At 44.7% G+C, this 72,089-nt stretch overlaps 1 protein-coding gene across 2 annotated transcripts; it reads right to left on the bottom strand.

Annotated features, from left to right (window-relative positions):
• Positions 1 to 11,675: 11,675 nt before the first annotated feature.
• LOC146679608 (protein NLRC3-like) lies at positions 11,676 to 69,605 on the bottom strand. Of its 2 annotated transcripts, XM_085450220.1 has the most exons (6): positions 69,448 to 69,605; positions 67,518 to 69,327; positions 62,365 to 62,538; positions 44,453 to 44,626; positions 12,366 to 12,412; positions 11,676 to 12,217 (listed from the first exon to the last, which is right to left on the bottom strand). In XM_085450220.1, exons 1-6 carry the CDS (start codon positions 69,509 to 69,511, stop codon positions 11,676 to 11,678), a joined length of 2,811 nt encoding a protein of 936 aa, XP_085306346.1. In that variant the 5' UTR covers positions 69,512 to 69,605. The 2 variants fall into 2 exon arrangements, with proteins under 2 accessions (XP_085306346.1, XP_085306347.1); XM_085450221.1 differs by lacking the exon at positions 44,453 to 44,626.
• Positions 69,606 to 72,089: the final 2,484 nt, after the last annotated feature.

The following is a 72,089-nucleotide window of genomic DNA, read 5'->3' as shown; positions in this document are numbered from 1 at the left end:
GAGCCCTCCATGTGTTAATCAAGAGACGGCTGCTGTGCTACATCCATAAATAATGAATAAATTAGGAGCTAAAGCTGAAAGGACAGTTTATTTGTAACATCTTCACGTGAACACATTCAAGAACATCACAGATGAAGAAAGATTAAAAACTTCCACACTACATAAAGCAAGAAAAATAGTTTTTCTTTCAGGTGGTTTCAGAAAAACAGAAACATCAAACATCTCCAAGACTCTCTTTGAAAGAACTAAAAACCTTTGTTCTCATGGTCCAATCATGAGTGAACTCCCCGATGAAGCCTTGTGTGCTAAAACATGTCAGAGTTTTAAAGGTTAAACATGAGTTTCCAAAAGTTTTGCTGGAGAACAATGAACTATTTGACTGAGTTTCAATCATTTACAGACGAGCAAAACCAGGACAGAGAAAAAAGGACAAAACTGACTCAGTAAAACACAGAAAAGAAGATCCCATGTAGATCTGTATTATGTAGAAGTTCAGCCCAGCAACCAGTTCAGTTCAACACAAGTTTAAATGATTCTATCTGAACTCTGTGGAGCCTGATCTCAAGCTTATTGAGTCTGACACAGAAACCAGAGGATCTTTCTGTGTCTTCAGATTCACTGTGATCCAGTCATGGTGATTTCAGCCCTGAGTGATCGCGCTGATGTTTGCACAGAGCAGACAATGAGGTGAATGTTTGGGCACATTGGTAACAGTGAAACAGTTTATTAGTAACGTGGGATCGTTTGTGTTTGGAGTATGAACTGAGATTCCTGAAGCTCTTGTCACACTGGTCACAGATGTAGTTTCCTTCCATGTGTGTACGTTCATGAATGTTACGACTATGTGAATGTGAGAAGCTTCTCTCACAGTGTCTGCACTTGTGTGGTTTCTCTCCTGTGTGGACTCGTTTGTGTGATTTAAGCTCACCTTCAGTGGTGAAGGATGACCCACACTGATCACAGAGGTGCCTTTTAATCCCACTGTGAATCAGTTCATGTTGTTTTAAGTGATATGATGTGGTGAAGCTTCTCCCACATTCTTTGCAGTATTTCAGTTTGTCTCCAGTGTGTCTACGTTGATGTACTTTTAGGGTCTTTTGCCGACTGAAAGTTTTTCCACAGAGGTCACAATGAAAGTCTTTCCCACCACCACAGTGATGACAGGGTTGAGAACTGGATCCATCTGTGTCGCTCTGCTTCTAAACAAAGACACAAAGACAGTGTAAGTCAGTCCTTCAACATTTGTATCCTTAACGTCGCCTGAAATAAAGAGCATCTCTGCAGACGTCCAACTACATTTGACTGTTTCAGTTAACACACTCAGTTTACTGGGCTGCAATAACTACAATACTACCACCATAATACTACAGTAATACTAAAATCATAACTGAAAGGAAAATCTGAATAATCACTCAGAGCTGCTTTTCCATGCAGTAGAATTGCTAACATGCTAACACAGTTTAATGAGCAGAGTTGTTCCAAACAGTCAGGCTAAAATGACAAGATAACAATATAAATACATACCTCACAGTAGCTGCACTTGTAGAGTCTCTTTCTGGTGTGGATCTGTTGGTGTCGTCTCAGGTCATGTGGAGCTTTAAAAGTCTTCTCACACAGGTCACATCGATAAGGTCTCTCCTCAGTGTGGGTAAACGTGTTGCTGTAAGTGTGCGTCTGTTATAAACTGTTTGACACACTGTTCACAGCAGTACACATCATGTCTGGTGTGAATGCGTAGGTGTGTATTTCGGTACCCTCTCTGGCTGAAAGTTTTTCCACAGATGTCACAGCTGTATGCCTTAATTCCAGAGTGGGTAACTAGATGCCTCTGTAAGTGGCTACTGTGAGTAAAAGCTCTCCCACACTGATCACAGCTGTACGCTTTAACTCCACTGTGGATGAGTTGGTGTTTTTTTAGGGAACGCTTCAAGGAAAAAGACTTTCCACACAAGTCACAGCTGAACGGTCTCTCTCCAGTGTGGATGACCTGATGCTGTTTTAGTTTAGCCCTCACAGTAAAACCCTTCCCACACTCGTCACAGGTGTGTTTTTTCTCTCCCTTTCTTCTGTGAGGTTTGTCGGCCTCCTGAGAGCGCTGACTTCTGGCTCCATGTTGGTCCTGCAGTGACAGAGATACAAACAGAGGCAGTGAGTGAAATGCAGTCGTGGAACAAACTCAACCTTCAAACTCCATTAACACTAGTTTTAAACCTGAAGGTGGAGCGTGGCACCAAACACCTTAAAGGTCTCTTATCCCCACCTGCTGGTAGTTCTAACACATTACACCCAACCTGGTGTTAAAGATAATTCATGACTGTTCAAACACTAAAATCATGCCCATCCCTCCTGATTGTACACACACACACACACACACACACACACACACACACACACACACACACACACTATTTTATAATTTAGATTATTTTGTTGGTTCCTATTACATATTTCTATAATTTGTATAGATTTATACAGAATTATTCAGTGATAATAAATCCTATGTTTGTTTATTCTAAAGGAACCCCGTTAGCTTCCACAACAGATGTTGCTCGTCTTCCGTCAAATACTCACATAAAATATTACACAATAAAGTGGATTCAAGATATCCACATAATTTCACTCTTACATCCACAGTGAGGTTTCACAGTTGTTCAAATATAAGCAATCAATAATAATAATAATAATAATATCAATAACATTGAGGCACATTACACAAATTTCAAAAACAAATCATGTCTTACAATATTTACAACAACTAAAAGCTCTGTAAATCGGCTTTTAAGTGTTCATTGAAGTTTTGAATAATTCTCTAATTTTTTAAGGCAACTTATTCCACTTAAAAGTTGCTCTAAATGTAACAGTTTTACAAAACGTTACTTTTAACTCGAGCATTTACTAAATTGCAGCTTGTTGAAAACTGTGTAATATGATGATGTATTTCATCTGGATACTGCAGCTGAGCAGAATAAATGTGGTGTGTTTAACAGAATTGCTTTCTTTAGAACTACAAGTAAGCCATAGAATATTTTAGCCTGTACAGGAAGCCAAGAAAGGTTATTATGCATTTTATCAATATTAGTATAGTATGAACATCTTCACACTAATCTGGACGCCTTATTCTGGACTAACTGAAGTCTGTTAAGATCTGTCTTATTAGCTGCTGACCAAATGATTGAACAATACTCCAGATGAGACATTACTAGTGCATTAATGACATCTTTCATAACGAAGAAGTGATACACAAAGAGCATTTCATAGCCATAGCTATGCCTTGTCGGCAGAGTTATGTGACATTAGTGATGTTTGTACTTTCAGCGTTAACTTGGTTTTAAAGCCTTTAAAATATACGCCGTTCAATAGTCGACCTTAATCTGACAGAGAATGTGATGATTTTGTGGATAATTAAAGTCAGTCATATATCCACAAACACAACGAGCTGACGGTTCACTCGTTAAGCTGAAAGAAAGATGCTTTAATCACAGCAGTCACACATGTGTCCACTGCACCATCTGGAACTCTTCTTGTTTACACTCGTAATAACACAAACACTAAATCCTCCTTCTCTGGTGCTGTTGTGTAGCAGTGTGTACACCTGAGACTGTCACCTGTCTGTCTGTCCTGCACTCTCTCTCTGTTTCTTTCTCTCTGATTGTGGAATAAAAGTATGAACATGTGTTTATAAGTTACACTTGTGTTTGAATCCTGCAGCTTATCACACATTTGATTTCCATGTGTGACGACTGCAAGTGTCCAGAGTGAGGACAGACTGAGGGACCCACTGCTGCACATCATCTGTGAGGCTTTGCAGCCCTGATGATCCACCAGGACAAACTCAGCAGTGTGTGAGGAAGAGGAGGAGGAAGAGCCAGCAGCAGCTGACAGATGGAGAGAATAGACAGACTGTTCCCTGTTTGTGAAGGACTGCTAGGAAAGTTTAACATAACTGTCTGTCCTGAATCAGTCTTATTAGGTAATGTTCAAATAATGTGATCATCCCAGTGTTTCCAGTGTGGGAGAAAGTACTCAGGGCCTTCAAGTTACACACTATGAAAGGCAGCAACAAGTTTAATGTTCAGAAACCTAAAGTCTGTATCAGCAGCAGAATGGAGCTAAAAATAAATGTTGGTTTCAGTTCTATGAAGCTTTGAGTAATTTGGATCAGTAGCTGCTGTGTTTGTTGCATCATATTGCTGTAATTGTTTATATGCTTTATGTATATTTCAGTAAAATCATAATTCACGTCGGCAGTAATGACACCCGGTTACGCCAATCGGAGGTCACTAAAATCAATATTGAATTGGTGTGCAACTTTGCCAAAACAATGTTGGACTCTGTAGTTTTCTCTGGTCCCCTCCACAATCAGACCAGGAGTGACATGTTTAGCCGCATGTTCTCCTTAAATTGCTGGCTGTCTGAGTGGTGTCCCAGAAACGATGTGGGCTTCATAGATAATTGGCAAACCTTCTGGAGGAAACCTGGTCTTGTTAGGAGAGACGGCATCCATCCCACTTTGGATGGAGCAGCTCTCATTTCTAGAAATATGGACAAATTTATCAAACCCCCCAAAATATGACTATCCAGAGTTGGGACCAGGAAGCAGAGTTTCAGTCTTACACACCTCTCTGCAGCTTCTCTCCTCCTGCTACCCCCCCAAAAACCCATCTCCATAGAGACTGTGTCAGCTTCCAAACAGACAAAAAACAAACTAAAAACCAGCAACAAACAACTTAAACATAAACAATCACAAAGAAAGAACAATACAGTATCCACATCTGAACCAAAGAGTAAAACAGTGAAATGTGGATTATTAAATATTAGGTCTCTCTTCTCCAAGTCTCTGTTAGTACATGACTTAATAATTGATCAACAAATTGATTTAACATCCATGTAGATGCTAAAAATGACAGCCTCAACATGGCATTTAATCTGTTATTAGACTCAATTGGTTTCTCTCAAAATGTAAAAGAACCCACCCACCACTTTAATCACACTCTAGATCTTATTTTAACATATGGCATAGAAACTGAACATTTAACAGTGTTTCCTGAAAACCCTCTCCTGTCTGATCATTTCCTGATAACATTTACATTTACAATAATTGATTACACAGCGGTGGAGAGTAGACTTTATCAAAGTAGATGTCTTTCTGAAAGTGCTGTAACTAAGTTTAAGAATATAATCCACCCACTGTTATCATCTCCAATGCCCTGTACCAACACAGAGCAGAGCAGCTACCCTCATCCCCTCATCCCTGAACGATTACCGGCCAGTTGCACTGACCTCGGTAGTAATGAAGGTGTTTGAGAGGCTGCTGAAGAACATCATCTCCTCCTCCATCCCAGACACCACAGATCCGCTGCAGTTCGCCTACAGATCCAACAGATCCACAGAGGATGCCATCGCCCACGTCCTACACACCACTCTCAGCCACGTGGACAAGAAACAGGGTAACTATGTGCGAATGCTGTTTGTTGATTACAGTTCAGCGTTTAACACAATAGTGCCCTGCAGACTGTTCACAAAGCTCAGGGATCTGGGACTTAACAGCCGTCTGTGTGCATGGGTGTTGGACTTCCTCACTGGCAGAACTCAGGTGGTGAGGGTGGGCAGGTGCTTCTCCAACAGCATCACCATCAACACAGGAGCACCTCAGGGATGTGTCCTCTCGCCACTGCTCTACTCCCTCTACACTTCAGACTGTGTGGCCACCCATGGCTCCAACACCATTGTGAAGTTTGCTGACGACACAGTGGTGTTGGGTGCCATCTCCAACAACGATGAGGCGGCCTACATGGATGAAGTGAAGAATCTGGCATCGTGGTGCCAGGACAACCACCTCCAGCTGAACGTCTGCAAGACCAAGGAGCTGGTGGTGGACTTCAGAAGGGGTCAGCACAGAGACTACAAGCCCATTATCATCAATGGAGCTCCAGTGGAGAGGGTGCAGTCCTTCAAGTATCTTGGTGTCCACATCTCCTCAGACCTGACATGGGCTGCCCACATTCAGGTCCAGACCAAAAAGGCTAGGCAGCGCCTGTATCACCTACGACAACTGAGGAAGTTCAGGGTCTCTCCAAAGATCCTCAGGATTTTCTATACAGGCGCTGTGGAGAGCATCCTCACACAGAACATGACATCGTGGTTCGGGAACAGCTGTGTGAAGGACCAAAAAGCTCTCCAGAGAGTGATCCGTACAGCAGAACGCTGCTGCAGAATTGCTCTCCCCCCACTTCAGGACACCTACACCAGGAGATGCCGGACTAGAGCAGCGCAGATACTGAAGGACCCGTCCCATCCTGGCAACAAACTGTTCCAACTTCTGCAATCTGGTAGAAGGTTCCGCATCTTCCGGGCAAGGACAGAGAGACTCAAGAGGAGCTTCTATCCCCAAGCCATCCGTGCCCTAAACACACACACCCGCCCTCTCACATCATCTATAACGGACTGAGACAGGACTCTCTTCCAGACACTCTAAACCAAGGCACAATGTACATTTCAATTCCTTTAATTTTAAATATGTTTATATTGTCTATCCTGTAAAATAGTCAGATGTCTATTCATATTAATGTACAGAATTCACCTGCTTGCTGCTACTACTGCACATTCACCCAGTGTATATACTATATAAGATAAGATAAGATAAGATAACCTTTATTAGTCCCACACGTGGGAAATTTGTTTTGTCACAGCAGGAAGTGGACAGTGCAAAAGTTATGAGGCAAAAATTAGAATACAATAAGAATACATACAGTACACAACTGTACAGAATAGAATAGAATAAAATACTATATACAGTAGAATAAAATAAAATAAATATACAATAAGATAAAAATAGAATACAAATACAAATACTATATACAACTGAGTAAAATACAACAATGACAGAAAGGATTATTGCACTTAGTATATAATATATATATATATAATGTTCTTCCTCTACACCCCCCCCCCCCCCCCCCCAATTTTTGCACATGTCGAGGAGCTTGTCAGGCTACATTTCACTGTGTGTTATACTTACTTGTATAACTGTGCATGTGACAAATAAGAAAGAACCTTGAACCTTGAACTTTGAACGCTACCCCAGCAGAGGTCGATTTTCTTGTTAATAATTTCACCTCCTCACTACGTACGACTCTGGATACTGTAGCTCCAGTGAAAACTAAGGTCACTAATCAGAAGTATTTGACTCCGTGGTATAATTCTCAAACACGTACCCTAAAGCAGATGACTCGTAATCTGGAGAGGAAATGCCGTGTCACAAATCTAGAGGATCATCATTTAGCCTGGAGAAATAGTTTGCTGCTTTATAAGAAAGCCCTCCGCAAAGCCAGAACATCTTACTATTCATCACTGATTGAAGAAAATAAGAACAACCCCAGGTTTCTCTTCAGCTCTGTAGCCAGGCTGACAAAAAGTCAGAGCTCTTTTGAGCCAACCATCCCTTTAACGTTAACTAGTAATGACTTCATGAACTTCTTCACAAATAAAATTTTTATCATTAGAGAAAAAATTACCAATAATCATCCCACAGATGTAATATTATCTACAGCTACTCTTAGTACCATTGATGTTAAGTTAGACTCTTTTTCTCCAATTGATCTTTCTGAGTTAACTTCAATAATTACTTCCTCCAAACCATCAACGTGTCTTTTAGACCCCATTCCTACAAAACTGCTCAAAGAAGTCCTGCCATTAATTAATGCTTCGATCTTAAATATGATCAACCTATCTCTAATAATCGGCTATGTACCACAGGCCTTCAAGCTGGCTGTAGTTAAACCTTTACTCAAAAAGCATCTCTAGACCCAGCAGTCTTAGCTAATTATAGGCCAATCTCCAACCTTCCTTTATATCAAAAATCCTTGAAAGAGTAGTTGTCAAACAGCTAACAGATCATCTGCAGAGGAATGGTTTATTTGAAGAGTTTCAGTCAGGTTTCAGAGCTCATCACAGCACAGAAACAGCTTTAGTGAAGGTTACAAATGATCTTCTTATGGCCTCTGACAGTGGACTCATCTCTGTGCTTGTCCTGCTAGACCTCAGTGCAGCGTTCGATACTGTTGACCATAATATCCTATTAGAGCGATTAGAACATGCTGTAGGTATTACAGGTACTGCACTGCAGTGGTTTGTATCATATCTATCTAATAGACTCCAGTTTGTGCATGTAAATGGAGAGTCCTCTTCACACACTGAGGTTAATTATGGAGTTCCACAGGGTTCAGTGCTAGGACCAATTCTGTTTACATTATACACGCTTCCCTTAGGCTGTATCATTAGAAGACATAGCATACATTTTCACTGCTAACCCTGCTATGCAGATGACACCCAGCTCTATCTGTCCATGAAGCCAGATAACACACCAATGAGTTAAACTGCAGGAATGTCTTAAAGACATAAAGACCTGGATGGCCGCTAACTTTCTGCTTCTTCATTCAGATAAAACTGAGGTTATTGTACTCGACCCTGAAAAGCTTAGAAATATGGTATCTAACCAGATTCTTACTCTGGATGGCATTACCTTGGCCTCCAGTAACGCTGTGAGGAACCTTGGAGTCATTTTTGACCAGGACATGTCCTTCAACGCACATATTAAACAAATATGTAAGACTGCTTTCTTCCATTTGCGCAACGTCTCTAAAATTAGAAATATCCTGTCTCAGAGTGATGCTGAAAAACTAGTTCATGCATTTATTACTTCCAGGCTGGACTACTGTAATTCATTATTATCAGGATGTCCAAAAAACTCGCTGAAAAGCCTTCAACTAATCCAAAATGCTGCAGCAAGAGTCCTGACAGGGACTAGAAAGAGAGAGCAGATTTCTCCTGTTTTGGCTTCCCTTCATTGGCTTCCTGTTAAATCCAGAATTGAATTCAAAATCCTGCTCCTCACATACAAGGTCTTAAATAATTAGGCCCCATCTTATCTTAATGACCTTGTAGTACCATATCACCCTATTAGAGCGCTTCGCTCTCGCTCTGCAGGCCTACTTGTTGTTCCTAGAGTATTTCAAAGTAGAATGGGACGGAGAGCCTTCAGTTTTCAGGCCCCTCTTCTGTGGAACCAGCTTCCAGTTTGGATTCAGGAGACAGACACTATCTCTACTTTCAAGATTAGGCTTCAAACTTTCCTTTTTGCTAAAGCATATAGTTAGGGCTGGACCAGGTGACCCTGAATCCTCCCTTAGTTATGCTGCAATAGATGTAGGCTGCCGGGGGATTCCCATGATGCATTGAGTTTTTCCTTTCCAGTCACCTTTCTCACTCACTATGTATTAATAGACCTCTCTGCATTGAATCATATCTGTTATTAACCTGTGTCTCTCTTCCACAGCATGTCTTTATCCTGTCTCCCTTCTCTCACCCCAACCGGTCGCAGCAGATGGCCCCGCCCCTCCCTTAGCCTGGTTCTGCTGGAGGTTTCTTCCTGTTAAAAGGGAGTTTTTCCTTCCCACTGTCGCCAAAGTGCTTGCTCATAGGGGGTCATATGATTGTTGGGTTTTTCTCTGTATCTATGAAGCGCCTTGAGGCGACTTTTGTTGTGATTTGGCGCTATATAAATAAAATTGAATTGAATTGAATTGAATTGAGACACTCTTTACACTCCACTCAGCACAGGGACACTGAGGCACCAGTAGAGTTTTTATATGTATATGTCTCACCATGTTTCTCATAGCTCATTCCTAACATAAACCCAGGATAACGAGTTTGAGTGAATGTGGTGTTGAAGGTGTGGAGGTGGATCAGAGTGTCAGAGGAGACTCTGTAGAAGGACAGAGTGCCAGCAGGACAGTCCACATACACTGCTGCTCTGTTAGAGACAGAGGAGGAGGAGGAGGAGGAGGAGGAGATGGATGTTAGTCTGTTATTGTGCCTGACAGAATCAGGACCATCATCAGAGCAGATCAGACTCCAGGACTGACCATTGTTTCCAAACACACAGTCATCACTGCCTCCTTTCCTTCTGATGCTTCTGTAACTCACTGATATATAAACGCTTCCTCTCCACTCGACCTCCCAGTAACAGCGACCAGTCAGACCATTTCTACACAGCAGGTGAGGATAAAAACCATCAACCATACATCAGCACCTGATATATATGATACTAATATAATACATATACATATATAATCCATACTAATGATGAAGGAACTGAGCTCACAGTCCATTGTTCATTCAGTGAACTACTCAGTTTATTTTGGGCCTCAGAAACGCTCACCCTGTTTGTACATCACTTATTGTCAGCAATAAGCTCATTCTGCTGTGTGGACAGGAACACATGTTACATCACTTCCTGTTTGTGATGCAGCGTTTTATCAAATTAGAGCTGCATGAAAAACAATGAAACAGCTTCTAAAAGTTTGACATCAAAGAAAATCTAAAGTCTGTCACCAAATTCCAGCAGATTCTTCACCAGGACCCTTTGTGATAGTTTTCATGTTTCATACAAACAAAAGTGATACACACCATATGCAGTGCTATACACACATATTTACATGTTTCTAAGAGTTTGATATCCAAGCTGTTACCAACATCCTGCACCATGTTCTTGTTCAAAAAAAACAACAAAGACTAGTATCAAATGAGGATTGAAGCCTTTGCTGTTTATTAAATCATCCACATGCATTATGATCCCTCAATACAATCAGATTCTTCTTCTTCTTAGAACTGCATTCAAAACTATTGAGCCAATATTTTTAGCTTATATGGCTGAAACATTTTCAAATGATGAGCTTCCAACAATGAGTGAAACAGTAAGAGCATGTGGAGAGTTTGGAAACATCCCATTAAGAGAAACCAAACATTTGGATTCATTTTAATGAGCTCAGACTTGTTGAAAATGCAGAGGAGCTGGTTGTGAATTGAGCTTCAGAGAAACACAACACACTAGTGGTGCAACGGATCAAAAGTTCTGATCTGATCACGTTTTTTTCGTCACGGATCGGATCAATTTTTGGATCAGCAGAAAAAAAAAAGAAGACATAAATTTATCTCGCCATTTTCTTATTTAAGTACTTTTTGCCTATTAAAAACATTCAACTCAAGACTCATTCCACGCAATTATATAAAAACAAATTAAGATGCAATATAGGGCAGTACAGGACTTTCTCTCTACCACTCCGCTGTGATATAGTGAGCAGTCATGGTCATGTAGCTTTCCGTTGAACTGGAGTAGATGCCCCAATAGCTTTTGAAATAGCTTTAGCCTGGTTGGATTGGGCAGCAAACGCCTCAAACTCCTCTGCTCCTCCACTTGGACCGCTAGCGCTGATCGCTTGACAGACTGACCACGCGCACCATACACCTACTTTTTTCTTCTTTTTCGAATCTTCCGATCATGTGCATGCCGAACCGTGGAGTGTGATCGGTTAGGATTACGGATCAACTGTGATCCGCTGCACCACTACAACATACTGATATTCACTGTGAAGCTTTGAGTGGAAGAAGACAGTAAAACAAAATGTTGTTCCTGGAATAATGGGAGCTTCCATCTTTAAAAGACTGAAAAGCAAGAAGTTTACAAGGAATCATTTAAAACAGTTTCAAACATCAACTGATTGAATTCATAAATCTGAAAACGTGTTTGTGAGTGAAAGAGACAGACATGTACAGACTGAACTATCTGTTCAACAGTCAGAGTGTTTCTGTAACAGGAGACACTCTTTACACTCCACTCAGCACAGGGACACTGAGGCACCAGGATTAACATAAAACCCAGGATAAAGAGTTTGAGTGAATGTGGTGTTGAAGGTGTGGAGGTGGATCAGAGTGTCAGAGGAGACTCTGTAGAAGGACAGAGTGCCAGCAGGACAGTCCACATACACTGCTGCTCTGTTAGAGACAGAGGAGGAGGAGGAGGAGGAGGAGGAGGAGAAGAGTGTTTCTATGTAATTGTGCCTGACAAAATCAGGACCATCATCAGCACAGATCAGATTCCAAGAATGATCATTCCGTCCAAACACACACTCATATCTGCCTCCTTTCCTTCTGATGCTTCTGTAACTCACTGATATATCAACCTTTCCTCTCCACTCGACCTCCCAGTAACAGCGACCAGTCAGACCATTTCTACACAGCAGCTGAGGCTTAACATCAAATCTGTCTGGATGATCAGGATATGACTGAACCTCCTCCACATGTGTCACCTTCCTGTTGTTGTCAGACAGTTGGAGCTTTGTGTTCACTGTGTTTGTGTCGATTGTGAGTTGACAGGAATCTGATGGAGAGAACAAACATAATCCAGCTGCAGTTATTGATCCATCATCTGTTCATTGATTGACACTTTGATGATGACTCCTGACATGATGAAGATGGTTGAATGTGTGCTGCTTTGTTTTCATGAATCCCATTAAAAACACACTTACACTTCCTCAGACCTGGTCTCAACCATCGGACTCCAGCAGGCTCCACCCTGAAAGGAGGAGGGGGGTCAGAGCAGCACAGTCAGCATGCACACATGGACATTACATGGCTCTCACACACACACTGTTACACACTGAGCTCAAAGCTCGGCTCCACTGTTTTATTCAAAGAAATCTACATTTATTTATCAGCACATTTAAAAACAGCTTGAGCCAAAGTGCTGCACAGAGTAGAGAGAAAATAGGAAACATACACAGTAATGACTATAAAGACTGGTCAGGATTGAAAGCTACAGAGTACAAATGTGTTTCCAACCGGCTTTTAAAAATGTCGAGTGTTGGTGACGACCTGATGTGAAGGGCGACTGTTCCAGAGTTTGGCTGCAGCCATCGATAAAGCTCACCTCTGTTTTTACGTCTAGTTCTGGTCAGAAGCTGCTTATCTGCAGACCTGAGGGCTCCACTTGGATTATTTTGTTAAAGAGAGATAAGATGGAGCCAATCCATTCACAGATTTAAAGACAACCAGATCTGGAAGTGGATTCTACCACGTACTGGTAACCAGTGGAAAAAGCTGGAAAAAGCTGGTGATGGGTCGTCTAGCACAGACCCACCGCTGGAACCAGACAATTGATGAGGGAGAGAACTGTGACAGCGCCGTTCCTTCACTTGACCTCAGTCGCTCTGGTCTGCTCCCTCGTAACACTGCTCTTTATTGAGCTTACATGAATATGCACAACTTCATTAACACATGACGTCTTTATGTACATGCTCTCATGTACATAATGTTCGACTCTGATAAAGGAACAGTCCAACAGTTTAACAAATACACTACAATCCAATACACTTCAAAGACCTCTGACCTCTGAGTGAGTGCAGTCTTATTTTCATGTGTTTTAATGCTACCTGAAACCTGTTCATTGACATCACTGTGAGTCACCTGTCAGTGTTCTTCTCTCCTCAAAATTCATTAGTCATTAAGATTACTTCCAGTCTGAGTTATTGTCACATTACTGACAACTCAGTGAAGACAAACTGTGAATTTTGTCTTCACAATATTTATTCTATTTCATCAAATTTTCTGTTGTCGGTTTGAAATTATATTTAAATTAGGTGGGCTTTTTAAAAATACATATCACTTTAGGCCTAAACTGACAGTGTCAGTGCCTCGACTCTGTCAGTGCGCCCAAGGGTGGCTGTGGCTGCAATGTAGCTTGCCATCACCAGTGTGTGAATGTGTGTGTGAATGGGTGGATGACTGAATGTGTAAAGCGTTTTGGGGTCCTTAGGGACTAGTAAAGAGCTATACAAATGCAGGCCATACAATAATAGATGGTGTTTTTAGTACTGTATGTGCTAGTCAACCTGGCTGGAGCCTACAAAGCAACATTGGACAATCGGACCATCTCTCTCTGTTCCTCACACGTCGGTACTGACCACTCATCCAACATGTGAAACCTGCTGTGAGGACAATTAAAGTGTGATCAGAGGGGATAGATGCAGTGCTCCAGGACAGATTTAAAAACACAGACTGGAATATGTTCACCCACACAGACTTGGACCAGTACGCCTCATCTGTACTGGATTACATCTCCAAAACTACAGACAGTGTCACCACCCAGAAACAGATCACCATGTACCCCAACCAGAAGCCTTGAATGAACCGGGATGTTCGTCTCCTCCTGAAGGCCCGCAAAACTGCCTTCAGGTCAGGAGATGCACATGCCTACAGTACAGCCAGGGCTAAGCTAAAGAGGGGCATCAAAAAAGCCAAACACCATTACAAAAAGAAGGGAGAAGAACACTTCTCCAACTCCAACCCCCAACGCATGTGGCAAGGACTCCAGACCATCACAGACTACAGGACTACCACACCCTCCACAGCATCTTCTGATGTCTCCTTCCTTAATGAGCTCAACAACTTTTACACTCATTTTGAGTCTGTGCTGACAGACATATTCAACCTGTCCTTGGCCCACGCTGTGGTACTGGCCTGCTTCAAATCCACCTCCATTGTCCTGATACCCAAAAACTCCAACTTCAACGACTACCGCCCAGTAGCCCTCACCCCCATCATTACAAAGTGCTTAGAGCAGCTGGCGCTAACACATTTCAAATCCTGTCTCCCCCCCACCCCTGGACCCACCAATTTGCATACCGCCAGAACAGCAGCACAGAGGATGCAGTCTCCATCGCACTGCACTCTGTCCTCTCACACCTGGACAACAACAACACCTATGCCAGAATGCTGTTTATAGACTTCAGTTCAACATTCAATACAATCCTCCCCTCACAACTCATGAGGAAACTGACAGACCTGGGCATCAGTTATTCATGTGTAAATTGTTACTGGACTTCCTGACCAATCGCCCCCAACATGTCCGGCTGGATAACTGCTGCTCATCTACCATCACAATGAACATCGGTGTACCACAAGGCTGTGTGATGAGCCCTTTCCTCTACTCCCTCTTCACCCACGACTGCAGACCTGCTGATGGTTCCAACACCATCATTAAGTTTGCAGATGACACCACGGTGATTGGCCTCATCAGTGACAATGATGAGGCCGCCTACAGGGAGGAGGTGGATCGTCTGGCTGAGTGGTGCGACACAAACAACCTGCTGCTTAACACCGAGAAGACCAAGGAGCTCATCGTGGACTACAGGAGGAATGCTGACCCACATCCACCCATCTACATTAAAGGGACGGCTGTGGAGCGTGTGAGCAGCTTCAAGCTCCTGGGAGTCCGAGGACCTCACCTGGACCACCAACTGCTCCAAGCTGGTCAAGAAGGCTCATCAGCCACTCTTCTTCTTGAGGACTCTGAGGAAGAACCACCTGTCCTTAGACATCCGGAAGGCGTTGCAGAGGGTCGTGAAAACTGTCCAGCACATCGCCGGAGCACCTCTTCCTGCCATAAATGACATCTACAGGAAGCGGTGTCTGAAAAGGTCTGGGAAAATCATCAAAGACCCCAGTCACCCATCAGATGGACTCTTCACTCTCCTGCCCTCTGGGAGGTGCTACAGGAGCCTCTGGACTAAGGCCACCAGGTACTGGAACACAATCTTCCCCACAGCTGTCAGACTCCTGAACTCTGCCTCCTGACATTGGACCCACATTAAACTCATGGACTGAACCTACACACACCCACAAACACCTAAAACTGAACACACACACAATGGACAAAAACAAATAATGGCCAACTGTACCCTCATAAACACAATAATAACATGGACTGAACCACCACTCACAACCATTAGCTCTTTATATAACCACTGTAGAAATTAGCCACATATCTCTCTGATCATAACTGGACTGTAAATGCTGTATGGACAATAATTCTGCACAATACGATAATTATAATTCTACAACTGTTTACAGCTGTTTTCTGTATGGCTTTTTATTTCATATTTCTGTATAGTTTTCAAATTTATATCCTGTTCATAGCCTGTACATAGCTTGTACACCCACTACACCCTGTACATACTTATTGTTATAACATATTCATAACATACCTCATACCGTGTACATTGTAACATAACCCATAATAGACCCATATTTTGTACCGTCATACATAACAGACATATTTCTGTAATATATCTATATCTATATTATTGCTAATATATATTTTGTAATATATCTATTATGGCTAAAGCATTGCTGGATGGATGCCAACTGCATTTCGTTACCTTGTACTTGTGACATGTGCAGTGACAATAAAGTTCTTCTATTCTAGTCTATTCATTTCTATTCTATTCTATTCTATTCTATTCTATTCTATACTGAATGTCACAGATCCATTGCATACATTGTTTAACTGCCTTCATGATGTGAGAACCTGGCTATCTCAAAACTCTCTTACCTTGAATGACAGTAAAATTGAAGTTATTGTCTTTGACAGCCATATTCCATTGAACCAACTAACTGTTACCCAAAGCCCACTTGCTAGCTACCTCTCCCACATTGTAAGAGACCTTGGGGTACTCCTGGATAGCTCCTTCAAATCAGAGAAACAAGTATCTACTGTGGTTAAATCCAGGGTCTATCAGCTACGTCAAATTTCTAAAGCTAACCCTTTCCTCTCTCCCAAGGACCTTGAAAAGCTTATTCATGCATTCATTACCTCTAGACTGGACTATTGCAACTCCCTCTATTTAGGCCTCCCTCACTTTATCGGATGCCAGAATGCATGATCATATGAGTCCAGTTTTAGCCAACTTACACTGGCTTCCTGTGAGATTTCACATTGATTGTAAAATTATTTTACTCACTTATAAAATCTTAAATAACACTGCCCCTAGCTATTTAACAGATCTTCTTCATTTGTATAATCCTATAAAAGCACTAAGATCTTCTAACCAGATGCTCTTAATGAAAACCAGAGGTGATCGTGCCTTTGCTATTGCAGCTCCTAGACTGTGGAACAACCTCCCTATTGCCATTCGCTCTTCTGAGACTGTTCAGTCTTTTAAATCTCGTTTAAAGACCCATCTTTTTACTCTGGGTTTGACGTAAGATAGTTTGATTATCATTTGGTTGGTTTCTATGTTTGTCTAGTCTTGCGTTGTATTTGTCTTATTTTATTTCCTAATTTGTGAAGCACTTTGATCAAAACTGTTGTTTATAAAGGTGCTATATAAATAAATTTTGATTGATTGATTTGATTGATTCTTCAGTTCTAATAGCATTTGGTGGAGATTCACATACGTTAAGCCCTATCGGGGTGTCCCCAAGAGGGCCCCCTATTGATCCTCTACCTAATCACACTAGCCAAGTTGTGAAAGCATGAGTGGGTCACAATCAGCCAAGGTTTTGTGTGAATTCATTTTGAAACCTAGATGTTGTAGGGTCCTGATTACTTCTAAAGAATATAATTGTTTGCTTGCAGGACACTAGGAGAAATGAGTCCTCTGTCACAGATGATGCGGTCATCATTGTAGTTGGTGTTAAATTATAATACTATTTTATGCCATGTCATACCCCAAGTTAAAGATTGTGAATTATTATGTAGTTTTAGTTTGCATTATTCTCCTGAATTAGAAGAAGCTGATAACTATTAAGATAAGATAAGATAACTCTTTATTGTCATTGCACAGTCATACATAGTACAGTAGTACAATGAAATTGGAAAAACTGTCCTACGTCGGCACTACATATAACACAACACGACATGACACATCACAACGCAACAAACAACACAACACAGTATATTAAGTTAGTATAAAAAAGAAGAAGTGTATATGTATTGCACACTGATATTATTGCACATTAATTATTATTGCACCTTGTTATAAATATAAATATTATTGTTATAAACATTGTTACCTCCCCCCTAAAAAGTCCAGGGAGGTATCCAGTCAGGTCAGCTGTTAGCATTGATCAGGGCTATTGCCCTGTTGTAAAAGCTGTCCTTGAGTCTATTTGTCCGGGACCTCAGCAGCCTGAACCTCCTGCCAGACGGCAGCAGTTTAAACACCCGGTGTCCTGGGTGTGTGCAGTCCCGTAGGATGCTGCGTGCCCTCTTGAGACAGCGAGTGCTGTACAGGTCCTTCAGGGAGGGAAGAGGATGTCGAATAATTTTTTGGGCCATGTTGATGACATACATTGCATTAGTTAAACTGATTTGCATTACATTAGACTGCTGATTTATTGTGGATGAATGATATTGTTTTATGATGTTACAAGAAATACTGTTTGCAGAAAGTCATCGCCTTATTTGTCTGATTAGAAGAGAACAGAGCATGCTGGAGTTTTCTGCCCCATCTCAGCAGGAGCAGATAAAATGGGGAGCCAAGGTCGTAGCTTAGGCGCCGTGTGAGAGAAAGCATGTGAATGTTTAGGCTTTTATGATAAGGTGGGAGCACCAGAGGCTATAAGAGTTTGATTAATGCTCCACCATTTTGAGATCTGAGGCTGTCTGCATACAGTGTCCATCTCCCACGCGTGTGATCATTAAAATCATCGTTTGACTTAACCCGGCCGGACCAGTGTTGTTATTGTGGTTTTTTATCTTGTCTCCATCCCCAATTTTGAACTCATAACATTGGTAATGATGTGGAAGTGTTTTCCTTTTCTGTCTCTTACAGAGGAGGGACCGGATACCAGACGAGGTGACGGAGATACGAGGATCCTTCACAGCAGACACCGAGACTGCCACGTCCGTGCGGGGGGAAGATAGCTGCTATAACCTATGTTTTTGTCTCACTATATAATGTTGTACAGCCCACTTGAGGGTCATCCTTTTTGTGAAACATGCTACTGGTTCAGATAGAGGTCCACAGTGCTGTGTAACCTTGTAATTTCAACTGCCAAAAGCAAAGTAAATCCTTTTTTTTATTTAAAAAAGACCGACCATTCTCCTGAGATTCCTTTCAAAAATTCTGAACACAACATTCTGGTGATCCCCCGACGTGATTTTTGGTTGTAGAGGAGAAAAGGAGCATTGGAGAGGCCCCTGACGGAGTTGCTGTCAGACCTGAACTGGAAACAACTGATTCTGATCACTCTCACAGAAGGCCTTCAAAATAAAGCAGGGCCTGTTTTCTATCGAACAAAATCTGCAAAATTGGGCATATAACAAATTAAATGTGAGCGGTGAGTAGTTGAAGTTCTTTCTGTCAAAATTCAATAGAAATTGAATCAAAATTGATAAAGTGTTCATATGATAAAATACATGTTTAATGTACAAAGTTGGAATTACAAGTTTTTTTGTTTTTTTAAGGGTTAAAAGACATCAAAGGGTAAAAGATAAAGGCCATTAGTCCCCGTTTCCTCTTTATGGTGCAAAGTAGGCCAAAAACAAAGAAGAGAGGCGGACTCGCGACAGAAAAGCCGATCAGCTGATCATTAATCAGTTTCACGATTGAAGTAGCAACAGGAGAGGGAGGGAGAGAGAAGAGCCACTCGCTCCATATATCGGTTGTTAAGCTTAACGCGGGAATGCTTTACAAACATTCAACTTGCACACTTGCTTTACTTCTCTCTGGGATCACTTCCTCAGAGATGAAATGCCGGTTTGGTAGCAAGGCTGCAAATACAGGGAGTGCAGAATTATTAGGCAAATGAGTATTTTGTCCACATCATCCTCTTCATGCATGTTGTCTTACTCCAAGCTGTATAGGCTCGAAAGCCTACTACCAATTAAGCATATTAGGTGATGTGCATTTCTGTAATGAGAAAGGGTGTGGTCTAATGACATCAACACCCTATATCAGGTGTGCATAATTAAAAGTCTCAAAATTGCAAAGCTTCTGAAGTGTGATCATCGAACAATCAAGCGTTTCATTCAAAATAGTCAACAGGGTCACAAGAAGCGTGTGGAAAAACCAAGGCGCAAAATAACTGCTCATGAACTGAGAAAAGTCAAGCGTGCAGCTGCCAAGATGCCACTTGCCACCAGTTTGGCCATATTTTGGAGCTGCAACATCAGTGGAGTGCCCAAAAGCACAAGCTGTGCAATACTCAGAGACATGGCCAAGGTAAGAAAGGCTGAAAGACGACCACCACTGAACAAGACACAAAAGCTGAAACGTCAAGACTGGGCCAAGAAATATCTCAAGACTGGTTTTTCTAAGGTTTTAAGGACTGATGAAATGAGAGTGAGTCTTGATGGGCCAGATGGATGGGCCCTTGGCTGGATTGGTAAAGGGGAGAGAACTCCAGTCCGACTCAGACGCCAGCAAGGTGGAGGTGAAGTACTGGTTTGGGCTGGTATCATCAAAGATGAGCTTGTGGGGCCTTTTCGGGTTGAGGATGGAGTCAAGCTCAACTCCCAGTCCTACTGCCAGTTTCTGGAAGACACCTTCTTCAAGCAGTAGTACAGGAAGAAGTCTGCATCCTTCAAGAAAAACATGATTTTCATGCAGGACAATGCTCCATCACACGCGTCCAAGTACTCCACAGCGTGGCTGCAAGAAAGGGTATAAAAGAAGAAAAACTAATGACATGGCCTCCTTGTTCACCTGATCTGAACCCCATTGAGAACCTGTGGTCCATCATCAAATGTGAGATTTACACGGAGGGAAAACAGTACACCTCTCTGAACAGTGTCTGGGAGGCTGTGGTTGCTGCTGCACGCAATGTTGATGGTGAACAGATCAAAACACTGACAGAATCCATGGATGGCAGGCTCTTGAGTGTCCTTGCAAAGAAAGGTGGCTATATTGGTCGCTGATTTGTTTTTTGTTTTGTTTTTGAATGTCAGAAATGTATATTTGTGAATGTGGAGATGTTATATTGGTGTCACTGGTAAAAATAAATCATTGAAATGGGTATATATTTGTTTTTTGTTAAGGTGCCTAATAATTATGCACAGTAATTATTGTCCAAGATGGCGGCACGTGAACAACGCGAGGCTCAGTGTCTCTCCAGAATCTGCTATTTAGCGGGGTTTTTTTTATCTACTTTTAACCGGATTATTCGTCCAGAATTGCTGTGCATTGCTGACCTACAGCAGACAAGAGCTTCTGGACATCTGGACTCACGACTCCAACAGTTTTATCGCCAATCTCCGACTCATCCCAGAGATCTCCAGAACACCGGAGGCTGCCCACTCTCCCCGGCCGGGCGGAAGTGCACGCAGACGGCGCCGAGATTGTAAACAAAGGCGAGGTAGGCGCGGAGGGCTACGGGCTAAGCTAAAGCTAACACCACACCGGCTGCCTTTACCCAGTATTTTTCTCACCAATGTCCGTTCTCTGGCAAACAAAATGGATGAGATACGGCTCTCCATCACTAACAACAGACGGATTATGGACTCAAATGTCATGTTTTTCACCGAAACATGGTTGAACAACAGCTGCCCGGACAATGCTATCGAGTTAGCAGGACGCCACACACACCGAGCCGACAGGCTAGCAGATGACTCCGGCAAGACCAGAGGTTGAGGTTTGTGCATTTATATTAACAATGCTTGGTGCATGAACTCCACTACTACTGAGAGTCACTGCTCACCTAATGCAGAGTTTTTAATGGTCAAATGCAGACCTTATTATCTCCCCAGAGAACTCACTTCAATCATTCTCACTGCTGTGTATATCCCCCCCGACGCTAATGCTAGGTTGGCCATAAAAGAACTTAAAAAAAAGAACAGGTCCTGATGGCATCCCCGGGCGTGTTCTCAGAGCGTGTTCTGGGGAGCTTGCAGGAGTGCTCACAGACATATTCAATCTGTCCTTGGCCCACGCTGTGGTACCGGCCTGCTTCAAATCCACCTCCATCGTCCTGATACCCAAAAACTCCAACCCATCTTGCCTCAATGATTACCGCCCAGTAGCACTCACCCCCATCATCACTGAGTGCTTAGAGCGACTGGTCCTAGCACACTTCAAATCCTGTCTCCCCCCCACCCCTGGACCCCCACCAATTCGCATACCGCCAGAACAGGAGCACAGAGGATGCTGTCTCCATCGCAATGCACTCTGTCCTCTCACACCTGGACAACAACAACACCTACGCCAGAATGCTGTTTATAGACTTCAGTTCAGCATTCAATACAATCCACCCCTCACAACTTATTAGGAAACTGACAGACCTGGGCATCAGTTCCCTCATCTGCAAATGGTTACTGGACTTCCTGACCAATCGCCCCCAACATGTCCGGCTGGATAACCACTGCTCATCTACCATCACAATGAACACCGGTGTACCACAAGGCTGTGTGATGAGCCCTTTCCTCTACTCCCTCTTCACCCACGACTGCAGACCTGCTGATGGTTCCAACACCATCATTAAGTTTGCAGATGACACCACGGTGATTGGCCTCATCAGTGACAACGATGAGGCCGCCTACAGGGAGGAGGTGGATCGTCTGGCTGAGTGGTGCGACACAAACAACCTGCTGCTTAACACCGAGAAGACTAAGGAGCTCATCGTGGACTACAGGAGGAATGCTGACCCACATCCACCCATCCACATTAAGGGGACGGCTGTGGAGCGTGTGAGCAGCTTCAAGTTCCTGGGAGTCCACATCTCCGAGGATCTCACCTGGACGACCAACTGCTCCAAGCTGGTCAAGAAGGCTCACCAGCGCCTCTTCTTCTTGAGGACTCTGAGGAAGAACCACCTGTCCTCAGACATCCTGGTGAACTTCTATCGCTGCACCATCGAGAGCATCCTGACCAACTGTATAACAGTCTGGTACGGGAACTGCTCTGCCTCGGACCGGAAGGCATTGCAGAGGGTCGTGAAAACTGCCCAGCGCATTGCCGGAGCACCACTTCCTGCCATAAAACACATCTACAGGAAGCGGTGTCTGTAAAGGGCTGGGAAAATCATCAAAGACCCCAGTCACCCATCACATGGACTCTTCACCCTCCTGCCCTCTGGGAGGCGCCACAGGAGCCTCCGGACTAAGATAGAGATGGCACGATACCACTTTTTTATGTCCGATACCGATACCGATATCATAAATTTGGATATCTGCCGATACCGATATGAATCCGATATAGTGTTTTTTAATCAACAAAACTGTTTTGTAAAATATCTTGCTGCATTTTGCAGGTCTGCAAGTTCATACTCAAGTTTAAAACAACAACTACACTAAAGCTATTCTGTTATACCTGTATACAAAAAAAAATTTCATAGTTCAGCAATACTGATCAATCTAATAAACTTAAACCTACACCATCCTCCCTATTTTGGTATTTTAAAGAGTACTTAGCATAAATATTAAGCAACCTAACTAATAGGGTTCCAACTCCCAGCAACAACAAAAATAAATAAATAAAAAATAGGGAACCACCACTCACGCGCCACCTCATGATGCTTAATCGACGTAATCAACCTTAATTTGATGCAGTGTGAAATAAAATGCACAGAAATCAATTATTTTTCAAGAAATATTAAATAGATTCAACATCTTTCTTCAACAAAATTGCAGACTGCACAGATTGTACCTTCCCAAAGGAAAAAGTACTATAGCTTGCTAGGGTATATATATATTAGACTTAATAGTCACTATATACAGTAATTGACTTCGGACTCGTTCCCGGTGGGTGATGGGCTCCGCCAGGGCTGCCCTTTGTCTCCGGTTCTGTTCATAATTTTTATGGACAGGATTTCTAGGCGCAGCCAAGTGGCGGAGGGCTTTCGCTTTGGTGGCCTCAGAATCTCATCTCTGATTTTTGCGGATGATGTGGTTCTGTTGGCTTCATCGGGTGAGGGCCTCCAGCTCGCACTGGAACGGTTCGCAGCCGAGTGTGAAGCAGCGGGAATGAGGATCAGCACCTCCAAATCTGAGGCCATGGTTCTCAGCCGGAAAAGGGTGGAGTGCCCTCTCCGGGTCGGGGATGAGTTCCTGCCCCAAGTGGAGGAGTTCAAGTATCTCGGGGTCTTGTTCGCGAGTGATGGGAGAAGGGAGCCGGAGATTGACAGACGGATTGGGGCTGCAGCTGCAGTAATGCGGACGCTGCACCGGTCCGTCGTGGTGAAGAGGGAGCTGAGTGTAAAAGCGAAGCTCTCAATTTACCGGTCGATCTACGTCCCTACCCTCACCTATGGCCACGAGCTGTGGGTAGTGACCGAAAGAACGAGATCGCGGATACAAGCGGCAGAAATGAGCTTCCTCCGAAGGGTGGCTGGCCTCTCCCTTAGAGATAGGGTGAGAAGTTCGGCCATCCGGGAGGGGCTCAGAGTAGAGCTGCTGCTGCTCCACATCGAAACGAGTCAGTTGAGGTGGTTTGGGCATCTGACAAGGATGCCCCCTGGGCGCCTCCTGGGTGAGGTGTTCCAGGCATGTCCCACCGGGAGGAGGCCCCGGGGCAGACCCAGGACACGCTGGAGAGATTATATCTCTCGGCTGGCCTGGGAACGCCTTGGTATTCCCCCGGATAAGCTGGAGGAGGTGGCTGGGGAGAGGGAGGTCTGGGCCTCTTTGCTTAGGCTGCTGCCCCCGCGACCCGGCCTCGGATAAAGCGGATGAAGATGGATGGATGGACTTCTATTCATTTTACATCAAATTAAAACTTTGGGTGTCAGATAATTATTTATTAAAAGCTCGACATTTTAAATGAGAATAAGAAAGAAAAGTATGGCTTTGTGCCCCCTTTTTCCTGTTCATGCCCTATCGGCCCCCCTGGCTAAACTTTGCTAAATCCGCCCCTGCACAGTTACCAACGTCAGCTACGTAGAAAAAGATCCTGGTGTAGAAAGTAATATTAAATAAATTCTAACAACAGCTTATCAACCTTAAACGTTCTGCTGTTGTTCAGCCGCTGGTTTCCTCTTTCTGGTGCAAAGTGGGCCAAAAACAAACGAGAGGCGGACTCGCGGCAGAAAAGCCGATCAGCTGATCATTAAGCAATTTCACGATTGAAGTGGCAGTGAGAAGAGGCAGTCGCTTGTTAAGCTTAACGTGGGAATGCTTTACAAACATTCAGAGATGGACTTACACACTTGCTTTACTTCTCTCGGGGATAACTTTGTCGGAGATGAAATGCCAGGTTGCTAGTGAAGCTCCACATGCTACCACCGACAGATCCCGCATGCCACAGCCGCTCTATCACGTGATGCATACTGCTCCGACGTGCTAACGTTCTGAGGCGAGTTACGGCGTGTTGCAAGTTTTGCGAGGTGCTTTCGTGATATTTATTGGATCGGATTACATTTTTTATTTTTCTCCGATATCCGATCCAGTAATTTAGGTCAGTATCGGACCGATACCGATACGTAATATCGGATCGGTCCATCTCTAGACTAAGAACACCAGGTACCGGTAGAGCTTCTTCCCCACAGCTGTCAGACTCCTGAACTCTGCCTCCTGACATCTGACCCACGTTAAACTCATGGACTGAACATACACACACCCACAACCACCTACACACACACACAATGGACAACTATACCCTCAAACACACAATAATAACATGGACTGAACCACCACTCACAACCACTAGCACTTTATATAGCCTCTGTAGAAACTATCTACAACCTCACTTATCTTAACTGCACTACTGTATAGCTCTGTGTAAATAATCATTCTGTAAATTCGATAATCTTTAATCCTACAACTGTTTACAACTTGCCGCTCTATCACATGAGCACACTGCTCCGATGTGCTACGGTTATGTCCGAGTTACACTGTGTCGCAAGTTTTGTGAGGTGCTTTTTTGATATTTAATGGATCGGATTACATTTTTTATTTCTCTCTGATATCCGATCCAGTAATTTACGTCAGTATCGGACCGATACCGATACGTAATATCAGATCGGCCCATCTCTAGTTCCCTGTTCTTTTGTCTAATTAGGTTCTTGGAATAGTTTTTCATTTCATACTGGAAAATTATTAATGGGTTTTTAGCAGGTGCGGAAACATCTGGCTGAGGAGAGAGAGAGCTCACAGCTGGATCTGGATGCTGTGGTTACAGATCAGGGAACTGAACAAGAGACTTACTTGGAGACTGAATAGCAGGAGGCTGGACTACAGACTGGACTGACTGGACTGCAGGAGACTGGGCTACAGGCTGGACTGACTGGAGGAAGGGAGCCTGAGCTACGGGTGACTGGAGGACGGGAGCCCGAGCCTGAACAGCAGGTGACTGAACTGAAGATGGTGATGACTGCAGCCTGAGACAATAAACCGGGAGCATGAGATGAAAACAGATCTGCTAATTTACTGAGGGAGTGAACTAGGGCCTGAAAATTAATTTTAATTAGGTTGTTCGAATAGTTGTTCTGTCACAACTCGGCTGGTAGTCGTGTGGAGGTGAGAAAGGAGGGTCCAAACGCAGACAGTGGCGGAGATGCAAGTGGGTTTATTTACAGTGGACAGTAACCAAGGAGTGGGCAGTACCAAACAAAAACCTAAACTGGGAAAACTAATACAAAAGGGAGGACATGGAGCGAGGAGCAGAGAGACACAGAGAAACACGGAAAAACGTTGAATACACGGAAGGTTCACAGAGAAACACAGACGACGTGACGAGGAGCACAGGCAGACACGCAGTATAAATACACACACCAGGTAATTAGGAAATGGTAAACAGGTCACACAGGACACAGCAAACAGGACACAGCTGGAACTACTGAACATAACGAGACACAAACCTACAAAGTAAAACAGGAAACACACAGACTGTTTCACAACACAAAACTCGGGACCCGAAGAGACCACAGAGGGAAGACACAGGTAGGGATGATGGAGACACAAAGAACAAATACAAACAGAATAAACTAGAAAATAATAATAGTAACACAAAGGGCTGGGTCACCGACCCAGGACCATGACATGTTAATTTCATACTAGAAAATTATTATTGGGTTTTAAGTGCATTACATAACACTCTCTGAATAAAAAGTAAATTTTTGCTTGGGTTTGTGTGAAAATGCTATGCAAAAGTTAAAGTAAGGACATCATAGCCAGATAAATTAGGTCATACACACAATTGAGGAGCTTTTACGGAAGACAGAGAGTTAAAAACAAACCTTTGAGTACACGATTTCAAAGTGATAAATGATCACTTCGAGTCCAAATAGGGACAGTTCAGGAGGGCGGCCAGATGGCCAGTGGCTAATGTGAAACAGTTCTGGTGGGTGGCTACGTGGCCAGCGGCTGAGGTGAGACAGTTCTGGTGGGGGGCCAGGAGGAAGACAGCAGCTGCCACTGACCAGGTCCAGAGGCTGCTGGTGGCGAATGAGCAGTGGCCTGGAAGGTGGCCGCTGACACCAAACCCGTCGTGGACCAGGTGCTGGACCAGGCGCTGGACCAGGCGCTGGACCAGGTGCTAGACCAGGCGACTGTGTGGGAGCTGCTGGTGGCAGAGCAGCCGCTGGTGGCAGAGCAGCTGCAGGCGATGTGCTTGGGAGCCATCTGATCAGATGAGGCAGGACCAGATGAAGGGGGACCAGACAGCGGAGGAGCAGCTCCAGGTGACGGCTTGGGAGCTGCCGATGGCAGAGCAGCTGCAGGCAACAAGGCAGGGCCAGCAGGTGCGAAAACCTCTGGCTGGGAAGAGGCAGGGCCAGCAGGTGCAGAAACCTCTGGCTGGGGAGAGGCAGGGCCAGAACATGCAGAGGACGGGAGCCCGAACTACAGGTGACTGGAGGACCAGTCGGAAGGTTGCCGGTTTGAGCCCCGGCTCCGACAGTCTCGGTCGTTGTGTCCTTGGGCAAGACACTTCACCCGTTGCCTACTGGTGGTGGTCAGAGGGCCCGGTGGCACCAGTGTCCGGCAGCCTCGCCTCTGTCAGTTCGCCCCAGGGTGGCTGTGGCTACAATGTTGCTTGCCATCACCAGTGTGTGAATGTGTGTGTGGATGACTGATTATGTAAAGTGCTTTGGGGTCCTTAGGGACTAGTAAAGCGCTATAGAAATACAGGCCATTTACGGGTGACTGGAGGACCAGAGACTGAGCCGCAGCTGAGTGGACAGGAGACTGGACTGCGGGTGAGTGGACGGGAGACTGGACTGCGGGTGAGTGGATGGGAGACTGGACTGGGGTTTAGTGGATGGGAGGCTGAATAGCAGGTGACTGAACTGAGGATGGTGACAGTGCCGTAGCCCGAGAAAATAAACCGGGAGCATAAGATGGAAACAGATCTGCTAATTTACTGAAGGAATGAGCTAGTGCCTGAAAAGCTGGTGAACGGGTAGGTGGACAAGCTAGCTCTTCCAATCCTCCAGAGCGTGAGGGCAATGGCTGTAGAGCCTCATCTGAGCCTCTAGGGAGGTCAGGTTGGATCCTGGTTGCCCTCATCCCGGGCACTGGGACAGGCATGGGAGCTAGCTGGACACCAGTCACCCCCACCCAAGGAACAGGAACAGGTGCAGGAGTGGACTGGGTCTTAGCTGCCCTCGCCCTAGGAGCTAGCACAGGAGTTGGTGCTGGCTGGGTATCAGTTGCATCGTCCCGAGGGACTGGTGCGGGTGCGGGGACGTGCTGAGCCCTAGCTGCCCGAGGAGGTGCGAGAAGAACAGGCTGAGCCTTAGCTGCCTTCACCTGAGAAGGTGAAACAGGTGAAGGCCAATTCTGAACCGCTCTGCTAGCGGGAAGAGGCTCAACAATGGGTGAGGAGAAAATGATTGACTGGGAGAGATTATCAGGTTTAGTGGTGTGAAAATCTTTAATAATGGCCTGGGATGGAGGAACTCGGACAGGCTGACAGGTAGGTGAAAAAATAGCGATATGAGGAAAATAATCAGTCTGAGCGGCATTAATGTCTTTAATGGGAGCCTCTGAGGGCAGGACAGTTTTTTTAATGAGTAGTAATTGGATAATCCAGAATGTAATCGCAGTAAACAGTCTTTGCTTTAGATGAATAGAGAGCAGTCCCTGAGTTGTGGTGAGAAGAAAAATGGTTGATTTTGCTCACCACCGGATTCTTGCTGCTCCAAACAGGAAATGCAATGGCGGCGTGAGCCTCGCCTCCGCTTAGCTGTGGCAGCAGACGGAGCCTCCATCGAGCCGAGATGGGAGGCGGAGGTGGAAGGTCCGGTGAATGAGGCGGGCGGTGTGTGAGCGAGGAGCGGAGCGGCGATAGAGAGAGCAGCCGAAGCGCGGCGAGGGATGCCCACTCTCCACAGCGAATGCTCTGGTGCAGGTGAGGGAGCAGGTGGGAGAACGCGGCATCTCCAAACGCGCCCAGAGCCAGGCGACTCCCCTCAAAGACGTGCCCCCTCTATGAAAAGAGTCACTGTTTCCCCCTGAGCTCCTCCACCCAACGGGAGAGCGCTGCCTCATGCCGCTCATAAAGATCCGAGTCTGCTGCTTCCACAACACTGGGTCGTGCCACTCCGTCAGGGGTTGTGTGGATGAGGAAAGGAGGACCCAAACGGTTGATGCACAGGGAGGTCAAGGCTGGCGTTTATTGTGATTAACGGGGTGAACAGAACATAAGATGGCTAGCTGGCTGAGTGAATAGCTGGCTGACTGAAACAAACACACTTGCGGGACTAAGGACAACAACATCAATGACACAAAAATGAACTGACGGAAACCGAGGACAAAAATACAAAGACAGATGAGAGACCGGTGAGTACACAGCTGAACGTAATCTGAGTAAAGACACACGGAGGTAACTGAAACACAATACACAGGCAATGAGTAAGGGAGTCCTTATTCCTAGAAGAAAAGAAAAACACTTAAATAAAATAAAAGGAAGGTACATATCATCTTGCCTTGGTGGGGGGTACTATTGTATAGGAATTTCTTTTATTTATGTATAGTCACATTATTTTATTGTATAATGCCTTGGTGCCACTGGATTTTAACATGTCTCACACTCATACAGTAAGACAAATGGTGGGGGTCTAGTAAGGAAGTTGGGGGAAGCAGACAACTCCACAGGAAGAATCTTTTGTCTCTTTGAGGAATCTGGGAGGTAGCAAGGCAGTGTGAACCTTAAGGTGTGAAACAGCTGTGTACTGCCTTTTATTCCTGAAGAAGGTATTTAACTGAGAGCCATTTTAGGCTCGGGAGACTCTGCTGACCATCTGCCCTGCGGTCATGCAGGCTCTCCACCAAGCTTGGTTTATCTGTTCTTTGTGTTTTGATTAAAGAATGTTAGCTACCGCTCACCGCTCGTCTGTAGGCTTTATTTAAATGGAAAACCTCCACAACAAAATGGCGACACGAACAGGTTGGCCCATGTGGTCGCTGAACAACGGTTCCGTGGACGGGCTGATCACCCCTAAGGAAAAAGGTACCTTTGTCCTACCGGCTGTTGAAGCAAAGGAAATGGAGGGGTCACAGAGCCATGTGTTTCAGCCACCACTGAGACCATTGACTTTGAGGGGACTCCTGCAGATGGGTGAGTTGTTGCTAACTTGTATACAGTCATGAAGAGTTTTGTTTGGCCGAGGGGGGGGGGGGGGGGGACGCTTGCTGACTCCGGAGTTTCTGAGTCTCCGGGGGGAAAATCCTGGCGGTTTGAGACCCCAGGCCTGTGTTTGGTTCAGTCCAGTACAGGGACAGTAATTAAAATCTACTGTTGGTAAAAATCCTGCCGGTTTGAGACCCCAGGCTTGTGTTGAGAGCGGCCCATCACAAGGACAGTGGCTTTAGCACGTTGTTGGGGAGAAGCCGGCCTAGGCCTGTGTTTGGTCCAAGTACGCCACAAGAATGGCGGTTCGGGTACACTGTCGGGAATCATTTCTGCGTATTACAGTGCGTGGGGTGACGGTATTTTAGCACTTTTCTGCCGGTAACGGAAGAAGGCCATTGCAGAGGACACTCTGAATGTAAAGGGAAGCTGGATCCAGTAAGGCGGCAGGCCTTCCACCAGGCAGCCAGGGACCAAACTCAATGTGTGACTTTATGGTAAGAACTGAGTAAATGTGTGGTGTGTAAGATTGCAGAGAATGGTTGTGTGGGAAAAGCTGATGTGTGTGTAAAAACAGTGAAAATGGGGTTAAAAATGTTGAAAATGGGGAACAAAAACAAGGAAAAAAAAAAAGAGGAGTGTAGAAATGTGTGTAAAAGTAATCGTCTCCAACTAGCGGAAGGTGGTGCTACAGTAGGCCACCAGCTCCCCTAGGGTGGACAAACAAAATTTATCGTTTTTAGCAGACTTGTTGATGAAAATAAGCAATAAAATAGGAAGAGGGTTTGGTGGTTTCAACGTAGAACAATTACAATCTCTCTGGGTTTTCAAGAAAGGGGAGTTCAGAACCAGAAAGTGGAGACGTGTTGTTTTAAGCAGTGAGAAGAATGATCAAAATGTCTCAGTGTGTCACTTGTAGGTGAAAAGCAGACCTGGATCAATTTTCCACGTGCAGCAGTCAGAAGAAAATTATAGGTTAACACCATTAGAAAAACTCAAGCCAAGTTTTGGCTGAATTGTTTTACAACTTAACTTCCATGTGTTTGTCACCCTGAGAACACAAGCTCCAAGAATCTCTCCCTGAAGACAAGAAATGCAGTTCTAGAACAACGAGATGGATATCAAGAGCTCACAGCAGGTCAAGAGAAAGCAGTATCCTGAGCAGTGAAAGAAGAGGTCCAGCAGCAGCTGTGCAAGACAGTGGCAGCAAAGAGGAAAATGGCATCATCATGACTGGATGGATGGAGAGGTGCATTTCGAATGAGCTGCAACTTCACTGTGTGTGGATGGACATTTGAAAAGACTGCCTGAGATGGACATTTGTCACTTTTGGAGCAAAATGGCAAGATGAGACAGTGGAAAACACAGGACAAAGCTGAAAGACAACTGACTCACACTGGACTGCTGCAAGGGGGGAGATGAGATGAGATCACAGTGAAAGGAGCAGGAGAGAACATGGAGGAAGGCTGTTTTAGTGTGGGAATGAAATTTGAGTTTAGGAAACTGGGAAGAAAAAAAAATAAAAATGACTGCCTTGCGTGGAGAATTGAAAAGTGTATTGAGCACCGCAAAGAGGAGAGGTACACAAAAAGTACACAAACAGAAAAATGCATTAATTAATTAATTATTGAACCACTAACAGCAGCAATTAGACAGAATACAGTAATTAAGGGCATAAAATGCAAGAACGCAGAACATTATGGATCCTGTTTGTGGACTTCAGCTCTGCCTTCAACACCATCCTTCCAGACCATCTCCGAGGCAAGCTTTCCCAGATGAATGTGCCTGATCCCATCTGCCGGTGGATCACTGACTTCCTGACGGACAGGAAGCAGCACGTGAGGCTGGGAAAGAATGTCTCGGACTCCCGGACCATCAGCACCGGCTCCCCTCAGGGCTGTGTTCTTTCTCCTCTGCTCTTCTCCCTGTACACCAACTGCTGCACATCCACCCACCAGTCTGTCAAGCTAATCAAGTTCGCAGATGACACCACCGTCATTGGGCTCATCTCTGACGGGGATGAGTCTGCCTACAGGAGGGAGGTTGAACGTCTGGTGTCTTGGTGCAGCCACAACAACCTGGTGCTGAATGCCCAGAAGACAGTGGAGATTATTGTGGACTTCAGGAAGCACACAGCCCCACTCCCCCCCATCATCCTGACTGACACCCCCATCACCTCTGTGGACTCATTCCGCTTCCTGGGTACCACCATCACCCAGGACCTGAAGTGGGAGCCCACCATCACCTCCGTCATCAAGAAAGCCCAGCAGAGGATGTACTTCCTGAGGCAGCTGAAGAAATTCAACCTGCCAACACGGACGATGATGCAATTCTACACTGCAATCATCGAGTCCATCCTCACCTCCTCCATCACCGTGTGGTACGCTGGAGCCACTATCAGGGACAAACAGAGACTGCAGCGTGTTGTGCGCTCTGCTGAGAAGGTGATTGGCTGCAGACTCCCATCTCTGCAGGACCTGTACACCTCCAGGACTCTGCGGCGTGCAGCCCGGATCTCAGCTGACCCTTCTCACCCTGGACACAGTCTGTTTGACCTGCTCCCCTCAGGCAGGAGGCTCCGGTCCATTCGCACCAGAACCTCTCGCCACAAGAACAGTTTCTTCCCCTCTGCTGTTGGACACATGAACAATAACCACATGACTGTCCCCGCCACTAACACATGACCCTACGCTGTGTCACTGCATCATTTCATGTCTGGCACTGATCACCACCTGCACTCATGTATATATCTTTCTACGTAGCACTCATAATTCTTACTCTCATGTATATATGTTTGGCACTGATCACCACCTGCACTCATGTATATATCTTTCTACGTAGCACTCATAATTCTTATTCTCATGTATATATCTCATGTATATCTCATGCACATATCTTTCTTTCTACATAGCACTTTAATTCTTATTGTCTGCACTGAAGCACCGCAGCAATTTCCTAATGTTGTAAACCTCAACATCTGGCAATAAACCCATTCTGATTCTGATTCTGATTCTGATTAAACCAGCCTTTATGCAGATGATGTGTTACTTTTTCTCCAAAACTCACAAACCAATATCTCTGGGGTCATTGAAATGATAAACTCTTTTTTGAATTTCAGATTACTCAATTAACTCGTCAAAATCTATAGTCCTCCCGATTAATTGCTTCTTCCATAATTCTTCTTCTACACCACTGCAATCGGGAAATATAAAATATTTAGGTATCAATGTTTCTCCTAAGCTTGCAGATCTGACTAAATTAAACCATATCCCACTGTTAAAGAAGGTAGAAGGCGATCTGGCTAGGTGGAAATGTCTACCCATATCACTCATGGGAAGGGTTGCCGCTATAAAAATGATGGTCTTACCAAAAATAAATTATGTATTCTCAATGATCCCAACTAAACCGCCACAAGATTGGTTCAGATCTCTAGATTCATATATGTCCAAATTCCTTTGGAAAAATAAACCCCCACGTATAAGCTTAAAAACACTACAAAAGACCAAGGATAAAGGAGGATTAGAACTACCTAACTTTCAGCACTACTTCTTAGCCAACAAGCTTCAATTTATCTCAGCATGGCTAAAACATACATTCTTAGATGAACCTTGGCTAGCTGTAGAACAAGCACTTTGCAATAATTTAGAGATTTCAGACCTACCATTTATCAGCTCAAACATCCAACGACATGAATGCTTCAAAAGCGTCAGTATCAGCTCTTCTCTGACAGCATGGTGGGAGTTTCTAAAATTGACGGAGTCTTCATTAGTTCCATGCAAACGTACACCTATCTGGAACAACCCTGACATATTACAAAACAATAATATGATAAACTTTCCAGATTGGAGTGGTAAAGGAATCAAATACTTACAACATATATTAGAAGGAACAGAATTTATTCCATTTGACAGACTACAGGGTGGGCCATTTATATGGATACACCATAATAAAATGGGAATGGTTGGTGATATTAAAGTCCTGTTTGTGACACATTAGTATATGTGAGGGACAAACTCCTCAAGGTGGGTGGTGATCATGGTGACCATTTAGAAGTCGGCCATCTTGGATAGAACTTTTGTTTTTTCAATAGGAAGAGGGCCATGTGACACATCAAACTTATTGGTAATGTCACAAGAAAAAACAATGATGTGCTTGGTTTCAATGTAACTTTATTCTTTCATGAGTTATTTACAAGTTTCTGACCACTTATAAAATGTGTTCAATCTGCTGCCCATTGTTTTGGATTGTCAGTGCAACCCTCTTCTCCCACTCTTCACATACTGATAGCACCACTGCTAACACTAACCCACATTGGATGGATCCCTCCAAGACTGTTGGAAGAACAAAAGTGATGGTTTGGTGTGGGATATGGGTATATGGAAACCTCAAGGCCACTGGATATTTGAAATTGCTACATGATGATGTTTTTCCCTCTTTATGCACTGAAGCTGGCACGTTCCCTGAGTTTTTCCAGCAAGATGGTGCACCACCACATTATGGGTGCCAGGTCCGAGCATTCCTAGATGAACAGTTTTCTGGAAAGTGGATTGGTCATCGTGGGCCAGCTGAATGGCCCGCAAGGTGTACACCAACATGGCGAATGCATACAGAGCCCAGGCTTATCCCCACCTGGGTCTGTCAGACCATCTCTCCCTTCTGCTACACCCAATATACACACAGAAGATCAAGAGCAGTGGGATTATAACCAAAACTGTGAGAACATGGCCGCAGGATGCTATTCCGATGCTTCAGGACTGTTTCCACTGCACAGACTGGGATGTATTCAAGGTGCAGGACACTGACAATCGTGTCGCATTGGACAGTTACACCTCCACTGTCTTGGACTACATCTGTTTCTGTGTGGACAATGTAACAACTTGGAAACGACTCCGTGTGTTCCCTAATAATCCACCCTGGATGACACACGGAGTTCAACAACTTATTCGAACGAGGAACAACGCTTTCAAATCCGGGGACCAGGAGGCATACAGTGCTGCCAGGGCCAACCTGAGAAGAGGCATCAAGACTGCCAAGCAGCAGCACAGGAGGCGTATCGAGGCCAGGTTTGAGAACAACACAAACCCAAGGCAGGTCTGGGAGGGCATCAGGGCTATCACGGACTACAAAAGGAGAACACCATCACCCTCAGCCGACAGTTCTACTCTGGCTGAGGATTTAAATCTCTTTTATGCCCGTTTTGATAGGGAGAACACCGACCCTGTCCTGTCCCCTCTCCCCTCAACCGACCCTGCTCCAGTCCTGAGCACTCATGAGCTGAGGCATGTGTTCCGGAGCATTAACACCAGGAAGGCGGCCGGGCCAGATGGAGTGCTGGGCCGGGTGCTAAAAGGCCGTGCTGCGGAACTGGCGGACGTCTTCACCTCTATATATAACACCTCGTTGTCCTGTTCACTGGTACCATCCTGTTTCAAAGCAGCAACCATCGTTCCCATCCCAAAACAGTCAAATGTCACATGTCTGAACGATTTCAGACCTGTGGCACTCACCCCCATTCCCGCCAAATGCCTGGAGAGACTGGTCATTAAACACATCAGAGCTGCTTTTCCACCATCCCTGGACTCGCACCAGTTTGCATACAGGGAGAACCGGTCAACCGAGGATGCGATCGCCATACTGCTGCACACATTACTGGAGCACCTGGAACACAGGAACACCTATGCACGGCTCCTCTTTGTAGACTACAGCTTGGCTTTTAATACCATCCGGCCATACAAACTCCGTCCCAAACTCCACCAACTGGGACTTAACTCCTCTCTGTGCAACTAGATTGTGGACTTCCTCACTAACCGTAGACAGAGTGTCAGAGTGGGTAAGAACACCTCTTCCACCCTTGTGGTCAACACCGGTGCCCCTCAGGGGTGTGTCCTGAGCCCTCTGCTATACACTCTCTTCACCCATGACTGTATTTCCTCCTGCGCATCCAATCTCATTGTTAAGTTTGCCGATGACACCACAGTGCTCGGACTTATATCCAACAACGATGACACAAACTACAGGACAGAGGTGCAACAACTAGAGTCATGGTGCCACGACAATAACTTGGTCTTAAACACCAAAAAGACCAAGGAGATCATTGTAGATTTCCGGAGGAAGGGTCATAACAACCATCTGCCTCTCTTCATCGGCAGTGAGGCGGTGGAGAGGGTGAGCAGTTTTAAATTCTTGGGGGTAACTGTGACCGAGGACCTGTCCTGGGGCAACCATATCACCTCAGTTGCACGGAAAGCCCAACAGCGCCTCTACTACCTGAGGAGACTGCGGAGCGCACACATTCCCAGATCTCTGATGTTGAACTTCTACAACTGTGCCATCAGCAGCGTTCTGACGTATGGATTTCTAGTGTGGTTCCCCAGCTGCACCAAGGCCGATCAGCAAGCACTCCAGCGGGTGGTGAAAGAAGCTGGCAGATCTATTGGAACAAGTCTGCCAGAGATTAGTAATATCTTCCCCACTCGCTGTCTGAGACGGGTGCACAGTATTCTGCGGGAACAACATCACCCTGCGCGCCACCTTTTCCACCTGCTGCCCTCAGGGAGAAGGTACAGGTCTACACGGGCCAGAACATCCAGACTGGCCAACAGCCTGTATCCACAGGCTGTGAGGCTCCTGAACTCTCTGCCCCCCTCTCACGGACAATAACCATATCCAACTTCTTAATAGCACTGAACTTACTTGTCAGGTTCTCATGTTTACTTGTCATGTTCTCATGTTGTTGCTAAGGATCGTCTTATTGCACTGGAGTCACACTGGGTTAAATATTTACACTTGGGTTTTAAGGGGTATTTATTATTTTCTTCATTATTTTATTTACGGGTTGTACGGAAGCCCCAAATGCAATTTCATTGTTCTCTGACAATGACAATAAATAAATAAATACTAAATACTCCCGATCTGACCCCCTTAGACTTTTATCTTTGGGGTCATCTGAAGGCAATTGTCTATGGCGTGAAGATACGAGATGTGCAGCACCTGAAACTATGGATACTGGATGCCCGTTGTTAAGAAATATACTCTAAAACACTTCTTCAGTAAAGACTCAGAGAAGAGAAACACACAGAACTTCTTGCTAGCAAGGGCAGTCTCCAGAACTGAGACCCGCTTGATCTCCTCCATACCTGCTTCAAGCCCTGGAGGGCGGGACTATGGCTCCCCACACTCTCTAGCAGATCATTACATTAAGGAACCTTTTAAATACAAGCACGCTCATGCTCACAGGTGTACACATGGGTGCTCACAGACACAAACTACACCCTTTTTGGCTCCTACCTCAAAACACACTGTGTGCTGTCGATCTTACGTGCTGCACAATAATGTTTAACATTTAGTATTTACTGTTATATTCCCATAGATCATTGTAATGATGTTGTTTATTATGTTGTTCTTTTTTTCTGCTTGTTCTCTCTTTTTTCTTTCTCAACAGATGATCCAGGTGATTGATATATGTATTTTTTGTCTGCTTATTTTGTTGGTTTTTGGTTTTTTGCCCTTTATCGCCATTCCTCTTCCCCGCTGTTTTTCTTTCCCTCTTTCTTTATCCCCTTTCTTTTCCTCAGTCAAGTCTGTCCCGTATTTAGCAGGTTAAAATGAAATAAACAATAAAAGGCGAATCAAATAGACCAATACGGCAAGGCTGGGTTGGTCCATGTGGTAAAGTAAATCCGGTAGGCATCTTTGTTTGCCTTTAGACAATAATTCTGATGGCAAAAGAGCCAAATGGGACAGGCAAAAAAAAAAATGCATTAATCCTACTAACACATACACACATGCAATGAAGCTCATGAAGATCAAATAGTATTTTTAGCATGCATTTCGGTTAGCGTCATCTTGTTCGGTTCACTTAGTAGGCTAAGAAGTGATACATAGACTTAGGTTAAGATTTCTTCTTATTTTCTTGTTTCTGATGTGTGGGGGAGGTCTTATCATGACACACATCTGGGTACATTGGAAAACAAAACTCATTATCTAACAGAATATTGCTGTTGTGTGTGTGACTGGTGGATGAAAGTTTGGGAGGTTTACTTGGCTGATGCATTTTCTTTGAATTTTCTTTTGGTACCACTTTGAACCTGCCATTTAGTTTTGTTTTGATCTATCATTCTAAGAGAATATGCTTAGACAAGTCCTAAAACTAGGCCTTCACATTTTTTGATTTTTAACAGTGCACTGAGATTTTTTGTTTGGCAATTTTCTTTTTCAAGCAGGCCTGCAAGATTGGAATTGAAAGCGCAACACAACACGTTGAACAATCGCAAGTGAGCTTCTCCAAAATTAAAATGGGCTCAGGAGAAAGCCACTTATTTGGGAAAATCACAAAGCAAGTCCCTGGCAAAAAGGATTCAGCGAGGTAATCCAGTCTAAATTTTCTTTCTTTTTTGAAATGGCGTCATTGCTGGCAGTAGAAACTTATTGCATCACGAGAGGTTCTACTGTCAGCAAATAAAAAATGGCATAAGTGCAGACAATGATCAGGACCTTTTCCCCATCCCAGAGTCGCAGGGAACAAACCCTCTCGTATACTGGGACATGTCACCAGGGGCAACTCTACACTAAGCCCAACTTTATCTAGCCAGTACTTCTTAACCTCACGCACTAATTCAGGCTCCTTCCCACACAGAGGTGACATTCCATGTCTCAATTGCCAGTCTTGGTAACCGGGGATCAGTCCACCAGGACCTCCATTCCTTGCCACCGCCTGGCGTTACCTACTGTGGTTGGTGGGCTTGCAGGAAGATGGGTCCATGTCCCTCTTTCAGGCTAGACTAAATCCCGGCCACCAGACGCTTGCCCTCGAGTATCCTCCCTGGGCCTGCTCCAGGGCGGGGCCCCAGTAACCTTATACAATACAATAAAATACAACTTTATTTGTGTACCGCATTTAAAACCACTAAGAGCAGTTGGCCCGTTGATTTCAGTGCTCTCCTAGGAGTGTACAAGCTGAGAAGTTCAGTAAGATAGCTAGGAGCAATGTTATTTATAATTTTAAAGGTGAGCAACAGAATTTTGAAATCAACGCATTATTTGATGGGAAGCCAGTGGAGGTCAGCAAGGATAGGGGTGATAGGATCAAACCTGCCAGTTCCCACTAAAAAGCGTGCCGCCGCATTTTGAACAAGCTGCAGTCTGCTAAGAAGGGTTGATTGGAGGCCAATATAGAGGAAGTTACAGTAGTCTCATCTAGAGGCAATAAAGGCATAGATAAGTTTCACACGGTCCTTACAGAGCATATAAGGCTTGGCCTTGGCAATTTGGCGTAGCTGGTAAAAGCTATATTTAATTACAGTGGAGACTTGTTTGTCAAGTTTCAATCCAATTCAATTAAATTTTATTTATGTAGCGCTATATATAGTGCTTTTTAAAATGGATGTTAAAATCACCAATAATAAGAACACGTTGAAAGTTTAAGAAGAAGGTCAAAGAAATTCATGAATAAAAGACTTGTCATATGTCTGTGGTCGATAGACTGTGACACAGAGAGTCAGAGAAGGACCAGCACGCTCCAGAAGTTGTACTTCAAAGCTAGTATACACGGGAGAGGGTAGATGTTGCACTCAGAATTTATTTTTAAATACTGAGGCTAGCCCTCCACCCCTACCCAAGGATCTAGGTAAGAAAGAAAACACAGTCCAGGTGAAGGAGCTCCAAAAAGGGAAAGGACTCACCAGTGCGAATCCAGGTTTCCATTAAAAACAAAGCATCCAGCCTTGAGGTAAGGAAAAAGTCATTTACAATGAAGATCTTGTTCACCAACGACCTGACATTTAGCAGGGCCATCCGAGTCGTAGCTGCCAAATCAAAGTTAGAAGCACGTCTCAATCGGATTAGGTTGCTGTGACCAGAGATGGGCAGTAACGCGTTACTGTAATCTGATTACTTTTTTCAAGTAACGAGTAAAGTAAGGGATTACTATTGCAAAAACGGTAATTAGATTACCGTTACTTTCCCGTAGGAACGCTGCGTTACTGCGTTACTAAAACCGTGATTTTTTGCAAGAATGTCTCATGACAGTGACGGAAGCAAGTGTGCCATTAGTGACAACAGCTGTGTGCAGATCAACAATGGATCACATATCGATTGTGGGAGAGAGTATGAGCGTGCAGCATTTAAAGCGTGGAAGTACTGACCTTACTTTGAGTTTTATTCCATAAAAAGTGACAAAAACATTAGTGTCCATCGTGCATGGGAAGAAAACTTCTTTTTACAGCGAAAAAACTCCTAAACTTCCAAGCAAGCACCGAGTGCGCAACGACGTAATGGAAACTCACAGAGAAACTCGCGGATTCTTCCACTGACCGCGGCACACCTGCACCAGGGTAAACCTCCGCCTACCCTACTCCTGCTTTACAGGTGAAAATAGAGCAACAGGACCGCTGAGTCTTTGACTTTATTTACTTTCTGCTGTGTTTTACTTGCATCTATTTGAAAGAGTGAGTGTAAAAACCAAAAGTAGTTTATTTTATGTGCTGGAATGTGTAGAAAATAGGTTTAAATGTTAAACTAATTTATTCGAGTCAGACAATGTTGCATATAATTAAATCTTTGCTTGATGCATAAAGTTAAAAGATTAAAACTGATAAAACAAGTTTTAAAAAAAAGAGACATTTTTCATTTTGATTACATTTTGTATGATGGATTATTTAGAAAAAGTAGAATTGGGCAGAAAGATCTATCGCTTTATCACCTCTTCAGGTTGTAAATCGTGTTTTTAAAAAGTAACTAGGTAACTAAGTAATTAATTACTTTTGAAAATAAGTAATCAGTAAAATAACGGGATTCCTTTTTGGGGAAGTAATCAGTAATTAGTTACTGATTACTTTTTTCAAGTAACTTGACCAACACTGGCTGTGACATACACCACCTCTAGGAGTCCTAATCAAGCTCCGAGCTGGCAAACAAACTGGAAGGGCCTGGTAGGTTTGTTGTTCAACATAATGAATCCATCGATGACTAAGCAATCTGGGGGTGAGGTAATCCTAGCAAATGGCAGAAGGTTGCGGAAAGTCCATAGTAGAGTTGGAATTAGCTTCAGCCTGTGCTTTTAAATAAGCTTTAAAGCAGACATGAACACCGCTGTTCCCTTGATGGTCTTCTCATAAGGGTCTTCTGAATCACTCTTTGTCTGGTCCCTCACCCAGGACCAATTTGCCATGGGAGTCCCTACCAGGGGGCAAAAGCCCCCAGGCAACATAGCCCCTGGGATCTCTGGAGCACACAAACCCCTCCACCACGTTAAGGTGCAGGGACTTTTTTCACCCTCTCACTATGAGGGATTGTGCATTTTGGTGTAAAAAATATAATTTAATTTCTTTTTGAGTAAGACATCGCAAAATGTGGAACAAATGAAGTGAAAGGCTGTGAGCATTCCTTGATTCACTGCATTTAATTTGCTCTCATTCATGACCTAGTCTCTAGTAAATTGCTATCTTAGGATTCTCACCTTACGTAACAAACCTCCACTGTGGCTTCCTGTCAGGTCTGCGCTTGCAGGCCCCCACTGGTTCATACACTTATCACCGTGAACAAAGCTAGAAAAAACAGAGATAGATCCATTTCAACTTGCAAGGGAAGCCGATCGGGTCAGGGTCTTGGAGCTAAGAGCCCATCACCTGATCCCAGACAACTCCAACCCCGGCCTCCACTCACAGCTTTTTTATTCAGTGACAAACAGCCCCTGTGGTGTGTCATAAAAGCTAAGACACTGTGTGTGTGTGTGTGTGTGTGTGTGTGTGTGTGTGTGTGTGTACATGCAATGTCTGCAGTTAACACTATAGCCATTGCCTTCACCATTGTACACATAGGGGAGGAGAACAGAAACAAAAGAATGTCTTTGATCATACAGTTTGAAACAAGGCAACAAATTTAACAACAGTGACAGCTATTATCAATATCAACCTAACACTTCCATTCGATTTCAGCCTGCCTTCCAACAAACACAAATCTCTCCCTCCTGACTACATGTAAGAGATCCACACTTCCCACTAGCTATGAGTCATGGGATGGTATCGTCTTGATGCATGCTCAATCATTCAGGTAAGTAAATCTCCAAAAATCGATTCTGTTGATCTGGACATAGCGTTTTCAGTAGGCCACTGATCAATGGCCATGAGTACCACTCACAGAGAGTTGGGGAATGGCTGCAATCACAGAATTGCAAGATGGCGAGATATGTACCCTTAGGCCCCTTCCTCGATTCAGAGATGGTCTTCTCTGAATTCCCTGTAACTCTTCATGCACTTGTGGCAGGACGAGGTAGAAATAAAGTAAATACTCTTTGCAGTTTTTTAAAAAGACAACGCCACCCTGGGAATTTCACCCAGAGAATACTGAAAGTGACACTAAATCACCAGAAAGGCACTTAGGTTCGCTATACTCAGTCCAGAGACGAGGTTCAATGATAAACAAATTGACAATTTATTAATAATTATTTAAAACACCATATAAAAGCACAATCATAAATATTCAAATACAAATATGCTTAAAAAGGTATTCAGAGCTGAGGCTTACCAGTGGAGGGGCAGGGATGCCACACACAAACTAAAGAAAGAAAACACACCCAAAACACAAGTGCAGTACACTATCACACACTCACACTAATAAACTAAACAAGACAGGTGTGTACACTCAAGGGATCCCACCACCAAGGCACCCTAGTCTCCTCCACGTTGGCACTCCGCATCTGAATAAAAGAAACAAAGAAAATTTTAATATATTACAACAAACTAATGTGTAGTGCCGGGGGATAACCCAACTGCAGGACCACACTGGTGATCTACAGCTAGAAAAAGGGCCTCCCACCAGTGGTGTAACGAAAATCCAAACTACAAATCAAAAACAATAAAACAACATACAATCTGGATAAAACTCTAAAATCTGGAGCAAACGGAATCGCCGTACTGCTCCAACTTGCCGTCCACACGACGAAAAGTTAACAGTCAATCAATATGCACGCCAGCTGACTCTGATAACCGGCATGCATATGGCCGTTGTCCACGCCGACTTCCACTGTAAAAGCTGACAGCAGCAGGGAAAGCAATCTCGCAACGGGAACAGACGATAAAAGCACAGCAAGGCAAAACAGCAGCACTTCAGTTCGCGTAGCTTGGCGCAAAACTAAGGCCCACACTTCCTGCGAAACATAATAAATAATTACTATAAAAGAACAATAGAAGGCAGAGAGCGTAACAAAAGTTGATTACATACCAAGTAAGCCGTGTCATAGAACACAAGCAGAATAGCTCAGAGGAGGCTTCTATAGCTACGACCAGCTGCGATGGAGGCTTCAGAAGAGTAACCCGCAAATGATCTCTACCACACCAAAGGGAAGTCAGGTGACCAAAAAGAAGATCACAGTCAAGCGACGCAGAGACACTCAAATGGCCACTATTTATACCAGCGCCCCCTAATGGGCCAGGCTGAAAGTGGGTTGGACCAAGGGATAACATTCATCTTGCCACACACTGTTTTTGAGATAATCTGAAGACCACATAAAGATTGGAGTTCTGTGGTGATTGACAGAAAGTTGGTGACCTCTGTGCACTATACACCTCAGCATTCGATGGCACCACTATGTGATATTAAGTGGACTACTACTTCACGGCTGAGGTGCTATTATTACCAATCGGCTCAACTTTATTACAAGCCAACTGACTGGTGACTTAAAAAAAAAATTTATTAGTGAGGAATATTTAAGTTGCTGAACTTGTTGTATGTATGGAATTCACTGGAATCCACTAACCTCCTGAGACCAACTACAAATGTTTGTGGAAGCATTCTTCATGCGTAGGTGCTTAATGTTATACACCTGTGACCATGGCAGTGGATATAACACCTGAATTCAATGATTTGGATGGGTAATTAAATGCTTTTCACAGTATTGTTTATGTTCTGGACCTGTGGCTATTCAGAGATTTATATGAATCAATGTTGGAGTGAAAAGGTGAAGAAAGGTTGTCATCAGTAATCACATTACCTTATATGATCAAGCACTTTGGCGACAATGGGGAAGAAAGAATAAATAACTTCTTTTTAAACACGAACTAACCTCTGGCAGATCCAGAAAAGGGTTGCCACAACCATTTAGGGTGAGGGGAGAAAGACAGTTCAAAAGACACACAGTGGAAGACAGCCAGAGATTAATAATGCCTTATGATTGAACGCAGAGAGGTGTAGAAACACACAATGAATGAAAAGAGGTGAATAAAGGGATAAACATTTTTGTCATGTCTGCATGGAACAAACAAGGATTAAAGGAGTAAATTACTTAAAGGAAATCTTTCAAGCTCTTCCTCCTGTATCAGACATTCTCACCATACCTGAGCGTGTCCAGTTTCCAATTTGGATCCTTCAGTCCAGCTGAAAGGAGCTCCATGCCGAAACCTCCTGGATGATTGTAGCTCAGGTCCAGCTCTCTCAGATGGGAGGGGTTGGAGCTCAGAGCTGAGGCCAGAGAAGTACAGCCTTCCTCTGTGATCAGACAGCCTGACAGACTGCAGACACATAAAACAACAATCCAGCTGTGAATATTGCACGTAAGGTATGATTTATTTTGTTTTTCTTATTTCCAAATACAGGGCCATCCATAAATTTAACTAGATAACCCTATTGTTTTAAGTTTAATTATCTAAATCCCTTTTGGAAACATCTCAAGTAAGCCTGTATTCCTAAAGTGAATGCACTATTGTGCTTTCTTTATAGTCTGATCATTGAGGACTTTTTGAGAAAAGGATTTTAATTAAACTCTGAATTTAAAAGGAAGCCACTTAATAGAAGCTATTATGGGAGAAGTACAATCTCTCTTTTACTACCCCTGTTTCTGTAATCTCACTGCAGAATTTTGGAGCAACTGAAGACTTCTGTGGGAACATTCAGAAAATTAGCAATTACAGTCAAGCCAAACATCAAAGTAACAAATGCTCAAACCATTTTTTCAGGATCACACTGAGAGAGAATGTTTTCAACTTTAGCACTATTGGTCAGATGCAAGAATGAACCAGCCACAACTCTGCTGTGCTTGGCACCACTGTATTGTAGTGCTGATACCAATTCTGGAGATCTAGAGAGATTTTACATCAAGAAGGTCATCTGGTTCAAAGTTTTTGCCAAATCAAAATATGCAGAGGATTAAGATTTGGACCAGGTTTCCACAAAAGACTCTCAATTACAGTGAGGAACACCCTGCAATTTTGTATGTTCTCCCACTTAGAATTCAAAGAGTGGTTTGAAATTGACATTGTAGGTGGATTCCCGCTGTGAGAGACAGAATTTAAAAAGAAATTCAAGAATGTCACTTCTTGAAGTAACATTCCGCGCCGGATGTTACTTGCGGCGCCGCTCCGAGCTGGCAGCCAGTATCAGCAGCTCCGACCTGACAGAGTTCTTTTTTTTTCTCTTTTTTTGTTGTTATTGTGTTTCTTGTCTGTACTCCACAATGGAGCTAAGAATTCTATGGACAATCGTGTTTCTTATAACATTTTTTACGGCATCTGTGTCCAGTGTTGAAATCTCCCAATTCTTTGAATCTTTGGGCTGAAGGAAGGACAGTACTTGGTGTATAAATGCTCAATCAACAATCATTTATTTCCATACAATTCAATACTTATGAGCATTAGAACCATCATGATGGGGAGACCTGCCTGCAGAGGGTCACAGCAAGTCTCAAAATGGTGACGGGTTACTCAGCTTTTTATACTCTCTAGTGGCCCCCACCTCGTCGTAAAAGCCTAAACATTCACATTCTTTCTCTCTTACGGCGCCTAAGTTATGACCTCGGCTCCCTGTCTTTCTGCTCTTCTGAAAAGGAATGTGGTCTGTTTCTTCTATTATCTGCACAAGGTCCTCTGCACACCACATTCTCTTCATGATTCAGCAGTATAACATGTCAAGAACACAGTGTAACACATTCAACAGTGTCCAGTAATACAGGTCAATCCAATAGATCTAATGATTTTCACACTCTTTTAAGTCAGAAGTATAATGCAAACTAAAACTACATACTGATCACACACTCTACGTTAAAGGGTATAATATGATCTATAGCAGTATCATACTTCAACTACTTTGATTACATATATAAGGTAACATATGATAACAGAATAATATCACACCAGAGAGTGAGTGGAGGTCCAACCTCCCATTGCCACTGGGCATTGCAGTAAAGTTAGGAGGTACCGGCCAGATATTCCATCTGTTTTTATGGGGAATTTGAGATCTCTCCCCAATAAAGTAGACAAGCTCTTACCCGACATCAGAGGAGCTACAGGGAGTGCAGCCTGATGTGTTTCACTGAGTCGTGGCCACACCAAAGACAATAAAACATTGGACTTATTGTATGCTAACACGAAGGAGGCATACAGCTCATCACCTCTCCCTCCACTGGGGGGCTCAGATCACAACCTGGTTCATCTTCAGCCTGTGTATAAACCTCTGGTACACAGAGAACCAGTAGTGAAACGCACAGTAAGGAAATGGTCGGCACGTAGACATTGAGGGCTAGCAGGAGGGACCATGCGCTTACCTGCTGCTCTCTGGCAGGTAGCTCCAAGCCCTCCTGGGTTTTAAATGCACCTTAGAACACACATGCATCAACATTACAATGAGCGGGTGGAGGGAGGTTTGGAGTCTTCTCTCACCCCCGTTCTCTGCAACCTGCTGGAGCAGGGGGGCTAGGACTAGGAGGAGGAGTTGGCCGTCCGACTGCGGTCTGGAGTGTGGGGCCTCCCTGCTGCTGCGGAGTCGGGGCGGTCTGCCTCCCCCCACCGCAGGGAAAAGGGAAACACCACCTGGGTCTGGGTGCAGTTCCCCCCTCCAGGGGCGGGGGCACCTAGACCCGGTTTGTAGAGTACGCTTGGGGAGTGTGATCGTGTGTACAACGTCTCTTTATGTCTGTCTCCACGTTGGTTGAGTGTGGAGTAAGTGCATATGAGAGCATGAGGGTGGGAATGGATGTTTGTGTCTGTGTGTGCCTGTATGTCTGTGTCTATATGTCAGGTTGGGTGTCAGGCGCCACCTCTCTGGGGACATCTCAGGCCCTCCAAGGTTTGGAGGCCTATCTCCCCCTACCACCACTTCCCCTGCCAGTGGCGGACCCCCTCAGACATCGGTGCGTTGGTGGTTCTTTGTGTCCGGGGATGGGCGTCCAGGTACACACCGGCTCACTCCTTGGCGGCCGCTTATCGGGGCCTGGAGCCTGGGGCTCGCTCGGGCCACTTTGGAGGTGGGGTGCCCCCGGCCTCTCGGCCTGGGGCTCGGTCACTCAGGCGCAGCTGGCTGCCGGCGGAGCTCACGGGCGCGTCACTGCAACTCCCCCTGGCTTCTGCTCCGCGGCTGCTGAGTGAGCCCTCATCTGGGACTCTCCTCAGCTCTTTCCGGGACAGTGGCGCAGCTGCCCCTCTGTTGGTCTTCCTTGGTCTCTTGTGTTCTGGGGGCCTCTGGATGTCTGGAGTTTTGATCTCCTCCACACCTGCTTCACGCCCTGGAGGACGGGGCTGTGGCCCCCCCACACCCTCTAGCAGATTATTACATGAAGGAACCTTTTAAAAAAACAAAAAACAAGCGCGTCCATACTCACAGGTGTACACACGGGTGATCACACCCACAAACTACACCCTTTTTGGCTCCTACCTCAAAGCACACTGTGTTCTGTTGATCTTATGTGCTGCACAATAATGTTTAACATTTAGTATTTACTGTCATATTCCCATATATCATTGTGATGTTGTTTATTCTATTACTCTTGTTCTCTTCTGCTTGCTTTCTTTTTTCTTTCTCAGCAGGTGATCCAGGTGATTGATATATGCATTTTTTTTCTCCACCCGTTCTGTTGGTTTTTGTCTTTTGCCCTTCTCCCCCGTCCCTCTTCTCAGCTGTTTCTCTTTCCCTCTTTCTTTCTCCCCTTCTTTCCCCCAGTCAAGTCTGTCCCGTATTCAGTAAGTGAAAATAAAATAAACAAAAGGTGAATCAAATGGACCATTACGGCAAGGCTGGGATGGTCAGTTTGGTAAAGTAAATCCGTTGGGCATCTTTCTTTGCCTTTAGACAACAATTCTGATGGCAAAAGAGCCAAACGGGACAGGCCAAAAAAGAAAAGAAAAGAAAAAAAAAAAAAAAAAAAAAAGGAAATGGTCGGCAGAGACCGAAGAGGCTCTGGGGGACTGTTTCCCTTCTACCGTGTGAGACAACCTCTGCAGCCCCCTGGAGGATGACCTCAACAGCATCACAGACTGCATTACGGATTACATGAACTTCTGTGTGGACAACACCGTACCCATCAAAAAGGTACGATGTTTTTCTAACAACAAGCCATGGATAAATCCTGAAATTAAGGCTCTCCTCAAGGAGAAGAAGAGTCTTTAGATCTGGAGACAAACAGGAGCTGAGAGTTGTCCAGAAGAAGCAGAAATGGAAGATAAGGCAAGGAAAGGAAAACTACAGGAGGAAGATGGAAGAGCAGCTGCTACAGGACAACATCAGAGGGGTTTGGAACAGCCTGAAGACAATCTCAGGACAAAAACCAACCCCCCAGGCTACAGGAGACTTGGGGTGGGTGAATGACCTAAATAAATATTTAATAGGTTTGATCAACCACCCACCCCACCCCCAGCTTCGCCCCCCTGCTGCAATCTCCCTCATCTTCAGAGCCTTCCTGTCTTTCATCACAGGTCTTCACACCTCTCAGCTCCCAGCCATCACACCCACCCCCGGCTTCTGTGGACTCCAACATACACCCCCATCCCCCGAAATCCCCTCTCTCCATCTTAGCACTTCAAGTGAGGAACAAGCTTCGCAAGATCAAGGTGCGGAAGGCTGCTGGTCCAGATGGGATCAGCTCCAGGCTCCTGAGGTGCTGCACAGATGAACTGTGTGGCATCCTAGGATATTTGTTCAACCTGAGCCTGTCACTGGGGAAAGTACCACAGCTGTGGAAGACATCCTGTGTGGTACCGGTACCAAAGACCTCCCATCCCAAGGACCCCAGAAGCTACAGGCCAGTATCCCTGACATCACATGAAGACCCTCGAGAGGTTGGTTCTAAACCATCTGTGCCCCCTGGTGAGGTCTTCATTGGATCCGCTGCAGTTTGCTTACCAGCCTGGCATCGGGGTGGAGGACGCCATCATCTACCTCCCGCACCGAGCTCTGACTCACCTGGAGAAGCCTGGAAGCACTGTGAGGATCACGTGCTTTGATTTCTCCAGGTCTTTCAACACCATCCAGCCACGAATCCTGAGAGACAAGCTGGAGCTATCGGGAGTGGACCACCACATGTCCCAGTGGATATTGGACTACCTCACAGAACATCCACAGTATGTGAGGTCACAGGGCTGTGTCTCTGACACGCTGGTCTGCAGTATGGGGGCCCCACAGGGAACTGTGCTGTCACCGTTCCTCTTCACCCTCTACACTGCAGACTTCTCCATCGCTGCCGCCTACAGAAGTTCTCTGATGACTCTGCCATAGTCGACCTCATCACAGGTGAGGACGACTCAGAGTACAGACAGTGGACTCTGGACTTTGTGGACTGGTGCAAACAGAACCACCTGCTGATCAACGCCGGGAAAATCGAAGGAGTCGGTGGTGGATTTCCGGAGACGTAGACCCACCACACTGACACCGGTGAACATCCAGGGAGTGGACATTGAGATAGTGGACTGGAGCCACAACACTGATGCTCTTTGCAGGAAGGGTCAGAGCAGACTCTACCCGCTGAAGCGGCTGAGGTCATTTGGAGTAGAGGGAGCGCTTTTAAAGACCTTCTATGACTCTGTGGTGGCATCTGTCATTTTTTACAGTGATGTATTTCGGAGCAGCAGTTTATCAGTAGCTGAGAGGAAGAGGTTGGATAAACTCATTAGGAAGGCCAGCTCTGTTCTGGGATGCACCCTGGACCCAGTACAGGTGGTGGGACACATAAGGACTCTGGCCAAAATAACATCTCTGATGGACAGAGTCTCCCACCCCATGCATGGAAATGTTGCTGAACTGCAGAGCTGCTTCAGTGACAGACTGCTGCATCCTAGATGCATGAGGGAGCGTTTCCACAGGTCCTTGGTGTGGCTGTGGCTCAGGTGGTAGAGCAGATCAACTATTGATTGGAAGGTTGATGGTTCAAATCCTGGCATCCCCAGTCTGCATGCAAAATATCCTTGGGCAAAATACTAACCCCAAGTTGCCCTGATGCATTCATCGGAGTGTCTGTGAATACTTATTAGTTGCACTTGAGTTTAGAAGTGCTTGTATGAGTGGGTGTAAATGGGCGAATAAGGGATGTTGTATACAGCGCTTTGACTACTCTGTGAAAGTAGAAAAGCCCTATATAAGAATCAGTCCATTTACCATTACCATTTACCTGCAGCTGTCAGACTGTACAAACAGAACTGCTCCCAAAAAACATAGATGTTTACATCAGCGCTGTAACTTGCACTATTTTATCAACCGAGTCACACTATAACCAGGCTTGCGTCTTATCTGCATTTAATTTTATTTAATTTAATAACAGTATGGTACTCAGTTCTTGGTAACCACTGTTCTTCATGTAAATATGTAAAAATTGTGTATGTTTCTGTTCTGTGTCTTGTGTACTGTTTGTTTGTATATGTAATTTCTGGCTGCTGTTACACCCAAATTTCCCCTTTTGGGACAATTAAAGGATTGTTCTATTCTATTCTGAATCACATTGTATGATTTTTAAAGAATTTATTTATATAGTACTGCTGCACATAAGTATTTGAACACCTTAGAAAATCAGTGTTAATATTTGTTAGACAAGCCATTTGCAATCACAGAGGTCAAATGTTTCCTGTAGTTCTTGACCAGTAGCTCTCCTCTAGATTCAATTCAATTTCAATTAAATTTTATTTATATAGCTCCAAATCACAACAAAAGTCGCCTCAAGTCGCTTTATATTGTAAAGTAGATAGTAAAATATTAGATTCATAGAAAACCCGACAATCATATGACCCCCTATGAGCAAGCACTTTGGCGACAGCGGGAAGGAAAAACTCCCTTTTAACAGTAAGAAGCCTCCGGCAGAACCAGGCTCAAGGAGGAGCAGCCATCTGCTGCGACCAGTTGGGGTGAGAGAAGGAAAACAGGATAAAGATAAAGACATGCTGTGGAAGAGAGACAGAGATTGTCTCTCTTCCACAGCCCGGCACACAATGCACGCGACCCCTACGGTGCCTCCTGTGGCTGGTGGGCCTGCAGGGAGATGGGCCCATGTCTTCCTTTTGGGTTGTGCCCGGCTGGGCCGCTTGGACTAAGTCCCGGCCACTAGACGCTCTCCCTCGGGAATCCTCACCGAGCCTGGCTGCAAGGCGGGATCCTGGTAACCCTATCCCGGCCAGGGTGAACTGTTTTCTCGATGTTTTCCGCATAAGGGTCTTCTGAAACACTCTTTGTCTGGTCCCTCACCCAAGACCAATTTGCCATGGGAGACCCTAGCACGTGGCAGAAGCCCCCGGACAACATAGCCCCTGGGATCCCTGGGACGCACGAACCCCCTCCACCACAATAAGGTAGCAACTTGTGGAGGGAGTTTGCCCAATCATTCCTCATGTGTTTTGTGGCCTTGGAGAAGGCATTTGACTGTGTCCCTTGGGGTGTTCTGTGAGAGGTGCTGTGAGAGTATGGGATGTGTGAATGTGTGTGTGAATGGGTGGATGACTGGATATGTAAAGCGCTTTGGGGTCCTTAGGGACTAGTAAAGCGCTATATAAATACAGGCCATTTACCATTTACCATGGGGTGTCTGGCCCATTGTTACGAGGCATTTGATCCCTATACAACTGTTGCAAGAACTTAGTCTGCATAGCCAGCAATAAGTAGGACTCATTCCCGGTGGGTGATGGGCTCCGTCAGGGCTGTCCTTTTTCACCGATTCTGTTTGTAATATTTATGCACAGAATTTCTAGGCGGAGCCAAGTGGCGGACCTCAATTTAAAGGTCGATCTACGTACCTACCCTCACCCATGATCACGAGCTGTGGGTAGTGACCGAAAGAACGAGATCGCGGATACAAGCGGCAGAAATGAGCTTCCTCCGAAGGGTGGTTGCCTCTACCTTAGGGATAGGGTGAGGAGTTCAACCATCTGGGAGGGGCTCAGAGTAGAGTTGCCACTCCTCCACGCTTTAGAGGAGAGAGCAAGGTTCTCTTGAATTGGCTTCCCTTTATTGGCCCTTTGCTCTCGCCCTGACCTTACTTGTTGTTCCTAGAGTATTTAAAAGTAAAATGGGAGGGAGAGTCTTCAGTTTTCATGCCCCTCTTCTGTGGAACCAGCTTCCAGTTTGGATTCAGAGAACAGATACTTTCTCTACTTTTAAGATTAAGCTTCAAACTTAGCATATAATTTGGGCTGTATCAACTTTTAAATATAAATGTATTTTACCAGAAACGCCAGAATTTCAGGTTAAAGGTCACAAAACATTTTCAACAACACCAAACAATAAATGAAACGGTAAACGGATTCCACACAAAGATGTAAACACAGAGTGCAGACCCGACGCACCAGAATCAGCTTTCTCTTTCTCGGCTGTCTCACCCGCAGGTGAAAGCTGACAGCTCACTGATTCTGACACGTCAGGTCCACGCTTTGTGTTTACGTCTGTTTTGTGCTAGATTCTTGGCTGCAGGTTTTTTCTCTCTCCAACCAAAATTCACTGAACCAGCAGCAAAAGAAGATCCAAACTACGCTTCACATTTGATAAACATTGTCATGAATTCCCTCTTACCGAAGAAATTTAAACTTTAAAATTATGCAAAATTGCAGAATATTTTTAAGGTTATCCGCTATAAAAAGCCAAGCCAGGAAAATCTCCTTCATGTTTTTCTGTGTTTTATTCACAGTTACTTTCACACAAAGGCACCTGCTGTGATGCTCACAATTCTGATGAAGTCTCACATGTGTCAGTACTCATAAATGATTGGAATTATAATATTTCTGACTGTCTGAGGCAAAATTTAATTGAATCGGTACCTTGTGAATCGAATGGATTATACAAATCAGTGATGATACCCAGCCCTAGTGAGTAGCCTAGGCACGACAGAAGTGGACGTAGTTGCGGGTAATAAGAAAAGATGAAAAGAACTATTGATAACTTTTTTGTTGAGGTCTGATCCGTCTGAAATTCATAGCCAGTGCTCTGACACAGAGCCATCAACCTCTGACGTTGAAAAAGCACAGTGTATTCAGAAAACACATTATATGCCGCGATAAATGCACTGCCCAAGTGTCCCCTCTCCCCACTGTCTTTCAGCGGCAGGCAGCAGCAAACAGGTCGTCAGAGGAGGCCGAGATGATGATGTAAGGCAAGGCAAGGCAAGTTTATTCATAACTTTAATAATTTCCATCCTATCTCCAATCTACCATTCCTCTAACCCTTTCCTCACTCCTCATGCCACTACCATTCTCGTGCATAATCTTGTTATCTCTCGAATTGACTACTGTAACTCACTATTATTTGGCCTCACACAAAACTCTATTAACAAGCTCCAATGTGTCCAGAACTCTGCTGCCCGTATTATTACTAGGACTTCCTCTACCCACCACATCTCCCCAATCCTGAAGCAGCTTCACTGGCTCCCGGTTAAAATTCGCATCCATTTTAAAATAATCCTTTATACTTTTAAGGCTATTCATTCTCTCTCTCCACCATACCTCTCTGATTTAGTACAGATGAACTTCCCATCCCGGTGCCTCAGATCTTCATCTTCTCTTTCTATCTCTGTTCCTTCCGCTCGTCTGATTACAATGCTTTTTACAACTAAAAGCAGGGCTTTTAGTTGCTCTGCCCCTAGACTTTGGAATTCCTTACCCCACGACCTCAGAAATATTAGTTAATTCCCTCTTTTTAAGTCCACCCTCAAAACTCATCTGTTTAAAATTGCTTATGTTTAAACCTCTGTATGCTCTAACTTTTATCTGTTATTCTTATTATTGTGTATATTTCCAGTTTCTGTGTTTTTATCTGTTGTACAGTGTCCTTGGGTGCTTTGAAAGGCGCTATTTTTTAAAATAAAATGTATTATTATTATTATTATTATTATTGCACAATTAAACAACAAGGTGATTCAAAGTGCTTTACAGAAACATTAAAAAACAAAAAAACAAATAAAAAGCATGATTTAAAATGGAAAAAAAGAGAGGAATAGTAGTTAAAATCAGTAGTTAAAATGTAAGTTTTGAAATTCAAGCTTAAAAGTAAATCAATGTGAATTTGGTGTTTTATTCAAATGCAGCTGAGAATAGGTGAGTCTTCAACCTGTCTTTACATAAACTGAGTGTTTCAGCTGATCTGAGGCTTTCTGAGAGTTTGTTCCAGATATATGGAGCATAAAAGCTGAATACAGCTTCTCCATGTGTCATGTAATTAAATTATTTTCTGATTATATTGTTTTATGTATTTTAATAAGAGAGGCCTTTAGAAACTAAGCTCAGACGAGACAAAACTAGGGCAGAGGTTGACAGGTTGCCCTGGCAACAGACTTTAGAAAGGGGAAGTTTAGTGCAGAGCTGCACAGGAAGTAAGATACAAAGAAAGAGGAACTAGGAACATATAAGCACTTATTTTTGTCTAAACTTAATGTGTGACCTAGCAGAACTATATATATATATATATACACATTCACTGTGTGATTTTTTCAGAACTGTGAATGCGTGCTCGCCTCTGCAGTTTTCCGTTCTCGGGAATGTAAAATAAAGATCATTTTTTGAGTTTTGACCACTCTGAGTCCAGTCTTTCTCTTCCGCCAAAGAATAGAAAAGAACGGGATTTAATACATGTCTGGTTGTGACTCTGGGAACTGATAAAAAACAGGATCCAGGTGACCTGAGGGATCTGGAAGGTTCATACTAGGTCAGGAGGTCACTGAAATATTTTGGTCCTAAACCATTCAGAGCTTTATAGACCAGCATCAGAACTTTAAAGTCTATCCTCTGACGGACAGGCAGCCAGTGTAAAGACCTCAGAGCTGGACTGATGTGGTCCACTTTTTTGGTCTTAGTGAGGAGTCGAGCAGCAGAGTTCTGAATGAGCTGTAGTTGTCTGACTGATTTTTTAAGTAGTCTTGTAAAGATGCTGTTACAGTATTCAAGCTTACTAAAGATGAATGCATGGACTAGTTTTTCCAGGTACTGTTGAGACATCAGATCTTTTATCCTTGAAATATTCTTGATGTGATAGTAAGCTGACTTTGTTATTGTCTTTATGTGTTTTTCTAAGTTTAGGTCTGCATCCATCACTACACCCAAATTTCTCTACAGGTTGGTGGTTTTTAGGTGTATAGATTGAAGTTCTCTGGTGACCTGTAATCGTTTTTCTTTGGCGCCAAAGACTATTACTTCAGTTTTGTTTTTGTTTAGCTGGAGAAAATTGTGGCACAACCAGTCATTGATTTCCTCAATGCATTTACCAAGAGCCTGTACAGGGCTTCGGTCTCCTGGTGAGATTGTGATATATATTTGTGTATTATCTGCATAGCTGTGGTAGTTTATTTTGTTGTTCTTTATAATCTGTGCCAGTGGGGGCATGTAGATGTTAAACAGAAAGGGTCCCAAGATGGAAACTTGGGGAACTCAACATGTGATACTTGTCTGCTCAGATGTGAAGTTACCTATTGATACAAAGTGTTTCCTGTGTTCTAAGTATGTTTGAAACCAGTTTAGTACAGTTCCTGAAAGACCTGCCCAGTTCTTCAGTCGTTTTAGTAATATGTTGTGGTGAACTGTATCAAATGCTGCACTGAGATCCAGTAAAACTAAGACTGACATTTTTCCACTGTCTGTATTCAGACATATGTCATTAAACACTTTGGTCAAAGCGGTTTCAGTGCTGTGGTTCTGTCTAAAACCTGACTGGAAGGCATCGTAGCAGTTATTCTGTGTTAAGAAGTAATTGAGGTTTTGAGAAACTGCTTTTTCAATGATCTTACTTAAAAATGAGAGATTTGACATCGGCCTGTAGTTGTTCATTTGTGTCTCGTCAAGATTGTCCTCTTTCAGTATAGGTTTTATTACAGCAGTTTTTAGTGGTTCTGGAAACACACGTGATATTAAAGAAAGGTTGATTATCTGTAACAGGTCTGACTCCAAAGTCTGTGAGACCTTTTTGAAAAAACTTGTTCGCAGGACATCTAAACAGCAAGAGGAGTTGTTCAGTTGACCTAAGATGTCCTCCAGGTCTTTTATTGTTTGCTATGCATAGGCTTGTTTTACAAGAAAATCCTGGCAGAATCAGTGTTATGCGTGATAGGTACCACCGACAAAATTTATTCCCCCTGCATCGTGAGCATTCGCTTGGCACAGAGTACAGCCTCCATTACAGACACGTAGATGTGGAAGTTGCGATGCTTTATTTTTGTGAAAAAGTGAAAAATGAGTGTTGTTACATTACCATTTAGTTTGAGAGTTACATCAGAAAATTATATATTTATTGTTTATCTTTATTATAAATAAATAAATTTATTATAAATATATTACTAAATAATAATATTTATTATTGTTTATTTGACGGGATTATTTTAACAAACGAAGGGCATTTTGCCTGATAATTATTTTTATCGTCCTGTAACTTAACTGTATAAAGAGCTAAAACATCGAAGGTTTCAGGAGTAGTTAGTGGTTATAAGAAGTTTTTGTGAACTAAAAATCAAAAATGTCGGATACTGTTTGTCTGTGATTTGGAGAACCCAGCGCGTGCTCCCAATGCAGGGAAAAGGAATTCTGTTGGGGAGATCAGTAGCGGTTTTTGAAAAGGGGCGACATGGGCATGGACAAGGACGGGATCATGGTGGGAGCGGTATCACGGGCATCGGTAAAAAAGAGAAAGTTGCTCATACTCATGCTGCTCCAACATCATGCCAGCGCATTTTGGGGATGGCATAGGCACCGATCGGTTTTCTATCGCCCATTTTCTGGGGAGGGTGGTGGGGGATTCTCGGGCTGGCTGGAGCGGCATCTAGTAACCAACTCCCAAAATAAAACAAAATAAAAACAAACCAACAAACCCAAAAACACCAGACATTATGATACAGGCATAGAATTTGCAAAAACTTTTTGTTTTGTTTTTTATATGGAAAAAGTGACCACGAGAGCCCTCAGTGCGTCTGCTTGCTGCTGTGCTAAAGTGAAAGTAAACTTTGTCTTCTCTGCCATATACAGTACAGTATATAGAGAGACGAGACGACGAGGCTCCAGTTACAGCATTGCAAGTAAACGAACAATTAATATAAGAAGACTAGGAAAATAAATATACACTTTAGGAATAGGGGTAAAGGGATTAATAACAATTTAAAATATATAATTTACATCAATCCATTTTCTTCTGCTTATCCTACGCTGGCTTGCAGGGGCAGCAGCCCAAGCAGAGAAGCCCAGACCTCCCTCTCCCCAGCCCCCTCCTCAAGCTTGTCCGGGGGAACACCAAGGCGTTCCCAGGCCAGCCGAGAGATATAATCTCTCCAGCATGTCCTGGGTCGGCCCCTGGGCCTCCTCCTGGTGGCAAATGCCCGGAAAACCTCGCCCAGGAGGCATCCTTGTCAGATGCCTGAACCACCTCCACTGGCTCGTTTCGATGTGGAGGAGCAGCGGCTCAACTTTGAGCTCCCCCCCCCCCCCGGATGGCCAAACTTTTCACCCTATCTCTAAGGGAGAGGCCAGCCACTGTTTGGAGGAAGCCCATTTCCGCCTCTTGTATTTGTGATCTATTTCTTTCAATCACTACCCACAGCTCGTGACCATAATGAGGGTAGGGACGTAGATTGACCGGTAAATTGAGAGCTTTGCTTTTACACTAAGCTCTCTCATCACCACAACAGACCGGTACAGCGTCCGCATCACTACAGCCGCTGCACCAGGCCGTCTGTCAATCTCCCGCTCCCTTCTCCCATCACTCGTGAACAAGACCCCAAGATACTTAAACTCCTCGTCCCTGACCCGGAGTGGGCACTCCACCCTTTCTGGCTGAGGGTCATGGCCTCAGATTTGAAGGTACTGATTCTCATTCCCACCGCTTCATACTCGGCTGTGAACTGTTCCAGAGATAAGATCCTGAGACCACCGAAGTGAAAGCCTTCCGCCACTTGGCTCTGCCTAGTAATTCTATCCATAAAAATTATGAACAGAATCGGTGACAAAGGGCAGCCCATCATCCACCAGAAACAAGTCCGACTTATTGCCGCCTATGCGGACCAAGCTCTTGCAATGGTCATATAAGGACTGAATGGCTCGTAGCAATGGGCCAGACACCCCATACTCCCGGAGCACCCCCCAGCTTTCCCCTCCTGAGTCGCCTGACCTTTTGCCAGAATCTCTTCGAGGTAGTCCGAAAGTCTTTTTCCAAGTCAAGTCAAGTCGGCTTTATTGTCATTTCAACCTTATACAGTTTAACAGTACACAGTGATGCGAAACAACGTTCCTCCAGGAACCAAGGTGCTACATGCAACATAAATTTACAACATAATTTAACAGAAAACTCTAAACTAGTTAACTAAGAGGCTAGTTAGCTGGCTAGCAGAGACAAGACAGACTGACCTAACATAAATTACAACATAAATTAACTGATTTTTAAATCAGACAGCAGACAACAAAGTGCACGTGCAAATGTGCAAACAAGAGCAGCAAGTGACAGTGTGACCAACGTAACATAATAGTAAGGTTTTGTGATGATGAGTTGAGGTAGTGGAGGAACAGTAAACATTCCTTAGTGTAGCAGAAAAAAATTAGTGTGTGTGCGTGTGTGTGTGCGTGTGTTTGTTTATCAGTCAGTCCCTTTTTGCTGAGGAGACGGATGGCTTGTGGAAAAAAGCTGTTGCACATTCTGGATGTGTGTGCCCGAATGCTTCGGTACCTTTTTCCAGATGGCAGGAGTGTGAAGAGTGTGTGAGAGGGGTGTGTCCGATCAGCCACAATGCTGGTGGCTTTGCGAATGCAGCGTATGGTGTAGATGTACTCAATAGAGGGAAGAGAGACCCCGATGATCTTCTCTGCTGTTCCCACTATCCGCTGTAGGGTCTTGAGGTCCGATATGGCACAGTTCCCAAACCAGACAGTGATGCAGCCGCTCAGGATGCTCTCGATGGTTCCTCTATAGAAGGTGGTCAGGATCGGTGGTGGAAGCTGGGCCTTTCTCAGTTATCTCAGAAAGAAGAGACGCTGTTGGGCTTTCTTGTGCAGGGAGCTGGTGTTGAGGGACCAGCCGAGGTCCTTCTCCAGGTGGACGCCCAGGAATTTGGTGCTGTCAACGATCTCCACAGAGGAGCCGTTGATGCTCAGCTGTGAGTGGTCGCCTTGTGTCCTCCTAAAGTCAACAACCATCTCTTTTGTCTTGTCAACATTCAGAGACAGGTTGTTGTCTTTACACCAGTCCGTTAGTCTCTGCACTTCCTCTCTGTATGCTGACTCGTCGTTCTTGCTAATGAGACCCACCACGGTCGTGTCATCAGCGAACTTAATGATGTGATTTGAACTGTGTGTTGCTACACAGTCATGAGTCAGCAGTGTGAACAGCAGAGGACTGAGCCAGAGCGTTCTCACTCCCGAGGCGTAACATGTCGACGTTTTGTCACGTCCCGCGGCGTTCCTGAGGAACGCGAAAGGAGACCTTCGGAGTTCTTATGGTACGCGGCGGGTTATGGCTGGAATCCAGTGCAATGACGCTCCCGCGGTAATAGACGTTCCAGCCCTGTATTCCAGCCCTAAACCTAACCTTATCCCTAGCCCTGACCATAACCTTATTCCTGACCTTAACCAGGACTTTAATGATGTTAAATAGCGTGTTTCTAAGCGATTTGAAGAAAAAGAGCGAACATGTGTAGGTTCAGTCCAGACGGTTCTCATATTTCCTCTTTTTCCGAGGTCGTCATTTAGGAACGTGGTGGGTAGCCGAAAACGTAATATGGTGACGATTTGTCACCTAGCGTAAAATGTTACGCTTTGGGAGTGAGAACGGGTTGACTGAGCACACAGCCTTGTGGGGCCCCAGTGCTCAGTGTAGTGGTGCTGGAGGTGCAGTTCCCGATCCGTACTGACTGAAGCTTCCGGTCAGAAAGTCCAGGATCCAGTTGCAGAGGGAGGTGTTCAGGCCCAACAGGCTCAGCTTTCCGATCAGTTGTTGGGGGATGATTGTGTTGAATGCTGAGCTGAAATCTATGTACAGCATTCGGACGTGTGAGTCCTTCTTGTCCAAGTGTGTCAGGGCAAGATGGAGTGCAGTGGAGATGGCGTCGTCCGTTGAGCGGTTATGGCGGTATGCAAATTGCAGTGGGTCCAGAGAGGGGGGCAGCAGGGTCTTGATGTGTCTCATGACAAGCCGTTCGAAGCACTTCATGATGGTGGGTGTAAGTGCAACAGGACGGTAGTCGTTGAGACAGGACAGAGAAGACTTCTTGGGCACGGTGACGATGGTGGTGGCCTTGAGGCACGTGGGAACGACGGCACTGCTCAGAGAGATGTTGAAGATGTCGGTGAGAACATCTGCCAGCTGATCAGCACATTCTCTGAGCACTCTGCTTGGGATGTTGTCTGGTCCAGCAGCTTTACGTGGATTGACTCTGTGTAGAGTTTTCCTCACCTCAGCTGTAGTGAGACATAGGACCTGGTCGTTCGGAGGAGAGGTGGTCTTCCGCGCCGCCACGTCGTTCTGCCTGTCGAACCGAGCGTAGAAGTTGTTCAGCGCATCTGGGAGGGAGCCGTCACTGTCACAGGCAGGTGATGTCGTCCTGTAGTTAGCGATGGCTTGTAAGCCCTGCCACATGTGTCGTGTGTCACCGCTGTCCTTGAAGTGGTTGTGGATTCTCTGGACGTGTGCGCGCTTCGCCTCTTTGATGGCCCGAGAAAGTTCGGCCCTAGCTCTTCTAAGCGCCACCTTATCTCCCTCTTTGAAGGCAGAGTCTCGGGTCCTTAGAAGTGCACGCACTTCCGCAGTAATCCACGGTTTTTGGTTGGGTCGTGAGATGATGGTCTTGGAGACAGTGACGTCATCGGTGCACTTGTTGATGTAGCCGGACACTGATGATGTGTACTCCTCCAAGTCAGTAAAGTCGCCGTAAGTTGCAGCCTCCCTAATCATGTTCCAGTCAGTGCTCTCGAAACAGTCCTGAAGAGCAGAGATGGCTCCTGCTGGCCAGGTTTTCACCTGCTTCAGAACCGGTTTTGATTGCCTGACGAGTGGTCTGTATGCTGGAATTAGCATAACCATGGCCTCTACGAACTCCTCCGACACCCAAGTTTTTGCTTCCTGCATTCCACTAGACCTGTCGGTACCTATCAGCTGCCTCCGGAGTCCCACAGGCAAACCAAGCCCGGTAGGACTCCTTCGTCAGTTTGGTGGCTCCCCTAACCTCTCGTGTCCACCATTTGGTTCGGGGATTACCACCACGACAGGCACCAACTACCTTGCGGCCGCAGCTCAGTGCAGCGGCTTTGGCAATGGAGGTGCTGAACATGGTCCATTCAGACTCAATGTCCCCAGTCTCCCTTGGAATGCTGTTGAAGCTCTGCCGGAGGTGTGAGTTGAACATCTCGCTGACCGGGGCCTCTGCTAGACGTTCCCAGCACACCCTCACTGTACGTTTGGGTCTGTCCAGTGTCCTCCCTTGCCACCTTATCCAACTCACCACCAACTCGCCATGGGCGATCGTGGCTCAAGAGTTGGGAGTTCGCCTTCTAACTGGAAGGTTGCCGATTCGAGCCACTTCAAGACACTTCACCCGTTGCCTACTGGTGGTGGTCAGAGGGCCCGGTGGCGCCAGTGTCAGGCAGCCTCGCCTCTGTCAGTGCGCCCCAGGGTGGCTGTGGCTACAATGTAGCTTGCCATCACCAGTGTGTGAATGTGTGTGTGAATGGGTGGATGACTGGTTGTGTAAAGCGCTTTGGGGTCCATTGTTGTTCATTCATTCATTCATTCGCACATTCACACCTAGTGACAATTTGGATTATCCAATTAACCTATCCCCACAAGCTGCATATCTTTGGACGGTGGGAGGAAGCCGGAGTACCCGGAGGGAACCCACGCAAACACGGGGAGAACATGCAAACTCCACACACAAAGACCCCGGCCTGATGTTGGAATTGAACTCAGGACCGTCTTGCTGTACGGCAACAGTGCTAACCACCAATAAAACTAAATATGAATAAATGGTCAATTTAGATTTTAACAATGTTTTTTTGTTTTTTTAGCAAAAGGATAATCCAGATTATGAATATAAAGTAATGAAAAAATCTTTAATCCTCACCTGAGAGTTGTCAATGAACAGTTTGGACTCCTCAATCCAGCAGACATCAGCTTTACTCCTGAGTCTTCCAGGTCATTGTTACTCAGGTCCAGTTCTCCCAGACTAAAAGACTTAGAGGTGAGAACTGAGCACAGAGATTCATAGCTTCTCTCTGAGAGATTACAGCCAGACAGTCTGAAAATATATACATATACATAAATACATATACATACACACACACACACACACACACACACACACACACACACACACACACACACACACACATACAGTGGGGCAAAAAAGTATTTAGTCAGCCACCGATTCTGCAAGTTCCCCCACTTAAAATGATGACAGAGGTCAGTAATTTGCACCAGAGGTACACTTCAACTGTGAGAGACAGAATGTGAAAAAAAAATCCATGAATCCACATGGTAGGATTTGTAAAGAATTTATTCGTAAATTAGGGTGGAAAATAAGTATTTGGTCACCTCAAACAAGGAAAATCTCTGGCTCTCACAGACCTGTAACGTCTTCTGTAAGAAGCTTTTCTGTCCCCCACTCGTTACCTGTATGAATGGCACCTGTTTGAACTCATCATCTGTATAAAAGACACCTGTCCACAGCCTCAAACAGTCAGACTCCAAACGCCGCCATGGCCAAGACCAAAGAGCTTTCGAAGGACACCAGGAAAAGTATTGTAGACCTGCACCAGACTGGGAAGAGTGAATCTACAATAGGCAAGCAGCTTGGTGTGAAAAAATCAACTGTGGGAGCAATCATCAGAAAATGGAAGACATACAAGACCACTGATAATCTCCCTCGATCTGGGGCTCCACGCAAGATCTCATCCCGTGGGGTCAAAATGATCATGAGAACGGTGAGCAAAGATCCCAGAACCACACGGGGGGACCTGGTGAATGACCTGCAGAGAGCTGGGACCAAAGTAACAAAGGTCACCATCAGTAACACACTACAACGGCAGGGAATCAAATCCCGCAGTGCCAGACGTGTTCCCCTGCTGAAGCCAGTGCATGTCCAGGCCCGTCTGAAGTTTGCCAGAGAGCACATGGATGATACAGCAGAGGATTGGGAGAATGTCATGTGGTCAGATGAAACCAAAGTAGAACTTTGTGGTATAAACTCAACTCGTCGTGTTTGGAGGAAGAAGAATACTGAGTTGCATCCCAAGAACACCATACCTACTGTGAAGCATGGGGGTGGAAACATCATGCTATGGGGCTGTTTTTCTGTCAAGGGGACAGGACGACTGATCCGTGTTAAGGACAGAATGAATGGGGCCATGTATCGTGAGATTTTGAGCCAAAACCTCCTTCCATCAGTGAGAACTTTGAAGATGAAACGAGGCTGGGTCTTCCAACATGACAATGATCCAAAACACACCGCCCGGGCAACAAAGGAGTGGCTCCGTAAGAAGCATTTGAAAGTCTTGGAGTGGCCTAGCCAGTCTCCAGACCTCAACCCCATAGAAAATCTGTGGCGGGAGTTGAAAGTCCGTGTTGCTCGGCGACAGCCCCAAAACATCACTGCTCTCGAGAAGATCTGCATGGAGGAATGGGCCAAAATACCAGCTACTGTGTGTGCAAACCTGGTAAAGACCTATAGTAAACGTTTGACCTCTGTTATTGCCAACAACGGTTATGTTACAAAGTATTGAGTTGTATTTTTGTTATTGACCAAATACTTATTTTCCACCCTGATTTACGAATAAATTCTTTACAAATCCTACCATGTGGATTCATGGATTTTTTTCTTCACATTCTGTCTCTCACAGTTGAAGTGCACCTCTGGTGCAAATTACTGACCTCTGTCATCATTTTAAGTGGGGGAACTTGCAGAATCGGTGGCTGACTAAATACTTTTTTGCCCCACTGTATATATATATATATATATATATATATATATATATATATATATGTATATATATATATATATATATATATATATATATATATAAAACACCCAGCACGCCCCTGCGGGCGGTTTATCCTTCAAGCTCGGGTCCTCTACCAGAGGCCTGGGAGTATATATATATATATATATATATATATATATATATATATATATATATATATATATATATATATATATATAGACGGAGCAATACTGGAGGAGCATATGGGAGAAGGATGCAACCCATAACGGCAATGCTCAGTGGCTAGAGGATCTGAGGGCAGACCACAGCGACCTCCCTGAACAGGGTCCAGTAACCATCACAGTGGCAGATATCCAAGAAAGGGTCTCCAGTATGAAGAGTTGGACAGCACCAGGGCCCGACATGGTTCACGCCTACTGGCTGAAGAAGCTGACTGCACTCCACGAGCGTCTGGCAGCACAAATGAACCAGCTGCTAGTTAACGAGAGACACCCGGAATGGCTAACCAAAGGCCGGACGGTCCTGATCCCCAAGGACCCCAAGCAGGGACCGGTCCCCTCCAACTACCGACCAATAACCTGCCTCAGTACTACATGGAAGCTCCTGTCAGGCATCATAGCGGCTAAGATGAACAGGCACATGGGTCAATACATGAGCGGGACACAGAAAGGAATTGGCAAGAATACCAGAGGCGCAAAACACCAGCTACTGGTAGACAGAACAATCAGCCGAGACTGCAAGACCAGACTGACCAACCTGTGCACTGCCTGGATTGATTACAAGAAGGCCTATGACTCAATGCCCCACAGCTGGATACTGGAATGCCTAGAATTGTACAAGATCAATTGGACCCTAAGAGCCTTCATCAGGAACTCAATGGGGATGTGGCGTACAACACTAGAGGCCAACTCCAAGCCCATAGCACAAGTCACCATCAAGTGCGGGATCTACCAAGGAGATGCTCTGTCCCCACTGCTGTTCTGCATAGGCCTGAACCCCCTCAGTGAGATCATTAACAAGACTGGCTACGGATACTGGCTACGGATACTGGCTACGGATACCGGCTACGGATACCGACTACGGAACGGAGCAGTTGTCAGCCACCTCCTGTACATGGATGACATCAAGCTGTATGCCAAGAGTGAACGAGACATCGATTCACTGATCCACACTACCAGGCTATACAGCAATGAAATTGGAATGTCGTTCGGACTGGAGAAGTGTAGTCGGATGGTAACAAAGAGAGGGAAGGTAGTCAGAACTGAGGGGATTGAACTACCAGAAGGCAACATTGCAGACATAGAGGACAGTTACAAGTACTTGGGGATCCCGCAGGCGAATGGGAACCATGAAGAGGCCGCTAGAAAAGCTGCAACCACCAAGTACCTGCAGAGGGTCAGGCAAGTCGTGAGGAGTCAGCTGAATGGTAAGAACAAGATCCGGGCCATCAACACCTGTGCCCTGCCCGTGATCAGGTACCCTGCTGGGGTAATAGGCTGGCCAAAGGAGGAGATAGAAGCCACTGACATAAAGACAAGAAAGCTCCTTACCATGCATGGAGGGTTTCACCCCAAGTCCAGCACCCTGAGGCTGTACGCTAAGCGGAAGGAAGGGGGCCGGGGACTGGTGAGTGTCAGCACCACAGTCCAGGATTAGACAACGAACATCCAAGAATATAATCATGGCAGCACAAGAATAATCATGGCAGCACAAGAACAAGCTCTGAGCACAAGATCCATAGAGGCTGGGGTCTATCACACCAGGCAAGACCCCAGGTGCAGGCTGTATAAAGATGCCCCAGAGACAATCCAGCACATAACAGCAGGGAGCAAGATGCTAGCAGGCAAGGCATACATGGAACGCCATAACCAATTGGCCGGCATAGTGTACAGGAACATCTGTGCAGAGTATAACCTGGAAGTCCCGAGGTCAAAATGGGAGATGCCCCCAAGGGTGGTGGAGAATGACCGAGCTAAGATCCTGTGGGACTTCCAGATACAGACGGACAAAATGGTGGTGGCTAACCAACCGGACATAGTGGTGGTAGACAAACAGAAGAAGACGGCCGTAGTGATCGATGTAGCGGTTCCGAATGACAGCAATATCAGGAAGAAGGAACACGAGAAGCTGGAGAAATACCAAGGGCTCAGAGGAGAGCTCGAGAGGATGTGGAGGGTGAAGGTAACGGTGGTCCCCATGGTAATCGGAGCACTAGGTGCGGTGACTCCCAAGCTAGGCGAGTGGCTCCAGCAGATCCCGGGAACAACATCGGAGATCTCTGTCCAGAAGAGCGCAGTCCTGGGAACAGCTAAGATACTGAACAGGACCCTCAAGCTCCCAGGCCTCTGGTAGAGGACCCGAGCTTGAAGGATAAACCACCCGCAGGGGCGTGCTGGGTGTTTTATATATATATATATATATATATATATACTACACGCCTTTGGAACCCAGGATCACAAGTTTGATTCCTGCCTGGGGCGTCTGTATCCAGTAAGAGTCCTAAGGCTAGACTCCTTATGCTAAGCGAGCCTACCGCAGACATGAGCGAGACAGATAAATATGAAGGCATGCCGGCTCGGACGTCGCCCGGATCAACAAGGTCCGCGTCAGGTGTTGAGGAACCAGGGCACCCTGACGAAAAGTGGGCTACTGGAACATGAAGGCATCGGTGGGCAAGAGATGAAAACAGGGCGTTGTTGGAATGCTACTACGCAAGTAACCCCGGCGGAAGGGGCTACATGAATAGGATGGCGGACCTATGGATTCTTCGATACCCAACATCCACAATGACGGCGAAACAGTGTTCCAACATTCGAAAAAAGGGACTGCTCTCACAGCTAGAGATTGACGAGGTACAACACAAATGCTACGGCAAGGAGGAGTCAGGACGCCAGGTCAGGGGGAAGATATCATCACCCCCACCCGAGATTGGGTACATAGCCCCAAGTGCGATAGGAGAAGGATCGTTGAGTGTGAGAGGAATTGACCTGAAAAATAGGATCATGGCCAAGCTTGAAACCTGGATCCCCCGTAGCCGGTTACCAAGATTACGTGAAGTACCCTCAGAAGGTCTGCTAGATGATGTTAATGCAGCACTACGGACAATACCTACAACCACCATTACTGACACTAACAAGCTGATCTACAATACGGCAGCAGTGATCACGGAGATGCTTGGCTACAAGTTGAACAGCCACAATGGGCAGTACCCTCCATGGAGAAGGCCTGGAACCGCACATTGCATTAATATTTCAACAATAAAAGAGTGCATACATACAAAGCTTTGTTAGAGGCTTTGACCACTGGTAGCAGCCTCAGAAGAGCCTCCTCTGAAGCAGAGTATTTCTTCAGGTCAAACACATCCAGATTGTTTTCAGATGACAGTAAAGTGAAGACCAGAGCTGACCACTGGGCAGGAGACAGTTTGTCTGTGGAGAGAATTCCTGATCTCAGGTACTGTTGGATCTCCTCCACTAGAGAACGGTCATTCAGTTCATTCAGACAGTGGAACAGATTGATGCTTTTCTCTGCAGACAGATGCTCACCGAGCTTCTTCTTGATATATTGGACTGTTTCCTGATTTGTCTGTGAGCTACTTCCTGTCTGTGTCAGCAGACCTTGTAGGTGAGTCCGATTGGTCTTCAGTGAAAGACCCAAAAGGAAGCGGAGGAATAAGTCCAGGTGACCATTTGGACTCCGTAAGGCCTTGTCCACTGCCCTCTGGTAGAAGTGTTTCTCTATAGATTCTTCTCTTCTTTGAGACATCTGGGGTGTAATGACTTGTTCTTCCAGCAGATTGAGTCCAGAGTTGATGAAGGTCAGATGGACATGAAGAGCAGCCAGAAACTCCTGAACACTCAGATGGATGAAGCAGAACACCTTGTCCTGGTACAGTCCTCTCTCCTCTTTAAAGATCTGTGTGAACACTCCTGAGTACACTGAGGCTGCTCTGATATCGATGCCACACTCTGTCAGGTCTGATTCATAGAAGATCAGGTTTCCTTTCTGCAGCTGATCAAAAGCCAGTTTTCCCAGCGACTCAATCATCTTCCTGCTCTCTGGACTCCAGTGTGGATCTGTCTCAGCTCCTCCGTCATACTTGACCTTCTTCACTTTGGCCTGAACCACCAGGAAGTGGATGTACATCTCAGTCAGGGTCTTGGGCAGCTGTCCTCCCTCTCTGGTTTCCAGCGCATCCTCTAGAACTGTAGCAGTGATCCAGCAGAAGACTGGGATGTGGCACATAATGTGGAGGCTTCGTGATATCTTAATGTGGGAGACGATCCTGTTGGCCTTCTTCTTATCTCGGAATCTTTTCCTAAAGTACTCCTCCTTTTGTGGGTCAGTGAACCCTCTAACCTCTGTCACCATGCCAACACAGTCAGGAGGGATCTGATTAGCTGCTGCAGGTCGTGTGGTTATCCAGAGGCGAGCAGAGGGAAGCAGTTTCCCCCTGATGATGTTTATCAGCAGCACATCCACTGAGGTCGACTTTCTAGGGTCAGTTAAGATTGTAGTTTTGTGGAAGTCCAGAGGAAGTCGACACTCATCCAGACCATCAAAGATGAACACAACCTGGAAGTCTTCAAAGCTGCAGATTCCTGCTTCTTTGATTTCAGTAAAGAAGTGATGAACAAGTCCCACCAAGCTGAACTTTTCCTCTTTCAGCACATTCAGCTCTCTGAAAGTGAATGGAAATATGAACTGGATGTCCTGGTTGGCTTTGTCTTCAGCCCAGTCCAGGCTGTATTTCTGTGTTAAGACTGTTTTCCCAATGCCAGCCACTCCCTTTGTCAGCACTGTTCTGATTGGTTCGTCTCTTCCAGGTGAGGCTTTAAAGATGTCTTCTTGTCTGATTGTTGTTTCTGCTCTGTCTGGTTTAGTGGATGCTGTTTCAATCTGTCTGACCTCATGTTCATCATTGACCTCTGCAGTCCCTCCCTCTGTGATGTAGAGCTCTGTGTAGATCTGATTCAGAAGGGTTGGGTTTCCTGCTTTAGCGATTCCCTCAAACACACACTGGAACTTCTTCTTCAGAGTAGATTTAAATTCAGGCTGACACCACTTGAAGTTTCTAGTGCAGGTACCTGAGTGACTCGAAAGACACACAAATGAAGGATTTATCAAGTTCACATATTTTGCATGCATTTTTGACTATTTTTAAGACATTGTTTTTGCAGTGTAAATATTTAAAGACTAATTCTCACTTCTCAGTAAACGCTCAGCAAACTTATTCTGCTTCATTCTCTTCAGGAAGTCCACTGTAATCATCACAAATGCTTCTCTGCTGCTCTTACTCTGTTCTTCATCCACACCCTGTAATACATCCTCATCCTCACATTGACTTTTAAAACACTGTAGCTCATCTGGACTCAGATCTGTCTGAATCTTCTTCAGCTCGTTTTTCACAAAAGAAATTATTTTGTCCTCCAGTATCTGCAACAGAATATTATATGAATGACCCAAAAAGCCTTTCTCACACAGGAGAGAAAAGAACAACATAGGATGAGGTATGTTTCTGAGAATCAGTTTAATTAGACGCAATATACACAATCCCTCAATGAAATTGAGAAGTGGGAAAAGGTAAAATCCACATTTCTTCATAATATTTTCCACATCTAATTTCCATCTAATTCTTTCTATTGCCCTTAAATCTAAATGTTGTCTCTAAAAGTTATTAGTCATGTTGTTCATAAGAACATGTATCACACAAACATACACAACTATAAGGATGCTCTATCTGCAGCTAAATCTTGAGATTATGGAACATTTATCAAATCTGGTGAAGCTAACAGTACAACTCTTTTCTCTACTATAGTGGGTCATCATCACCTTTATTTATAAAGCACTTTAAAACAGCCACAGCTGACACAACGTGCTGTACATTGGAGCCATATAATAAAATTACACAAGATATAAATAAAAGCCAAATAAAAGAAAAAGTAAAATAATTAATAAATAAGTATTTTCATTACAAGAGAAAAGTAAGTGTTGCTGAGGTTAAAAGCCAAAGAATAAAAGTGAAATTTAAGATGCAATTTAAAGTGGACAATTAAGGGGCCTCTCCAGGATTTAAGGATTTAAAAACAAACATAAGAATTTTTAAATGAACTCTAAAAGACACAGGCAGCCAGTGCAGTGAGGCGAGGACATAGGTTATATGCTCTCTTTTAGGAGTTCCTGTTAGGAATCGTGCAACCGCATTTTGAGCCAGCTGCAGACGTGAGAGCAACGAATGACTAACCCCCACATGATGTGCATTACAGTAGTCCGCACGGGAAGAAATAAAAGCATGGATCACTGTTTCAAAGTTCTGCCTAGAAAGAAAATATTTCACTCTTGCCAGTCCCCCTAAATCAGGGGTGGGCAATTCCAGGCCTCGAGGGCCAGTTTCCTGCAGGTTTTAGATCTCACCTTGGGTCAACACACCTGAATCACATGATTAGTTCGTTACTAGGCCTCTGGAGAGCTTCAGGACATGTTGAGGAGCTAATTTAGCCATTTAAAACAGCTGTGTTGGTTCAAGGACACATCTAAAACCTGCAGGGACACCGGCGCTCGAGGCCTGGAGTTGTCCACCCCTGCCCTAAATGATAAAAACTAGACTTCACTACTGCTCTGATTTGGTTGTCCAATTTAAAATCACTGTCCAACTTAAAACAAAGGTCAGTAACAACAGGCTTAAAATAAACTTCCAGGGGTCCAAAATCTACAAAGGAGGACTCACAGGGACCACTGGGTCCAAACACCAACCACTCTGTTTTCTTTTCATTAAAATTTTGAAAGTTTAGAGCCAACCAATCTTTAATGTGATCTAGGCATGTCATGAGAGGTTTTATGGAGATGCCACCCTTCTGCTTCAGTGGCAAATAAATTTGGCAGTAATCGACAAAACAGTGAAAAGAGATCCCATGCCTTCTAAGGATGGAACCCAGAGGCAATAAATACAGTAAAAACAGCAGTGGCCCTAAAACTGAGCCCTGTGGGATGCCGCATGACAGTGTAGCAGAAGATGATTCGGAACCGAGAAGGCAGACAGAGAAAGTTCTATCTGACAAATACGACTTAAACCATTTGAGCGTAGTGCCACCAATGCCTACTACATCACTTAATTGAGAAATTAGAATATTGTGGTCTATGGTATCAAAGGCAGATGGTACAGTATCAAAGACAAGAACAACATGGTTACCATAATTACATGCCAGAAGGATGTCATTAAAAACCCTTAAAAATGCAGATTCTGTGCTGTGAAGGGTTTTAAAACCTGACTGAAAAACCTCAAGGGTGCCATTATCATCTAAAAAATCTTTCAGTTGATTAAAAACAATTTTCTCTAAAACCTTGGAGACTAAAGGCAGCTTGGAAATAGGCCTATAGTTCGCTAAAATTGTGTGATCAAGGCCAGGTTTCTTAAGCAGTGGCTGTACTACTGCATGTTTGAAATTGGGAGGAACCACACCAGAAGACAGACTGCTGTTAATAATGTCAAGGACATACTGTCCTGTACTAGGAAAAATTTCTTTAAAGAATTGTGGAGGGAAAGGACCACGAGGGGAACCTGTGGGCTTAATATGGCGAACCACATCCTCTAAAGTGGAAAAGTCACGTCAAGTTCAAACTGAGTAAAAACAGCAGTGCGAGGGACCTAGACAGAGTCAGTAGTTGCAATAAGAGGTGGTGACAACCTTTTCATTAAAAACATTATTAAGTTAAAAGAAAATCATTACAAATATCAGGAGAAACTTCCAAACAGACACTCAATTAGTAGTATTGAAGATTAAGTATTAAGAACAGTGTCAATGGTCCTAAATAACACACATGGGTTATGACAGTTGGAAGAAATAATATT

The sequence above is a fragment of the Copadichromis virginalis genome, unplaced genomic scaffold, assembly GCF_057382275.1.
Source record: "Copadichromis virginalis isolate Kocher_CV1m ecotype Utaka unplaced genomic scaffold, C_Virginalis_male_GT1.1 unmapped_scaffold_1, whole genome shotgun sequence".
NCBI lineage: Eukaryota > Metazoa > Chordata > Actinopteri > Cichliformes > Cichlidae > Copadichromis > Copadichromis virginalis.
The sequence above is the reverse complement of the archived record's forward strand: the minus strand, read 5'-3'. Positions and strand labels throughout refer to the sequence as shown.

Bases quoted from the DNA above. Each gene is read 5' to 3' on its own strand.
- LOC146679608 (XM_085450220.1), bottom strand. From the start codon at position 69,511: ATGATTACAGTGGACTTCCTGAAGAGAATGAAGCAGAATAAGTTTGCT. The intron at 69,328-69,447 runs GTGAGAATTAGT...CGAGTCACTCAG, and splicing joins TGCTGAGCGTTTACTGAGAA to GTACCTGCACTAGAAACTTC. The intron at 62,539-67,517 runs GTATGTATGCAC...ATATATTTTCAG, and splicing joins AAAGCCTCTAACAAAGCTTT to ACTGTCTGGCTGTAATCTCT.